This window comes from Electrophorus electricus, chromosome 3 (genome assembly GCF_013358815.1).
Source record: "Electrophorus electricus isolate fEleEle1 chromosome 3, fEleEle1.pri, whole genome shotgun sequence".
NCBI classification, from domain to species: domain Eukaryota; kingdom Metazoa; phylum Chordata; class Actinopteri; order Gymnotiformes; family Gymnotidae; genus Electrophorus; species Electrophorus electricus.
In genome coordinates this window covers 32338468-32410556 of record NC_049537.1, presented here as the reverse complement: position 1 = coordinate 32410556, position 72089 = coordinate 32338468, and the positions used below count along the sequence as shown (strand labels likewise).

The window sequence follows — 72089 nt, the reverse complement described above, 5'->3', positions numbered from 1 at the left end:
AGGTCTTAGTTGCAAGGTTTTTAAACAAGTACTAAACACAAGAATTCAACTAAAACCATCTCATGAAAAGAGGAGGGGGTCCTTAGACAAGAGGGTTTAGGATAGGGATAATCTAACCTTTACACAAGAGGGTTAGAACTAACCTGGGTTTGCCCTAGCTCTAACCCTAACCCTTAGACAAGAGATTAACTTTCTGACTTTCTAGAGGCCTACAGTATACAGTATACCTATTCCATCTAGCAGTTACGAAAGGGGGAGGATCATAGAATCAAAGGAGAGAGTAAGCAGCTAACAAACAATCACATGTGAGCAAATAACAAATATAAAGAGTAGCAGTTAGGCCACTGAGAGCCATGATACACAGAGAAATCTGACATTTATGCTGCTGAGGCTGATGTTGACCCTACTGCTGGGGTCAGTATTGGAGTGAGACGGATGAGCATGTTGTTTTGAGAAGGTGAAAATAAAGTACAGTGTTGCCGAGATACAAACCTGTAGCAACAACTGTCGGTTAATTCTTAAACACAAATTCACCTAAATGCTTTACAGAGTTGCTGTGAAGTGTGTGTGTGTGTGTGTGTGTGTGTGTGTGTGTGTGTGTATGTATATATATATATATATATATATATATATATATATATATATAAACAACCAAAACAAACAAACAAATAACAAAAGACATTTTATGGTTGTTTTGATGTTATATACTAATATATTTATATATATCGGCAAAGCTTTGACCATCGTCAAAAATAATAAATAAATAAATGCCGCCCGACAGCCAACAGACGCTTGGTCCACATATATTTAAGCAATATCGATATTCATTAGATGTGGGATTACAATACACATTTCGCTATATCCATTATACAATGAAATATTCTTAGAAACTTTGAAACACATAAAGTCGTTGGAATGGAGCATTTTATTGATAACATTAGATGGAACAACTTAAATAAATTAAGAAATTCATTAAGAAAACTTTCTGATAAAATAGTTGTAAAGAAGTTAATCAGGTGCTAGAAATGACCTTCTAACCTACACACACTCACGTACGCACAAAGTGTAAGATACATACGTTACTTCTCGGAGTTGTCATTACTCACCTAGTCCAGGAACAAAGGTGTTCAGAAATAAGCAAAGTACAGCTACAGGAAAAGGCATGTACGGTATAGCTGCGCGTAAACGTCCTTTCTTCTCTCTAACTTGGACAACAACTCCACTGGTAGATGAACAAACTCTTTTCTCGTTCATCTCCGTGTCCTTCTGGTCCATTTCTAATAAAAATAAAAGAGAACTTCCTAAAATCGTCGGTCTAATCTGATGTGTTATTAGTAACTATGGCACTCAGCTTGCCCCAAGTAAAATGCGGTTGCGATGTCACTACTGTACAGAAGACACTGTTCTCAAGACTACTACGCCTGTCTCATTTAACACATATTTGACACGCTAGCGGACTAGCGGGCAGGATTAGATTGCACGGCTTCGTTTAAAGTGACAGTCACGGTGCTCACGGAGATGGTAGAGCGTCTACATTTAACTGTAAAAATATCTAACTTATAAAGTTAGTGCATAATGCAAACACAACCCCATTGAACTATGTGGATTAAACATAGCTAGCATTTATTATACTGGGCTAATTACAACATTGTGGTTTGTGATATTTTGCATATAAGAAATATGTTGCAATTGTTAAATAATAACAAATGTAATAAAATATTTAAAAAATACTACTATAATAGTTGTTAAGCATGTATGAGTATGCGCGCGCGCGCACACACGCACGCACACCATTAAAAGGGATGTTGCCATAAATTAGCAGTGGGTGTGAGCAACCCGCCTTGCTTGTCAGTTGCTCTGAGTGATTTACAGTATATCAGTCACAGCAGGAATGCTTCCTATTACAAGAGCAATCCACGCACTGAGTACAAAATTCATTTTAGGGAGGCGCTCTTGTCTGTGCTACATTTGCTCAATTACCAATAGCATCCATCAGTGGCATTAGGACACGTTCATGTGGACCAGGAAGATGTCAGACATGCAGCAGTTTTGCGATGATATGTTCCGGCTCATGGTTAAATGTTAAATGTTCTACTAGGATTTTTTTTTTTTCTATTATCAAATAAAATCAAATGTTTGTCACTTACATAGTCCTACATGCTACAACTAGCATTGAAATGCTTTGACAACTGCCCACTCACAGGAAACACTAAGAGAATTTAAGGATAGAATATCTAAGGTATAAAAGGGTAGATAATATAACTGAACAGTGTAATGTAATTACAGTATATGCGCTAATTAAATATGAATTAGATGTATAGATTTACAGTGGTTTGCAGTGTAGGGATGAGCACAGTTGAGTGCAAAGTAGAGAGTATACAGTAGATATGTAATATACTGCTGTGCTGTTGAGCAAAGGAGAGCAGGATGATTAGTGTTCAGTGAATGAGTCATTTTCAAGATGTGTGTCTGTGAGGTAGTGCAAGAGTCCTCTCGGTGTGTGTGTGTGTGTGTGAGAGAGAGAAAGAGAGAGAGAGAGAGAGAGAGAGAGAGAGAGAGAGAGAGAGAGAGAGAGAGAGAGAGAGAGAGAGAGAGGGAGAGAGAGAGAGGTAGTGCAAGAGTCCTGTGTGTGTGTGAGAGACATAGTAGAAGAGGTAGTGGAATTATGGTGGTTGTGATAACATGTAGAAAGGTTGTATTACGGACAATTTAGAACAAACCTCAGCCTGTGCAGTAAACTGAAATGTATCAGGAGTAGTCACCATAAAATTCATGCAATGTCTAATATACAATGACTGACCAAAACATTACGCGTTTTAATAAAAGCTATTTGTATTTAGTATTGCAGATTAGTGATGTGATACTTGGTGGGATGTGTGTTCTGGTTCATAGGGGAAAGGCCTGTTCTATTTAAAAGCTTTAAAAATTTACTCCTGGTGTGGAATGCAATTGTCTATGCTCAGTAAATATTCAGAAACCTGACCCCCTCCCAAAGATGGAGCCAGCCTTTATCACTACCAGGTCGCCTAGCAACTGAGAGTATTCTTGGTGGATGCGGTCAATGTGAAACATTTAATTTATAGAATCAGATACAGAACAAAGAGTAGGCAAATTTTATGAGTCATTAGGGTTTACAATATCTGGCTGAACTGTTAATACTACAAAAAATTGCAATTAAAATTATTAAAATGCTACTTACATAAAATAAAATGCATGAAAAAAATGTGCACAGCAGTGTCCCTGCATGCTTATTGAGGAGACGTGTTAAGATGATGTAATGCAGCGAGGCAAATAGGATGTGGGGAAGAGGCACGATCAAACAGACATTTATTATTTACACACCAGCAATACGTTTAACACAACACACCCGATATATACATTTCAAACACCAACAATCCGTACTACAACACAGGAGACATATACACACAAAACAGTTACACATAATTCAGAACAGGTGGATGACACGAGAGGGTGTGGCAACACAGAGGAGCACACACATGAAGACGTTTCAGGAGGGGGCGGGGCCATAACGTGACAGGTGAGCACGTAACTCAACAAATGGAGAAGAGTTCAAGTTCAAGTTTGGTTTATTTGTCACATACATAGTCATACACAGTATAACTCGCAGTGAAATGGTTTGAGAGTGCTCTGTCCAAACTGAGGAGAAAAAACAGGGGTGTATAGGGAAATATATATCTATATATATACAAAATATATTAACAATATATGTATAGTATGTTTATATACACAATGTGTAGAAGAGATGTGAGGAATCACGTATACATTGTGTTCCCTTCTGAGTCCCCATAATTATTTTATATAGTCTCTCTTGTCATGCTGCCCTTAGAACTGAGCAGGAGGGACATGCCCACTCACATACACACAAGCCACACCCACCTGTTCCCAAGCTTCCACTTATTTATTATCACTGACACTTTTTCATTTACTCTATTTTCTTCTCGTCACTATTTACAGCCTACAGGTACTTGCCGTTGGTATTGTGCACTGCCGGTCATCCTGTGCTTCAAGCTACTGCCTGTGCTTTAAATGCCTTTTGAAATTTACTGCTGCTTTATCAACTTCATTCTTTTGAGCTCGCTCATGTCAAGCTTGTTATGGAGAATAAAGACTTTCCTAACTTTTACTAGCCTCTAACTCCCTCCTTGCTGCTAACGTCACAGAATGTGCAGCTGCCAGGGAGTGAGATGAGCAGCCTGGACTAGGCTGACCTGCTGGTTGTCCAGACAGTGGCTCACAGAGATGAGAAGCAGATCAATAAGCTTTGTTCCATGGTGGAAAGCCTCGCTCGCTGTGAGCAGAGCCTATATGTGGGTCTGGACTCGAGGTATAGTGGACCTGCAACCCCTCTAGCATCAGAGGGGGTGTACTGCCATACTGCTACCCTGGAGGGCTACAGCGGAGACCCTGATGACTGTGAGGGATTATTTGTTCAGTGAGGGATTCTTTGTATTTTACCTGACAATACCAAGGTCGCTTTCATCATCTACTGGCTCACAGGGAGGGTTTGTGCCTGGGGGGACTGGGTTGGTTGCCTGCTCTTCTCTGCTGCTGTCCAACTAACCTGAGTTCATTAATGAACTCAAGACCATCCTTGCCACAAAAATCTGAAGTACCTTCAGAGGTCTAAACGGCTGAAATCTGGCTTGGTGGACTGTCTTCTTCTCCTTTTTGTGTTCCAGGTTACCTATAGGACAGGGGAGAAGAATATCAGTGTAACAGTACACTCCCCCCTCCAACAAATCATGTAGTACAGCCTGCCACATGCTGTGGGAACCATGTCTGTTGGCTGTTTTGACTGTGACTGCCCCCTTGTTATTGTTCACCTTCACATTGTTACATTCATCATTTTTGTATGTATATATACCCCTTTTTGCAGAGTAGGTTGTCGATCATTGTTGGTGTTAGTGCTAGCATTTATGTTCACGGTTTCTGTGTAAGTCATTCAATGCTACATGCTCGTGTTTATGTCCTTGCAGTTGTTCATCGTTTATTTCATGTTGCACTAGTTTGTCATGTGTTATTTATTGTTTGTGTTTCATGTTAATAAACTGTTTGTCTGCATTGAGAGACATTTGTGCATCCTGCTCTTTGCACTGCGGTATGTAGGCTATCACAACCACACATTAAGTACAATAGTTTCAGTTACTCAACATAGATTCAGGATCAATGGTCATTTAGTCCTGTGACATGGAGCCTCCTGTGCAGAGTGCGCTCGCAGTAAAACACTGCAATCTGCCAGCTGGTAAGCTGCTCCCCTTGCCTACACCACATTGCCCTGGGTCTCTTTAATTGTTGAAGAAGATGTGTTTGGGCAACCTTTGAGGTGCATTAAGTAATTAGAGAGTGAGGTCCTTAGTTGTCTATGGGCCTAATAAAAGCACTTCTGTTTTGTCAGGAAGTGAGAGAAAGCTTCTCCGGTGTCTAGTGTCATTTATGCACTCCTCAATAATACTAAGCTGATATATGTCCTCTGGCTTTGCTGAGACGTGTAGCTGAGTATCACCAGCCTAGCAGTAGAAACTAGCACAGTGTTTACATATATCATCACCTAGAGGTAGCATATATAAAGAAAAATGCAGAGGCCCTAGAACAGATCCTTGTGGGACAACATAGCTAACCTTGTTGTATGTTGACAAACTGATAACGATTCACTAGATAAGATTTAAACTAGGAAAGGGCTGTTCCCCTAATCCCAACAACATTTTCGAGAGTATCTAGTCAAATGTTGTGATCTATGCTGTCAAATGCCACACTCACATCATGCAATATAAGCAAAGAGACATAGCCCTGGTCAGAAGTCAAGAACAAGTCATTAACCACTTTAATCAGAGCTGTACTATGATGAGGCCTAAACCCTGCCTGAAAGATTTCATGTATTTGGTTCTGATTCAGCTATGAGCTTAGCTGCTGAGCTTTTTCTAGGATCTTGGAAATAAATGGAAGGTTTGAGATCAGCCTGGAGTTTCACAGCTGACATGGGTCAAGATTTTGTGATAAGTGGTCTGATTACTGGTAATTTTAATTATTTAGGTACAGTGGTGTGAAAAAGTGTTTTCCCCTTTCCTGATATCTTTTTTTTTCCGCATGTTTGTCACACTTGTTTCAGATCAAACAAATTTAAAAATATTAGACAAAGATAACACAAGTAAACACAAAATGCAGTTTTTAAATGAAGTTTTTATTATTAAAAGGGGAAAAAAATCCAAACCTACATGGCCTTGTATGAAAAAGTGATTGCCCCCTAAACCTAAGAACTGGATGGACCACCCTTATCAGCAACAACTGCAATCAAGCATTTGCATTAACTGGCAATGAGTCTTTTACAGTGCTGTGGAAGAATTTTGACCCACTCCTGTTTGAAGAATTGTAATTCGGCCACATTGGAAGGTTTTCAAGCATGAACCGCCTTTTTAAGGTCATGCCACAGCATCTCAATTGGATTCAGCTCAGGACTTTGACTAGGCCACTCCAAAGTCTTCATTTTGTTTTTATTAAGCCATTCAGAAGTGGAGTTGCTGGTGGGTTTTGGATCAGTGTCCTGCTGCAGAACTCAAGTGCGCTTCAGCTTGAGGTCACGAACAGATGGCCGGACATTCTCCTTTTTGGTAGGATTTTTTGGTAGACAAGTTTTCCAGGTTCTGAAGCAGCAAAACAGCCCGAGACCATTACAATACCATCACCATATTTTACTGTTGGTATGATGTTCCTTTTCTGAAGTGCTGTGTTACTGTTATGCCAGATGTAAAGGGACATACACCTTCCAAAAAGTTCAACTTTTGTCTCATCAGTCCACAGAGTATTTTCCCAAAAGTCTTGGGGCTCATCCAGATGTTTTCTGGCAAAACTGAGACAAGCCTTTGCTTAGCAGTGGTTTTCGTCTTGGAACTCTGCCATACAGGCCATTTTTGCCCAGTCTTTTTCTTATGGTGGAGTCATGAACACTGACCTTAACTGAGGCAAGTGAGGCCTGCAGTTGTTTGGATGTTGTTGTGGGGTCTTTTGTGACCTGTGACCTCTTGGATGAGTCATCGCTGCGCTCTTGGGATAATTTTGGTCGGCCACAAACTCCAGGGAAGGTTTACCACTGTTCCATGTTTTCACCATTTGTGGATAATGGCTTTCACTGTGCTTCGCTGGAGTCCCAAAGTTTTAGAAATGGCTTAATAACCTTTTTCAGACTGATAGATCTCATTTGTTCCTGAATTTCTTTGGATCACAGCATGCCATCTATCTTTTGAGGATCTTTTGTTCTACTTCACTTTGTCAGGCAGGTCCTATTTAAGTGATTTCTTGATTGAGAACAGGTGTGGCATTAATTAGGCCTGGGGGGGGGAGGGGGCAATCACTTTTTCACACAGGGACATGTAGGTTTGGATTTTTTTTCCCTCTTAATAATAAAAACCTTCATTTAAAAACTGCATTTTGTCTGCTTGTGTTATTTTTGTCTAATATTTAAATTCGTTTCATGATCTGAAACATTTAACTGACAAACATGCAAAAAAATAAGATATCGGGAAGGGGGCAAACACTTTTTCACACCACCTTATGTTGTTTACTTTGGAGTTTATTAAATTTAGTAAATGTTCAATTACTTCAGATAGAATTTCCTTAAGAAAGAATGTGGGCAGCGAATCTAGAAAGAAAGTGGAATAGTTTGAGCATGATATCAGAGATATATGTTCATTCTCTTGGATAAGAGTAAAATATTCTAGAGTCTTTTTGGCTTGATTGTTCTGGTCTCTAAGTAGCTGCCAAATGTCACATTAATACTTTGAATGTTATCTCTAATGTGCTTAGTTTTCTCATTGAAAAAATTAATGAACGTATTACTATTACATGAAGTTGCAATCTGAGCATTGTTGTCTGTTTTATTCCTAGTTAGATGTGCAATTGTACTAAATAAAAATCTGGGATTATTTTTATTTTCTGTTAAACTCGTGAGATAAATTGTTTGAGTGGTAATAAGTGCTTTTCTATACTTGAGAAGGCTCTTCTGCCATGCAAGCTGGAAGACTACAAGCTTAGTGTGGTGTCATTTATGTTCTATCTTTCGGGTGTTCTGTTTTAAATTGCAAATTTGAACATTATACCAGCATGCAAATTTTTTATCCTTATTTTTTATTCTGAAGTGGAGCAACATCACTGAGTGTACAGCAGAATACTGATTCCAAGTGTTCAGTCATTTGATCAAGTTCCGTGGGATTTGAGGGTGTCCCAGTCACAAATGATAAGTCTGGAAGATTTGCAATAAATCTACTGGCTGATGTGATCATATGTCTGTTGTGAAAGCGAGGTGAAGTTGCTGTATTGTGGCTCATATGTAGTGTCACGGTAGGCCAGCCATCCAGCAGGAGGGACACACCCACTCCTTCACATATCACAGCACCTTCCCCGGTCCGAATCACCAACCTATTAATGCTACTCACCTGTTCCTTATTTTCCCTGTCCTTATTTACGCCCACAGCTTTCTTATGTTGGTGCTGCACATTGTCAGACAACTGAGCTATCTGCTGATCTTCCTCACAGTGCAAGCCTGCATCCTAAACCCTTTCTGTTTTCTTTTTGCTGCTGCATTGTAACCTGTTATTTTGTATTGCTTGTATAATGGAGAATAAATACTCCTTTACTTTACCCTCACCTCTCACTCTGCCAGCATCTCAGAATGTGCAGCCTACTGGGAGTGAAGTGAGCAGCCCAGAATGGGCAAACCTGTTAGCTGTTCAAATGGCAGCGTTTGAACAACAGAGGCAGGAACCTGGCAAACTCCATTCCATGGTGCAAGACATCGGCCAGTACATGCAAAGCCTCTTGATGATTTCCAAGAATAGAGAGGCCGCATGTGCTTGATGGAGGACCTGTGGGCTCATATTTTCTCACCCATGTCACTACTTGTGTCCACGTTGAAGTAGATGGAGGGCACATTGAGCGCACATCCTATTATTTGCTTTCTTCTCTCTGTCAGCCCATCACATGAAGTCTCCCCTGGTTATGTGCACACAACCCTCACATATCCTGGAGGCGCCCTCCTGCAAAAAACATGCTTCCCTGACCGGGCTGTGCCTCTCCAGTCTACATCCGTGGAGAGTCCGGAAGCCAACAACAACTTCCCTATCCCTGTGAGTACCAAGACTTGGCTGAGGTATTCAGGCTCATCAAAGCAGGTTATGGAGCAATACATCAGAGAGGCTTTGGCCCATTGTTACATCCTCCCCTCCACCTCACCAGCTTCAGCTAGTGTCTTCTTTGTAAAGAAGAAAGACGCAGCTGAGGCCACATGTAGATTATAGGAGTCTTAATGAGTTACTGGTTAAATACACATACCTGCTCCTATTGTTTCCAGCCGCCCTTGAGCATCTTAGCGGAGGCTGGTACCTCTAAATGTACTGTTTCATCACTTTGTTCTCCTCCAGTGATGGAGGATAAATCTTGCAGAGAGGAGGGCAGGTGTTGTTCAGTAGTTGAATGAAACAGTCTGTCCCACAGTGAGGAAGAAGTTGAGTGGCTTTCTCTGAGCTAAACACTTCCACGAGGTCCTGATATGGAGCTGGGATGGTCATCTCACACCTGGCCTTGGGGCTCCTGTTTGAGGTGGCCCAGAAGGGCAGGGCCACTGTAGTAAGGCAGTGAATGAGACAATGGGGAGACTATTTGAGTATCTCATTGTTTTACCAGAAAATAACAGGGTAGAGGATCTAGAGAAGATCATAAAGGAAGCAGGTCTAGTTCAAGCTCCTTAGCCAGTGTGTGGTCTATGAGTTTCCCTGCAACTCCAGAGTCCACTAGTGCTAAAACACAGAGTGTGACCCATGTGTGACACACTGATGGGTAAAAGAAAAGGGGGAGAGTATATAGGTTTTGTCCTACAGCACACAACTATGGCATTCAACCCTTTCTCAGATCTGTCCACAAACAACCTAATAAAGAATAAAAGTTGTTCCTGCAGATTTTTTCAATGAGATGATATGTACCACACATAGGAAAAGGAGGAAGTGCCAGGATAGCAGAGCAAATAATGTTTTCGATAAAGACATTTGAGTCTATTTTTGTTTATGTATTTTAGTTTCTGCATTCTGTAGGTCAACTCAGTCACCCATTTTAAACTGATCTTCTGTATCTCCTTTTATATGTATATAATGTCAATGTTTTCAAGATACATAAACACCATGGAAATTGTCTTAATGAGAAAAAATTAATACATGTCAGATATGTACAGTATATATAGCTCTCTATAAACTGCAGTGTGTAAGTTTGGGGAATTGGTGACCTCTATGGGAAAAGTGTAATTGCATGAAAAATATATATTTTTTAACATGGGCTGTGCTGTATTCCATTTCCCTGAGCAAATGTTTTGCTTTGACCTACAGTGAAGCCACAGAAGACAACTGGATTTGGATTTGTTCTGACATCTCCATATAAAGGTATAACTGTACAGATCAGCACTGTGAGCCATTCCCCAACTAATGTTACTCAGGTACCTAGCCCATTATGCTGCATCTTCCTTTTGGTTCTGTGCATGTGATATTAATACATAAAAATGTCTGTGGTTTGAAAAAAGTCCATCGAATCTGACAGCTCTGACTTTGAATATTTCATGCTTTACAGGATGTCTCAAAGCAGCAGAAGGATACTATATTTTAGATATTTTTTCATTTTTATTCAGTACTGCGTCTTTCAATTTTGCATAGCACAACTTTAACAAACTAATCTTTCATGTTGCAGGCTTAAGAGGTCCTAGGTATTATGACGCTTGTTGCCTTGATGTTAATTAATAAATGATGACTCTCTGCCTCCACCTGGTGGTAGAAATGGATCTTGCAGCATGCCTGACTGGAGGCTTTCTTATTGTTAGTTCCCTGTCGCCCCCGTGTGGTGGTCCCCCGTGAGGCTGACCAGCTGATTCTTTACAGTCTAAAATAGGTGGGATGCAGCAGGAAATTAACACAAAAATAAAAAACAAAAACTAAAGCTAAATGAAATAAAGCTGAGGGATAATACAATGTAGATGTAGAAAGGTGTATTGCATAGATGAAGAAATTAATAGAAAAGAGCAAAAAGAATAAAAAGCAACCAATGTCAGACAGTGATAGCATGATGGGAGTAATGGAAATTTTGAAAGAGAACAGTTTTCAGGATGAATAGAAAGATAAAAAGTGAATTAGGAAAAACAAAGGAAAAGCAAAAGAGGAGAAGATCAGAGACAGTTGACCCATGGAATGTGCAGAGCAGGGAAAATATAAGTATAATACATAGAATGAAAAATAGAAAGTGGGCTGTCAAAGGCTAAGATTATATAAAACCCCAAAAAAGACAATAAATTTAAAGAGCAAAAGCAGTAGCATTGCCACTGCAGTCACTGTAGGGAATGACGACTATGCTGAAAGCCCCATTAAACTCAACCAAACTGTGTCGTGTTTGCAGTTATACCTGTATTACCAGTTAAGCTAAGCAATTCAAACAACACTGTCCAGACTTACTTATTTCTTGATCCATGGAGAAAGTATGTAAGTTTTTATTTATTCAGTGCATTTTTTTTCTATGTAGCCTTTTACCATTCTGCTGTGTGGATGTGGACCCCAGTGAATTGATTGACAGCCTCAGTGTCAAACGTAACCTCCCAGTTAGTCAGTACAGTGCAGGCTAGAAATCAGACAGTATTATCAGCTGAAATCATCTGAAGAGGTAAAAGACTGTTAGGGGTTTTAGTTAACAGCAGACTCAATGCCGGGTTTCCTTAGTGCACCTCCAGTTTTAAGCTCATTTTTGATTGATTTGTACGTTTTCACTTTAACACTAGTTATCTGAAATTGTACACATAGCACATTGACCATTCAGGATTCAAAATGAAGTATGTCTTGTCAAATAAAGTGAACAATTTTGAGCATATACATGAAATTACTCAGGAGCTACACAATATTTTCCATTAGGTGTGCTAGATATTTCCAAAGTGCCCCAAAACCTCTCCAAATGTACATAGTCATTAGTCATTATAGCAGAGAATCAGAGACGGTTGGAATACCTGAAGTCATGTATGAAGATATGACAGTTTTAATGATATCTCCTGAGACATCTCAGAATTGCATTTGTTGCAGTACATTATCTTACATTTACATTTACATTTATGGCATTTAGCAGACGCTCTTATCCAGAGCGACTTACAAAAGTGCTTTGTCATTTACTCATAGAATATATCCAAGTACAGTACAGTAGGTTAGAATCAAACATACCAATGAACTAGAATACTGTAGAATACAGGGATGCATGCTTATACCTAGAAGTGCAAATACATAATGTCTATCTTAAACAATAATAAATGCTATAAACAATAAGTGCTAGTTTGTTAAAAAGCATAAATAATGCCCTACAATAAGTACTAAATTAATCAGTCAATAAGGGAGCAGTGTCAATTGTCCTTTAAATATTCTGCAAATAGATGGGTCTTCAGTCTACGTTTGAAGACTGCAAGGGACTCTGCTGTCCGGACAGCAAGCGGGAGTTCATTCCACCATATTGGAGCCAGGACAGAAAATTGTCTCGATGCTTGTTGTCCATGAGACCTGAAGCAATGTATTTCAAGATGAGCCGTACTTGAGGTTCGAAGTACACGAGGTACAGATCGGGCTTTGACCATTGACCTCATGTATGAAGGGGCTGGTCCATTTTTGGATTTGTAGGCAAGCATCAAGGTTTGAAATCTGATGCGTGCAGCTACAGGGAGCCAATGAAGGGAGCGCAGCAGTGGAGTAACATGTGAACTTCGGAAGATTGAAGACCAGCCATGCTGCTGCATTCTGGACAGGTTATAGAGGTTTGATGGCTCTTAAAGGAAGACCAGCAAGTAGCGAGTTGCAATAGTCTAGCTTTGAGATCACAAGAGACTACACAAGCACCTAGGTAGCTTCCTGTGAAAGAAAGGGTCGAATCCTTCGTATGTTACAAAGGAGGAATCTGCAAAACCGGGTTAGATTAGAAACATGAGTTGAGAATGACAACTGGCTGTCAATAATAGCTAGTTGTCAATAACCTATTTCAATAACTGAAGGTGTTAGCATGGTTATGCAGTTCAGATTTTGTTTCCATAAGAACAACTTGTCTAAGGGACATAAGGTACAAGAGTATGGCCTAGGGTTAACCCTAACCCTATATTTCCACAGGCTTTCCACAGACATCGAAAACAAAAGTTGCATTAACATTTTGTTTTTCTATCATGGCCACTTCCGTTCTCCTACAGTGTGCTGAGTGCAACATGTTTATTCATTCTTTGCCTGTCGTTAGTGATAGTTTTATCTCTGAGAAGTGTATATTAATTACTAGTCTGATGGAGAAAATGATAGTGCTAGAATTGTGCATCCAGATCTTAGAAAGTGTTAGACCTATCAAGGAACTAGAAGTACAAGCTTTAGTTGCCTTAGGGAAAGTTAGAAAGCCCCCAACTCTGGCTCTACAGCCCTTGCAGCTGGGCAAATGGGTGATGTTATGGTGAAAAAGCCGAGCTTCAGCTCATTCACAGGAGCAAAACACATCCCCAATTTGCGTGTCCAGCAGGTTTGCCCCACTCAGGGAGGCACCTGTTGTGAAGCCTGTTGAAAGAGCTCTGGTTATAGGGGACTCTATTTTGTGACACATCAAAGTAGTTAGGCCTTTAGGGACACCAGCAACAGTAGTTAGCTGTATACCAGGGACTAGTGCGCTGGACATTGCAGGTAATCTTAAGGTCTTAGGCAAGCATAAGTTCTATAAGATAGTTATTCATATAGGAGCTAACGATATATGCCTTCGTCAGTCAGAGATTACTAAAAATAATACTGAAGATGTATGTCGGTTAGTGAAGGCAATGTCCCATGCTATAGTTGCTCTGGTCCCATCCCAATGCGATGTAATAATATAACATACAGCCGGTTATCTTTGTTGAATTGCTGAATGTCCAAGTTGTGCTCATAACACAATGTGGGGTTCATAGATAATTGGAACACATCCAAGGGCAAGCCTGGTACCCATTCTACCAGGGTTGGCGCTACTCTCATGACAGACCTAGTTAATCTATGAAAATCCAGACCGGAGGCCAGGCAGCAGGCAAAGAGGCTAAACCAACTGAGGTTCATCATAAAAACACTGTGTCTGTTCCCTGAGCTAAGCAGAAATACAGAAAACAAAAAAACATGCCTTAATAACATAATTAATATTAAAGTAACTGATTCACAGAACATTGCCTGCACCTTTTATCTAAAGTGCTCATGATAAATGAAATCCTAACAGATCATAGATTTAATGTACTTTGCCTAAAAGAAACCTGGATCAAGCCAAATGAGTACATAATTTTAAATGAAGTGTATCCTTCTGGCTACAGCTATGTACACTGCCCTCATCTAACTGGCCATGGAGGTGGCATTGCAGTTATTTATACTGACACATTAGGCATAAACCAGAAAGTTATGATTTTGAGTCCTTTTAAATTATTTTTACTAGCATAAATGATGTAGCCAACGAAATACGCCCACCCAGCCTCTTCCACTAATTGGCATCTACAGGCCACCAAGACCCTAATTTGCAGATTTTCTTTCTAATCTAGCCACTCTAGTAGAAAGAACCATTATTGTTGGGGATTTCAATATTCACTTTGATAGTGCCAAAGACCCTCTAAGATCGGCCTTTATTTCACCCTGTATAAGAGAACCCACACACTCTGGTAGACATACACTTAACTTAGTACTGATATATGGTGTAGACATAGAGAACATTACCCATTGTCTAGTAGATAACCATACCCTGTCCCCTGACAGGAATGATGGGGCTGTTACCCTCCTGTGATCTGCATGGCAGTGAGAACATTTTATCTGCTCTTCCAATCTGTTGATATGCGTTCTCACAGAAATGTTCACTTCTTTTTATCCAATTGTCCATGGCAGGTGACGCAGAAGGTTCCGGGTCCGATGGCACAAATGAAGGCTGATACCCTAAGATGCACTAAAAAGAGGTTAGTCCCCTTTCAGAGTGAACGATAGAGCTATATGCCATATCTGCCCATATAAGGTATCTGGACCACTCACTTTGCTGATCCCTAAAGTACAATCTTAGGAATTTTCCTAGATCCTGATCAACTCTTTCAACTTGGCCGTTACTCTGTGGGTAGTAAATGGAGGTTAGGCTGAAATTGATTTCTAACTTCTCCATAAAAGCTTTCCATCCCTATGAAGTCAGACAAAAATATCAGACAAAATATCCTCCAAGAATTCCATAATTCTTGAATACATGTTGAAAAGAGTTCTGCAATATCGAGTGCTGATGGAAGAGAAGGTATATGCAAGAATTTTACAGCTTTGGAAAAGTGATCTACAGTGGTAAATATTGTATTGTTACCCTCTGATCTTGGCAGGTCCGTGACAAAGTTTAGTGGCATAATCTTACCAGCAGATAGTGAACGTGGGGTCTTGAATTGGGCACAGTCTTAACATGAAGATATGAAGTGGTCTATGTCTTGGACTCCCACCAGTACCTGCAAGTAATCAGTTGCTGGGTTTTAACCTCATGTGGATGACCAGAGGTAAGGGAAGAGTGTAGTTGATCTCTAAACTCTGGTAGTACATATAGTTTGTCCTCTGGGCAGGAGGATGGAACAGAGGAGTTACACAGATAGGTCTAACACTTTCTAAGGTCTGGATGTGCACTTCTAGCACTAGAATATTCTCCGTCAGACTAGTAATTTATCTACACTTCTCACAAATAAAACCATCGCTAACGACAGAGGAAGAATTATTAAATATATTGCACTCTGTGCACTGAAGGAGAATGGAAGCCATGATGGAAAAGCTAAATGTTAACGTTACATTTTTGGTAGTTCCGTGGATGTAGTTTGTGATGATAAAGTAGTTTTTGATAACTGATGGAAGCCTGATGTTTATTGTATATGTGCATTATAAACATGGTACCAGACGGTTTGCTTGCAATTACAAGGTTGGCCTTCCTTTGGTTTTGATATATAAAGTATATGGAATATATGGAGAATTTATAAAAAGCATTCAGTTCCCAGTGAACCAGCACACAATAGGATCCACTTAGCCTACTTATTAGAATACTCATTTGAAAGAGTTAGCTTTAGCTTTAGTCTGTCACTTTTAGGGAGACAATTGTCAACTACTTTCCTCAGTAGTTTAATTTAATTCTTGCTTGTGTGTATGTCATGGAATAACATGTTTGTGGATGTTCTAGAGGGTAATTGTATTATATTTGTGTGCTTTTTTGTTCTTATCTGATTTATTTGGTAATTGAATCTGTTGCTGTGTTGTGTTTATTCATTTACTTATCACACTGTGTGGGGTGATGACTAAATATACTAAATATTGCAGTCTAATAAGTATTAGGACAAAATACAAACTAAAAATGTAATAAATAAATGTAATTAAAGACTTCACCAAAGTAATTTATAATATTTTAAATCCAATAAGTTTAGAATAATCAAAATGTGAATTACATTTTTAGTTAAGATGGCAATGAGGAGGCAGCTTAAAAGAAAGGGTGGAATAGCTTATATGGTTTTCATCTCAGATTCAGGGAGCTTAAGGTGTAATGTCTCCAGAAGAAGCAGTAGTTACAGGAACACTCTGCATGCGAGTCTTTATGACGTTCATTAGCTTCTGAACCCACAGCTGAGTGGGGTTTGCACAGATCTCCAGCTTCTTGTTTGTGTGCAATCTGTAGGGAAAAATAACATGAATTAAATACATCTAAACTACATTTTAAAAATGTTTTGAAGCCTCCACAGATGATCTGACAAATACTTACATGACACCTGGGATCTTGCATGTAGAGATGGTCAACTCAAAGTTCTTAACTACACGTTCAGGGATTCTTGATTTGAAATAGCTGAAGCAGCACTTATTTGGTTCATGACTGGCTAAAATGTAAAATAATGAACTTACTTATGCAATACAAACACCACAATATGTGTTCTCATTAATCGACAAACAAAACTGAAGGTGTTCAAAAGGTAGTTACTGTTGTGAGTGTTGCGGTGCATTGTCTATGATAGATGCTTAAATGAAAGTCTACAAACTTACTTTCAGTGAGTGTCTGAGAGCAGAAGGCGAAGAGGAGAAGAGCGATGACCACAGTGCAGTAGGTCTTCATGTCTGATTCTTCAGTCAGGCCAGTGATCAGAGTTGTGGATGTCCGGCTTCTTGTGCAAGCTGTGATCAGCTTATGGCTGCAGGTGATCTCTTCTCTGTTTTATAATGGACGAGATCATGGTGGGACGCCACCCTTTCCAGTACACACACCGCTAAACTTTGTCCACCGAGGAACAAGTGACATCACACATGGGGGAAATAACCGTAATGTGGCCGGTAGTCGTAAAACTTCCTGCCTAACCCCTCCCCAAGTGCCTTATGGAAATCACCTTCAATTTACTGTGACTACACATCACACATGAAACATCACACATGGTAGTCTTTTTAAAAAATATTTTTTACATTAAAGCAAAATATGTTATTTGAACATTTTAATTAACATTAACATAACATTGACATAAATTTGATGAATTTCAAGTATATGTTTTGCACTGTATTTCTTATTTAAATATGACTTTCAAAATCTTTTTGTACTTTTAAAACAAAATACAGATGTTATTATTATTAGTAGTATTATTAGTTACACATATATCACCTTTCTCAGTACTCAATTGCTGATTTTATCCAAAGGATGTATGACAAACCATCGAATTTGAATTTGTCCCATTTGCTAATTTCTGTTTTTGTTTATTTCTGCATGTCATTTCTGCCAGCTGTAGTACTAATATGAGAAGATGCATTAACTCCAGACATTTTTTTGCAACTTTGCAAAAACATCACATTGTATAATGTGGGTTTGTAGGTTTGAAAGAGTCTGGGGGACTTAGGCAGGAAATAAGTGAGTGTGGGAGCTGTAACTGTGGGTGCATTTCGAGGGGGAGGGGTGAAACTGTGGTGAACACATGTGCACACAGTGTGATCTGACCTAAATTTAAGTGCAGGGGACCATAAATCCTATGAACAGATCATTATTACATATTTTTCATCTTACGTTATCTCAGCAAAAGTGGATATAAAATAGTTTTGTATGTAAATACACCTTATTGACATGTAATGCACCTTATGCGAATTACATACTATGATATTTATGCATGGATCTCAATGCCACTATACAGTAAACATGAAAATATAATAAGAATAAAAACAACCTTCACAATACAGAGACATTAAGCAGCTTATAATAGGCATACACACAAAATTTAGTCTTAAATGTACACATTTCCTTCATTTTAATAATCAGTTTTCAGGGATTAATAGATTATTGTGTTCTTTTTATTTAAAGAAAGCATAAAGGGAATCATTTCTCAATACTTTAACACATAGTCATAACTCAACAATGAGACTAGGCAGAGTATTCTACTGTGTTATACTCACAGCACTAACTAGGGTACACCAGAGTATTCTACTGTATTATACTCACTGCACTAATTAGGGTACACCAGAGTATTTTACTGTGTTATACTTACAGCACTAACTAGGGTACACCAGAGTATTCTACTGTGTTATACTCACAGCACTAAATAGGGTACACCAGAGTATTCTGCTATGTTATACTCACTGCACTTGCCAGGGTACACCAGATGCCACTACAGTTAATCACTAGCTCAAATGTAAATATTTACTCTGGTATCATTTTAATTTTTCTTATCTAAGTTACCAAATTGAAAACATCTGTGTTTTGTATAAGCCATTGTAAGTTAATCCATAAAATTCATACATATAATGGGAAAATAGATAGAATTAGATCTAATTCATAGATATAATAGGAAAACAGTCTCCCCAAGCCCATTTGCCCTCCATATAAGTTCATCAGGCATGGACTTAATAAGTTGTTGATGCTCCTCAGCCATGCGAGCTCATTCAGATTTCATTTCTTCTCACAGATGTGTTGAACATGTTTGCTCTGTTCTGCTCTCTTAAAACACTTTCTTTTTATCATGTAGTCATTACAGTTCCGTTACTTTCTGGTCTATGAGAGAAAAATACCACAATGAGTGCATTTGTGTGTGTTTTTTTTTTTTTGCATTGTATTTCAGTAACAGTTAGAGAACAGATTAACTGGATACTTTTAGATGGCAGGCAACTCTGAACTCAGCAGTGACAGTAAAAACATAAAAATTCAGCCACACTTCTACCTGTGTGCTGCTCTATCATGCTATGTACCGCCTAATTAATGTCTGCCCACAGAAAACCTTACTTAAAAAAACAATAATTAGATACTATATTAACATGCTATGATTGTGTGATATCAACCACAATAACATGTAAGAGCTTCATTGTCATTGTTCAGTGGATCGGTTTTATGACAGAAAAATGAATCCATTAAGGACATTAACATGTAATGTTGACAACCATATCTTACTGGCCAACGAAATTGTTAAGGGGGTTTTCTAGTGCATCAAAATGAATGTTTCTAAATGTGGTGTACACTGTACATATGAAGTAGGTTTAGTAGATTTCTGATGATAAGCTGTAAGATGTGGTTTCTCTGTAGATGTGGTTTTCTTCAGAAGTTGAAGGTGAGAACACATTTGGCTGAATAAAACCAGAGAGAGAAAACAGCATGCTCATCTTTAGCCATGTTTAACTGCATGTTCAGTTAGCCAGTTCTATAGCAAGACACAATCTGTGAAATGTGAAAGATATGAATCTGAATTTAAATAGAAAAAAAGTTTGGCAAAAACATCAAACCACATTTATTTTCAATTTAAAGGAAATAGTTTAATACAAAATTGTCACTGCTATTTGTATTCACCTTAAATATTTCAGCAGGTCATTGATCTAGGGTTAGGGTTAGAATTACAGTTAAGGTCATTGTATGCCTAGCTCAAAGCCTTGAACCACATTGTTGCTGCCACAATAGGTCTCTTCTGAAAATGACTATACACTGTTCAAAACTAGGGATACAACTGCAGTCTTTAGTCTAAATGTATAATAAGCAATGATTTATTTTCCAATGTTCTAATTCATTCAGTAAAAACAACTTTATTAATCTCTGAATTTGAGTATCAGTTGTACATAACTATTTTGTTTTTATGAAAAGTGCGTTTCAGTATATATTAACTTTTCCTAAACATTTTCAGGATTTTTAGTTTACAGATTGATATAGAGTTTTTTTGTATTCTATTGCAAAAATAAAACTATTTTTCTTGTTTCTGTGTTCACTGCATTATATGAATTTTATTACATAAATGTTATACTTTACAATAAGGCTCCTCTTGTCAGTTTTAAGTGTTAGTAAGTCAATTACAAATGATTACAGCCCAACTGAGATGTCATGAAACACTAAACCAAACAAGACAGCCACTTATCCTTAAGGACCACAACAGGACCACAACCTTCATGTCAGTTTTAGTCTCAGGTATATTAGCACACAGTACATTAGGTCCTGGTAGCAATATATCAATACCTGTGACCACCATGAGGAAAATGTCAGATGGCATGCTGAAATGTCAAGGTAAAGAGTATTGCTAAGAATAGAATATGAATTTAGTCACTTCATATGTTAGGGTACACCACATTATCATTAATGTCTAAATAGACATTCTGTTGGTGGTTAGATGATATTAACAATTATGTTATGAAGCTGACAGGCATAATGCTAAATTGCGATTTTGATTTCCATTCAATGTTTCTGTACATTTTTATCCAGTTTCTTTTTGTCTTTCAGAATGTAGTTTGTATTTTAGGACCTCTGTATTTTTCCTTTCATTTTGTTTGCAAATTTTCTTTTGTGTAATAATTTGATCTTTAATCCACCATATATAATGATTGAGGGAAATACTGGCACCAAGAACACTGACTTTTTAAAAATAATAAAATATTTCAATTGCAGGGATAATGAGCCTAAAAACTGACAGAAAGAAAGAAAGAAATTGGCCATTCTCATCATGGAAATGTAGATAATACAGTTAACACAGTATCACACAGTTAGAGAGATTATGATAGAGGTGAAGATAAAAATGTTTTTATTATTCTTTCACAATTCATTTAAACCATGAATTTATTTCTTTACAAAACAACAACCAAACATCATCAAGTTAATTGCTTTAAAAACTTATCTTAGAGAATCCGAAGTGGGGAGTAAGCACTTAATGGGTGACAACATCTTCAGAAACAATCAGAAATGTACTGTCCTTCCTGCGATTCTGCACAATTCTCATCAGCCTTCGAACCCACTTCTCATCTGGATTAGCACATATTTCCTTCTGCTGGGTTGTGTACAATCTGGGTATCAAAGTGGACATGGTAAGTTTGACTAACTTTGACATAACTAACTCATTGACATGAACTTATTACAATAAAATTACATATGTTATATAACCACCACAACTGGTCTGCAAAATACTTACATGACACCGGGATTATTGCATTCAGGGCTGGTTTCCTCAAAGCGCTTAACAAAAGCCTCAGGAATTCTTGACTCAATATGCTTGAAGCAGCACTTGTCTGGTTTGTGGCTTTCTAAAATATAAAATAAACATAAGGGACTTTTATACAAAACATACAAACCATTACACTGGATGAGCCTTTCATAATTTAACAATAAAAAAGAAATAAATTTTAGTTTTCTTAGCAATCAGTGTTGAGATGTTTTAAAAGTGATATCTTACAGCTGACAATTGTTACGTTGTCTATGATAGATGCTTAAAGGAAAGGCTACAAACTTACGTTGAGTAAGTGTCTGAGAGCAGAAGGCAAAGAGAAGAAGTGTGATGACAGCAGTGCAGTAGGTCTTCATGGCTGATTCTTCAGTCAGACCAGTGAGCAGGGCATACGGCTTCTTGTGCAAGCTATGATCACCTTATGGCTGCAGGTGATCTCTTCTCTGTTTTATAATGGCCGAGATCACGGCGGGACGCCACCCTTTCAAGTCCACACACCGCTAAACTTTGTCTACCAGGGAACAAATTACTTTACACTTTTGGCAGGAAACAACCGTGCAGTTTGTAAAGGTAAACTTCCTGTCTTTGCCCTGAGTACTGAGTAACAAACCTCATTTAACCCCTTACACCCCAAAAACCATTAGGTGGCCCTGACTCTTATTTTCATTCTTGTAACTAAAGACATTTCATATTAGTTAAGTATAGTTACTAAAAAATAAATACAAGTTATTATATGATAGACCATAAAATCTAAATAAAAACCCTGATGTTTAAAGAGGCTCACTTGATTATGTCAAGACAGACGTGTTCTTTCATACTGCAGTCCACGTTCAATAAATTCTTATTCATAAATATCTGGTAGTGAAACATGTTTGCATACATTTTTAGAAAGCATTATTAATTTATTTTGGGGGGGCCAAACAAAATGTTTCTTCATTAAGGCTGCCCTTACTTCATGTACTTGTGTATCTTTACTCATTAGCAGCTATAGAACTCAGTATCAATTTCTTCCAACCTTTTGCAGTTTACAAAATATTATAAAATAAGATGAAGACTATTAGCCGTATCTCTCAATAAGTTTGGAACAGTCATTTCAAGGAAATTTAAGAATATTATTGGAAAGCTTTTTAGTTGCCTTGTATTTTATGTAACCTAACCTGTATGTGTCAGTCCAGCAGTGGAAAGTACAACCTTTTCACCTACTATAGGTACCTTAGCCATTTACCTACTTATTTGGTCCTATAGAAATTTTATTATATTATTATTATATCATTATGATATAATGATAATGGTATTAGCTTTTACTTTTGGCTTTTAAGGCATTTTCATAGAAGAGCTTTTTTTCTGAACCTGAAACCACTTGTTCTGTAAGCTCAGCTTGGTGATATTTAACTAAGTCAAGTGGTTAAGGTATCAGAAGGTTACTGGTTCAAACCCCACCACTGCCAAGTTGTTACTGTTGGGCCCCTGAATAAGGCCCTCAATTGCTCAGGTTTTACACAATCATAATTGTAGGTCACTTTGGCTAAAAGCATCACCTAAATGCCATAAATGTAAAGTCTGAAAGCTGTTTTGGAGCTTGAGAGCAGTCCAGAGAATCTCTGTTCCTTCTGAAATCTATGTTCTGGAGTTTGCTTCTAGGAAATTCTGGTGTGAGTTGCAATGAATGTGGAAGCTATCTGCTCCTCAGGCAATGTCTGGGGTTGCACAATTGGTTCATTTTGTAATGTTACTGCTTTAACTTATAATGTCACTTCGCTTTTCAAGATTTTTGATGCCAGTGAAAGGATTGCAGCGTATATCGTGTTACCTTGCCATATGATAGTCTGATGTTATCACTAACTGCTATCACTAGCTTTATCACAAACTGCCTAAGAACATACAAGGAAACCCTTAATTCTGCTGCATCTGACTCCTTTGTTATTAGAGGTAGTTGTAATACACCCAGAACATTATTTAGGACCAATGACAAACCTGTCAAACTGTGTTGCTATACATTCCCAGTAATACAAGGTCAAGTTTTCTTACAGTTATACAATGATAAAGTGAGTAAGATCTATCACCATTTTTCCTTTGCTCCTCAACCATTATTCTCTTTTGAATCCTGTCCTGTAATCCCTCACATTAACTGCATGAGTTTCACCAGAAAAGGTCATACGTCTGTCTCTGAACTTATTACCAAGTCTAGCTCTTCATCATGACAGTCAGACCCTGTCCCTACCTCTTCTCAAGGCTTGTGTACACACTATCTCTGCTCAGTCTGTTTGCTGAATTTGTTCCTTCTGCATTCAAGGTTGCAGCTGTTAAATCTATTATGTAGAAACCCAAACCTTTTCATAGTTAAAGTTATGAAAAAATTGGTGGCAATCCAATTTAGTAATTTCCCCACTGAAAATAGCATCAATAAGCCCTTTAAGAATGGATTTTGCACTCATCAAAGTATAGAAACTGCTGTCCTGAAAGTTGTAATGCTGCTGCTGAATACCTAAATGTTCTCCTACTAGATGAAAATGTGGCTTTCGATACTGTTAATCACAATGTACTGCTTTTCCATCTATCTTCAGTTGGTATTACATAGGTTGACTTATATTGTGTGAGATCATATTTTTCAGACAGAAAACTGTTTGTTTCCTTACAAAAACAAAAGTCTTTCACTGCCCCCATCACTCAAGGTGTGCCCAAGGAGCGTTACTTGGTCCTGCAGATGAATGAATGAACGAACAAAATTAAAGTTATATGGCATTTTTCTCAGTACAATCAACACACAGCTTTTACATCCAGTCAACACACTTGTGAGAAGCAGAAGACAATTGCACATTGCGTACTTGTAGCTGGAAACCACATCCCCCAGGGGGACTGCATCAGGCACAGCAAGGGAAAAAAGGGCAACACCCAGGACTGAGCGCCATGCTCCACTGGACACACACACTCACACCAGAACAGAGTACCACCCATCACTGGGCATGCAAGTCCTTCACATTGGCAGCTTTGGTTCAATTAAAACAAGCCCTAGTGTGATTGATTGTTAGAACAAGTGAGAATGTTGCCTTTTCAACTCCAGTACTCACTGACTAAGCAGACCGAGAGCTTTCAAGCAGCTTGGCCTCTGCTTCCAAACAATTTCTAGTGCAGTTTTTCATAATATGAACACAGTATGGACCAAAGGCTCCAAACAGACCAAACACAGAATGTGATGTTACAAGATGTGACCCTAAACACTGTTTGAGTGAACAAAGTGGTGGTAGCAAAAATGAGCAGAGGGGCAGACATGGAGCACTGAGGAGGTAAAACGTCGCAGTGACATTTGTTCAACAAGTGTATCTGTAGTCTACAGGAGAAAAAAAACACAAAACCTACCCACATGTTCAAAATACACTTCCTGCAGTGAAGGAATTCCTTGCACTGTTTTGCCATCTCTTCCTTAGTTTTTAACCTGTTAAAAATACTACACCATATACACAAACTCTACAAGCACATTTAGTCCAGCATATTGTTCTAGTTCGGCTGATGTTATTAGTTATTGTTTCAAAATATACGCCATAAAAGCTGTTCAATCAGGAAGTAATATATCCATATGAGTTTGGCTTTTATATTTTGGTTTGATGGTAAATTTGTCCATGGGAACACTAAGCAAACCCAGACTAAAAAAAAAAAATGTATAATTTTCTACAATTTCAACTAACACTGATAAAAGCACTGTTGTAATTTTTTTTACACACACATCATGATATAGTACTTATACAGAAATTATACTAACAACCACAATAGAGTGCTATATTTAGAGAGAGAGAGAGAGAGAGAGAGAGAGAGAGAGATATTGTGAGGTATTGTGACTACAGCATATATACTGTCTCTGCCAGGTAATATAAGGTTTGCTTTCCAAATGCACGGTAGAGCTGCAGTCTCGATGCTTCTCACACATTTCCATAACACTCTCTAATGGTCCACTGATGGTAGGCAAAAAGTAAGGGTGATGTCCTCAGGATCAAGAAATCTCAGTCATGCTACTGTTAATTGTTTATTTATTTTAGAGCATCTATTTATCTCTCATGTCATTCCATAATAATAACTGTTCTGTTTTAAATTAAAATGTAAATAATTAGTCTAAGTGTAAATGTATTCCTATAAAATGTATATATATATATATATATATATATATATATATATATATATATATATATATATATATATAGGCAGTACTTTAGGTCTCTACCCAGAATACCAGCCTTGTCTTTCACCAGAACACTGAATAAAGACTGCACACAGACATGAGGACAGGTGTGGATAATTGTCCATGATTATGTTAGTGCTGACCTGCACCTCCCTCTGGTGGGAGAAAGCAGTCTAGCAGAGAGGAAAAAGTATATAATGTATATACAGAGAGATCTTGCCATCTTGCCAGACGCAAAGTTTTTGGCTAGTGAAATATATATATGTGTGTGTATATTTTATATATAGACACACACACACACACACTGGTTGACTGACATACACATATATGTATGTATGTATATACACACACACACACACACATACATATATATATATATATATATATATATATATATACATACACACACACACACACACACACACGTATATATATATATATATATATATATATATATATATGTGGGTGTATGTGTATATATATATATATATATATATATATATATATATATATATATATATATATATATATATATATATATATATATATATACACACACACACACACATACATAATCAATCAATCAATATCAGTCACAGTCAACAAGTGATGGGCCGTGCCATGTGATGTGTGGGCTAGGGGAGTGTAGCATTACAGTAACACCCCCCCCCCCCCACTGGAGTCTGTGCCAATCCCAGGGCAGTCCGGTAACGCTCTGTGGGGGACCAGAAGGACCAAAAATGCAGCGACGATCATCTTCAGCAGTCACCTCGATGAGGCTGGAAGCACTGTGGCGATCAGTGACGGCAAGGACCTGGACAGGACCCAACCGAAACACACAACATGGTGCAGCCACATAGACAGTGACACACACAGACAGATGTGGCAGGCACAATAGGCGTCCAGACAAAAGGGCCTGCTGGGAGCACAGGCACTGGAGGCGTTTCCCCGGCCCTGTAGGACATGCCAAGACACACCTCCAGCCTGGGTCCTTGGAGAACCCATCATGGAGGCAAAGCCCTTGAGGCTTGTCCTCCTCCTCTTCTGGTGTTGCTGTGAGCTTTGGCCGAGGCTCTCTCCCCAACATGCAGGGATCCGTGCAGCAGCTGGGGGCATCAGGAGCAGGGAGCCCTCCAGACCAGTCGTGGCTAGGGGCACATCCTCTAGCATTTGGCTCAACCAGGAGTGCACCTCCATGTACAGTCCTTGTGTCCAGAGCGCCAACATCCTGTGGTGGTTGGTTATTCTGTGGTGGTCGGCCATTGTGTTATGGCCCAAGTGCTGCAGGGCAAGGCACAGGATGCACAAAAATCTATCAACACAGACAAACATTTATTTACAAAGGGTAAAGAAGGGTAAATTATATGGCACTTACACATAATCAGTGCAGCATGAGTGCAATGAATGAGAAATAAGCAAGCACACACACACACATGAATTTATACACATACATACATGATGTAAACAATAAGGTGCAGGTATGAGATAACAAGGAAGGGGCACGGTCACAGATAAGGAGGCAGTCACAGTCACCTGGCGGGCTGTACCATGTGGGATAGGGGACCATTACAGAAACATTCTGTTTCTCTGGATACCTTGTGTACTTCACTAAAATTGCCAATATCTCTACATCTCTAAATAAATTTACATTTAAACGTAGGTTTAAATGTAAAACATTTAAATGTTGACAACTTTATACATACTGTAAGTACTATGTAGAATTCTAACAACTGTATTTTTATGATAATTTAAATGTCTTGCCACTAGGTGGAACCATCGCATGCAAAACATTATTTTCCAGACCCTCTTGTGCTGGGGGTAATTCTGTTATTATCTGAGTCCATTTCATTATTGTGGTTTACTCAGACTTGCATTTTTTATTCACATCATGTTCATTGTTAACAGACCAGTCAATGTGCTGTTAATGCCAAATGATCCTCTTACTAAATTTGCCAACTATCCTGTGACCTCAACAAGCTATTACCCAGCTGGTATTAACAACTGCACCAAAGTTCAACAAATATAATAAATGACTTAATTTGCAATCTTCAGGTGCAGCAACCCCAGAAATACACCCACATCCTGTCATGGTCTTCCTGGGACATTTGTATCTCTCAGACAGGATACAAGAAGCTGATATGAGCACCGGTGAATCAGGGCTGATGCATTTTTGAGGCTACTTCACATTTTCTTGCCATCCCCAAGGACCTTCTGTGAGCTATTTACAGTCTCTTCGTGCCAGTACAACTGTCAGCAGTTTGTCCTGGAAATTTGATACATGGATATCATTTGTCAGTTTTATCAGTTCATGTCCAGATATGTAGAAATATTTAGAATGCCTAAAAAGGTCACACAGTGTTACATAAGCAAGCCAGTAGGGTAATACAGGTGGATCTCAGCAAATGCTAGACTGGAAATGTGAGATGGAAAATTCTTTTCCCTTTATGTTCAAATGCATCAGGCAAACTAAAGATTAGCTTCCATGAATAATTGCTCTCCAAAACATGCAATACTGAAAAATGTGTAACATTGTGTAACAATGTGTAACATTGCAATTTAATAATCGTAGACATGTATTACTACAACAATAGAATGGAAATTTTGAAAACATACCTGACAGTTTGTATTGGCATCACCTTTACAGGTTACTACAAGCTGATATGAGATTTTTGTATGTTGTAAAAAGACTTTATTGTAGTAAATATCAAATGAAAAAAAAAAGTGGTTTTGTTATTTTAGTTTAGTAAGCTGACAACACCCTCACCCCAAAATTTCCACAATGCTGTTTGATCAGATCTTTTAATGCATTATTTTACTCTTAACACATTTAACCTAAAAATAGGTTCTGTGGTAAATCATAACACAAATAACTGAACATTAAACTGAAAGTTGTAGTAATTTTTTGATGCATATGAGCATTTGGAGACAGGGAACAATTCTCTAACAGCTGGAATACCTCTTTGACAGGGAATCATCTATGTTCTTGTTTATCTTGGATTTACAATTAACTATCAGAGGGCCCTTTTGTAACTAGTAAAAGTGATATGATATGCTCTTCTGATTCTTCTCTTTTATTATAAACCCCCCAAAATCTCCAACATACAGCCAGGCATTATGCCTTGAGCCCTAGATCCTTAGAACCTACTGCCCCTCATACTATCACTCACAGTCTCAGCACTAACCTTACTGTCCCAGGCAATAACCAGATATTAAGCCCTACAACCCCTGGTACCAAGCCATACTGCCTTAGCACATGGCTTTTGCTTATGTTTGATCCTGTGTTGCATGTGTCCTTTCTTATTGTGTCATTATTTTCTTCCTTATTTAAGCCTTTTGTGTTTGACTGTTATTGGTCACTACAGTTATGCTGGCTTTCTTTAGTTGTTGTTAGTGCACTTTTGTTTTCAGTTTCATTTCATTACTTTCATTAAAACCTTCAGTTAGAAACCTTCCTGCACATTGTATGCTTGTGATTATATTGTAATATAATTAAAAATGTTAACTATAATACTACATAATTATCTGACATTCAAATGTTTAGTCTACAATTTTATTTGAATAAATGTTTGTTAAACAACATTTTCTACAATAATTAATTTAATGAGGAAAAAAAAGGCCAATTACTGAAGATCAGCGTTTGTTTACATTACTTATAAATTTGTGGTTAAGATATCCATACAGTATAGCTATTTTATTTTTAGCATGCCATGACTGCAAAACTGCAATAAATGTGAGTATATATATTTTATGTAAAATGTAAATTTATATAAACGGCTGCAATGACGTTAAGGTTTTTTATCCTATTATTAATTCTGTTATCATTCTGTTATTCTCAAGACTTAAGTGTTTATCTTTCCAGAAATATTCCACATTATTTAGGTGTTTTCTGGATGTTATCAACATTCCGTTGGTATCTTCTAGCAAATTTAGCTATAAATCTGCAAAGCCAAACATTTAAATTCGCCCCAACCAGAGAGTTGAGCCTTGTGTAATCATACCCCTCTGTTTACAGGCTCTTAACTCCAAGGTGAAAGGAAAGCATGTTAATCCTCCTTCCTTAATGTAACTATACCTTTAAACAAGTCTAACTGTAAAGTGATATTTCACACCCTAGGGGGAATTCTTCAGTGACCTTTTAACATGGTGCTGTAACAGAATTTTGGATTGATAAGAGAAGTAGCAAAACTCTAGTTCCTACAAAAAGGGTACATGCAGTCTTAAATATGGGGGCTTATGTCAAAATGTCATGTGTTGGTACAATGAGAGGCTCCTTTTCATATTATGTTAAAAATTTACATAAAGGATGTCAGACATGTTTGTCTTGAATATGTGAGGAATAGAATAATAAGGATAAAATAGGAAAATGAGTCAGATACACTACACTCTACACTACATTCAATGTGTTACACTGCCTTCCATATGGATACAGATTCCTACTATTGTGCACTTTTCTTACTTATTGTACTCTGAAATTTTAGGTTCTGGTAAATTCTAAAAATGTTACATTGCAGTAACTTTGCATGTTAGACTCCATGTTTGTTTAGAAACACTGTTGCACATAATGAAAAACACATATTCCCAAATATTCTAGATTATTCTCTAAGCATAGTGTATAATTCTGAAGGAAGGAGGAGAAAAGTGTCCCCAAAGCTTTCACCATCTTCCTAATGACAGTCAGGCCCAATCAGCAGTAAGGAATGTGCCTCCCTCCCTGCTCCTGTTGTGTAACGTAAGGGTACTGAAAGACATGAATGGAAGTATTGTGGTCAGGGACCAGGAAATGAGAGTCCCTGGTGAACACTAGCTGGAGACTGTCCTTCAGTGCCCCTCAGTGGTGCTGAGAGGAAGAGTTTAGAACAAGGCCACTGGGGGTGAAAGTTTATTCACATCTTCTACAGGACCATTCGCTTCCTGTTTTTGCCTCTTTGCACTGGTCATGGATAGAGGATGAGACCAGAAAACGCAGGCTGTTGTTATGGGTTGTGTCAGTGTTCTCAGATACAGAACGTTATGGGTTTTGTCAGTGTTTTCACAAATAAATGTTGATAAGGTTTCTGATCATCACTGCTAGCTTCCTAGAAGTTATGGGATATTGCATGAAGGGTGGTAATAAATGAGTCATCATCTCAATCAGAATACACTTTTCTTTTACATTTGTCTTTTTTACTGTAAATAAATGTGACATATTGATGTGATACTTAAAGTGTTAGCGACATTAATCAATGAAAGTTAGGGAAGTGTGCATCTTACCCGTTTCTCTAAATTATTACCAGATGCTCCATGTCAAGGTGCATCCAGATCTGACTGCTGTTTTTAGAGTAGGTCAAATTCTTGTCACAACATATGTCAACAAATGACTGACAAAATCTTATCGAAGAGCTGTACGTGTCATTTTATACCCTGTTTAAGTTACTGCATTTATGCATGTTATTTTTAATTGTATGTGCACTATTCTGTGTCAGACTTAAGGGGGAGACAAAACACTGAGGCCTCTACCTTCAACCCTGCCCTCTTAACTAGACTACTATAACTAACATCTAAAGAACGTACTCAATAAAAAATCACTGCTAATTCATTGTAAACATTTGTGAACTTAATGATGGTTATGCCAGTAGAATGTGCTATTTAAGATACATTTTAATTCGGGATTGATCAAAAGCTAAAGCTTTTGTGGCTAAATGTAGAGTTAAATTAAGCAAATTCATGATGAGAAAGAACATAGCAGGACAATGACAGAAAAGTTAGTGGGATACACATCCTGTATCACATTATGTACATGATGTCATGGACTACTCCCAGTCCCACTGGTCCAGTGGTACGGCCCGCCGCGTGATGTGGGAGTTTGTCTGCTTGTTTGTGACCATACCCATGTTCGCACACCTGCACTGGCTACTGTATTTAATGTCTCATGTATTTAAACTGGTGCAGGAGAGTACAGGGTTATCGTTATTTGTTCATGTTCAGCTTCATGTTCGACTGCGTGTTCATGTTTATGGTAGTATCACGTGTTATGTTTGTAACCTGTTGTCCATGTTCACCTACCTGGTGTTTTCTATGAGTGCCGATATGTTCGTCCTTCGTGTGTGTATGAGTCAATGGAGTTAGTTTCTGAAGGCTAACAAGACCATCTGTAACTGGACATTAATAGCAACCACCTAGCATGATCTAATTTTCATAATGTTAGTTGCATATTTTGTAATTGTGCTTTTGCACAGTGATAGTTGGCGGCATTTAACATTTCTGACTTTTAAGTTTCCACAAGCAAGAGTGTGTCACAAATGATTAAATGTGTCAGTGGACTCAGCTGCACTTACAGACCTTGTCTTAATGTTTTATTTACAGGTGTTTCTGGAATTCCTCATGTCTGCTATAACATTATGATGCCGGTTGGCTCATGAGGCCTCGTGCCATAGGGATGTCAGAACCTCAGTGGTCTTCTAATGAGCAGTGTGAGTTTAGCCTCAGGCCTGCACATGGACACTGCTTTAGCAATTAGGGCATGCTTGTGATCTTTCATATGAGTCCAAAAACCCCACCTTGACACTCTTGGCACATTCTCTCACTGGGCTGCAGTATCCCTTAGCATAACATTGGAGCAGAGAACACCCCTGAACACCACTCTAGCTCTCCGACACTCCACATCACTGGAGTGTAGGATACGCCCACATCACTGGGCTACTAATGCCACATGCCACTGGTGTGGCTTCTTCTCTGCTCTTATCAGCTCTGTTTAAGTGCAAATAGAAAAGACATGTGTCGTACATGTTTTCATGGGTAAACAATTAATTGATTGAAATGACTGCAGAAATTCATAAGACAGGCAATCAGTGATGACACGTGAATATTGTTGAAAATGTAACTAAGAAATGTTACAAAAAAATAACTTGCTGAGATTGGGTCTGTATTTTCTTGAGTGTGTTTCCAAGACTGGAGGGTATTAATAGTGTAAGGAACAGTATAATGGATGGCGTCATGTATAGTGTTATGTATACAGTAATGTATGGTGGAACGTATAATTCAATGTACAGTGTAATGTATGGAGATCATTTAGGATAATTGAATGAGTAGTAGAGAATAGTAATAAAATGGCACACACACAATATAAAAGTATATAGGAGGAATAGGCACATAGTGCTCAGTGGTTTGAATAAAAGGTTTGATAGGTGTAGGTAACTTTGCAGCATTTGTTTCAGAAAGGTGTTCTTTTGAGATGATGTTTGGTCACCTTTTTGGCATGATAATTGAAATAATTGCAAATGATCAGAATTCAGCAATGTGTTCAGTTTATCATTCTAAAATTTGGGTTGAATTTGAAGGCTGAGAATAAAATCTCTGAACTTGACACTAACAGCTTTCATGATGAAGAGAATCACATGAGCTGACATTTGTCTACCACGTGGAATATTGTATGCACAGCTATCTATCCACTCATTGTATTGCGAAGGACACTTAATGATGTGAATTTAAACATTAAAATAGTCTCTGTATTAATTACAATAGCTAAGTATGTTCTTAGTGTTTTTCCTACCCACTATATATTTTTAAAAATATTTTGGCCTATGAATATTAACTAGGCCAGCAGATGCACACAATTAAGTTGCAAACAATTAAGTTGATTCTGGTTTGGCTGATTCATACAAATGAAAACCTGCAGCCAGACTGGCCTGAGAAGACTGACTGACATTACAAGAAGGCAATCCAAGACTGGTCAAAATGTTCACAAGAAACTGCTCACCTGCTTAAATATTTAATTTGTAGATGGGAGAGGACTTTTAAATAACATTATGAACTACAGGTAGGTTTGCTATCAGATTCATTTGTGCTGGCTTGTTTTGCTGTAATTATGCTAGTCTCTGCCATGTTTGTCTTTAGACTAGGGCATTCTGTATTTATGCTGATTTATATAGTGTATTCATGCTGATTTGTATAATGTAATATAGTACAATTCATCTTACATTTGTGCTTTCTTTGTTTTGCAAAATGATTATTTAGGCTGGTTAGAAGTTTTATAGTGTTATATTTCAATAAATGTCTATTGTCACAAATGACATAACATACATTAAACCCCATTCTGTAATGCTACAGCCTGGAACCAGATGATCCCATATAAGAGCAGGCAAATATGATTTATTTAGTAAGAGATAATCCAGAGTTGTAGTCAGGGAACACACACACATTAATATCCAAACAAAACATACAAGGAAGGCACAGGAATAACTCAGAGAACAGTCCAATGACCAGAGAGCAGTACAAGACAGCAAACACAACCAAGAGGGATGAGGCAGAGATGATAACCAGGAAAAAAAAGAGAGCCATAACCAGAGAGGCAAAAACAGGTAATGTTCAGTACACATGGGAAAGACAATACTTTTCAGTGAATGAGTGGAAACAAACAGGTTAAACCAACAGACTTAATGAGAGACAGCTGATATCATTCAGTAATCTGGAGATGTATGAGATGAGAGTGTTGTGATTGGTGGAACTGGGAGGCGTGACAGATGGGCTGCTGGCAGGTGTCTGCTGGGAAGTGTAGGCAGGAACAGTGATCTTGACATATTCAACCCAAAAGCAAGCCAAAAAAATAACGTAATTCATTTTTCAGTGTTTGTGCTGATTTGTGTCATGCTGTACAAAATAGTTTTAAAATTTTTATTTTATGTTTGACTGAGACATCACTCCCAGCCATATACAGTTGTAATATCTCACAATACTAGCACAAACACATCACAGAAAAAACTATTAAAAAAATAATCCCAATGGTTATTTAATTTCTTTATAGATGGGGACTCAGTTTCACAGATTTTAGGTGGCTACACTAATGTAATAAATAGATTAGATTAATAAAAAATAAATTATAATGAACTGTTTTAATGCAGTTTATGCTATTATATAACACTTCCCTGTCAAACATGCCCTTAATAGTCATAAAGGCAAACTTCATCTCCATTACATCCACAGACTTTATCAAAACCAGGAGAACACCAGCAAAAAGTGGATGGAATGTTTCCCATAAGATCTTCAGTGATGGCGGTAGAGGCCCCGGGGAAGCTAAAGGGCTGAACCACAACTGACATAATCCAAGTTTATGAGCCAACAGGTCTGCAGACCTGCCCAGAAGCATGATGACCCAGCTGCTAGCAGCTGGCTACTATATTCACTAGCAGTAGGCCAGTAGCAAACCCACCGAATTAAGCATCAGAGCAAGATCTAATCCTTCAGTCACCAATCATAAGCAATGTAAAAAGAGTGCAATATGAAAGAATCAAACAAATTCAGACTAAATTAGAACTGTTTGTAAACAATGAAGTAAACAAAGAATAATGCACTCCTACCAAAGGTTTATGTCTGCCACACAGCTGTGATGGAAGCCCATACTTCCTAAAGGATGTGTGTGGGCTGGCGGACGTTTTGGACCAGTGATACTGATCATCCCCTTCCGCTGGTGACCTGGTGATGAGGAGGTCAGGAACAAGGGGCTGCCCTCTGACCCTGAAAGAGCCCTGATGCTTTTACCACTATCTAGTGCCCTCTTCCACCTTACGATTCAACAAATTTTTCCACAGCTGTTGTTAAAAACTATTGTTAAAAGACAATAGATATGTTACATATGTAATAAATTTCAATTACATGAAATGTTCAAAAATGGCATTTGGGCGGTTGTGATTACTGAAATAATGGTATCTTGTATTATTCCACTATCCTCGTGAGTCACTATATTCTCAAACAAGGACATTTTGTAATTTGGTTTTGCTGTGTTCTGCATTTCATGAGGAGAAGGAACAGTCATTCTATTATTTAGACATTCTCTCATGATTCAGAATGATGCTATTGAGCCTAATTTTAACATTTTCATAGCAATACGCTTAAGACATATGAAATTTGTATTCAGCCAGACAATACAGCTTAAGGCTCTAAACATTTATCATTAAAACATTCACAAAACAACAACAACAAAAAACAACAGAGCTAAATTTTGAAGAGGACACTGATCCACATAAATAGTCCATGATTGTATTTGGTCTGTCCCTGTTCTGTCAGAACCCTTGGGGGGGACCACATTTACTCAGGGTACAGGGAACTCACTAGCTCTTGAGATGAAATTATTATTATTATTATTATTATTATAAGGGACTAATAAAGTATAATCATAATTGTCACGGTACGCCCCCCCACAAACGCCTCAGTTTATGTGTGTGTTTGTGTGTGTGTTTGTCTATATTACCACGCCCTCTCGTGTCATTCACCTGATCCTTGTTGTGTGTAATTGTCATATATGTATATAAATCTCATGTCTTATCTTTGAGGTTGCTTGTGTTTGAAACAATAGCCTGCGTGCTATGTCTTATTGTGAACTACGTATTACATCTTGCTTAAACCCTCTGAACGTCACAGAAACACAGACCGACGAAGGATGCCTGGGAAAGGCAAAAAGAAGAAGGGAAAGAAGGGAAGTAAACACCCTCCTACAGCCCTTGAAGGGAAGCCCCCAGTGTTCTTTGGCACACTCCTGACTCCCAGAATAGGGGAGAGTGGTCCTATTGCAGAAGCAGGGGAGTCGTGCGGAACCACATCTGGAGACTGGGACTGGTATAACGATTTCCAGTCCTCGGAGTTGGACTCCTACTATCCTGCGGAGAGACCTTCCCTCATCCTGGCCTCGCTCCATGGATCCACAAAGAGGGAAGAACCCGCTGGACGGTTTTGGGGGGGCCCTGTGTATGGTCTGGGGTCCAGCTGGTCTATGAGAACTGGCACTTGGAGGTGAAGTCTGCTGGGTCCTACGACCCCTACCTGGATGATTATTGGGGCTACGCTGATTATGGAGAGAAAGGGGAGTATAGCGGTGTCAGTCTGCGGTCAGACATGGGGTCCGATCGTGAATAGGACACTCCTATGGAGGTGGAAGAGGACCCTGAAAAGGATCTTCCCTCCCACAGCGACGCTAAAGGCTCTGAGAACAATGAGCCCCCAGCACCCAAGGCTCTGCCTAAGGCTCCGCCTAGGGCACGCCGCCCCGGAGCAAGCAAGCTGCCCCGGGTGGCTAGCAGGGAGGTATCGTCGCCAGTGGAGGACACTCCTCTGCCTAAGGCGAAGGGCCCCAGAGCGCATGTGCCTATGCCTAAGCCTCATGGAGGCAAAAAGGCAGCAGCACTAGTGCTTGCACCAGAACCATGCAACACAGCTGGTGCGCTTCCCAACACGCATGCACCAAAACCAGGACAGCCGCCACTACCCAAGCCGGTGAAGGACAATCCCCCCCAAGCTGGTCAGTCTCTGACCCAGCCGATGACTGGGGGACTGGCTGGGGTTCCTTCTCCCTTCTCCGAACTGTTTAATATGTGTGGTGTTTCAAAGTTCAAAGTTAAAAGTTTATTTATCACATACACAGTCATACACAATATAACTGGCAGTGAAATGCCTTTGGTGACTGATCTGCCTATAACTTGTAGCCGAGGAGAGATACATAAAATATGCAGATCAGGGAAGAGGATGCGCGTTAATTAATAATTATTGTCCAGATAGACAATGAATGGAAAGGGAGTGTAAGGATATGCAAATATACAATTAAAATACAATTTACAGTTTTTACAATTTTACAATTTTTTATGATGTTATTGAGAGTCCCCACAGTTCATCGGTTGCCCTGATTCAGGGCTGGAATGGCCTGCGGAAAGAAGCTCCTCTTCAGTCTCTCTGTGTTGGTCTTCAGGGAGCGAAAGCACTTCCCTAACCTCAACAGAGACAAGAGCCTATTGTTGGGATGGGTGGGGTCCTTCACAATCCTCCTGGCCTTGGTATGGCACCGCTTGTAGTAGATGGTCTGCAGGTCAGGAAGTTCCGTATGAATGATGCACTCTGCTGAACACACCACCCTCTGGAGTGCTTGTCTGTCCTGTTTGGTGCTGTTCCCAAACCAGGCTGTGATGTTCCCCATGAGGATGCTCTCAATAGTGCAGGTGTAGATGTTCCGCAGCACCTTGGAGGGCAGACTGAAGTCTCTTAGGCGTCTGAGGTGGTAAAGACGCTGACGAGCCTTCTTTGCCAGGGAGTTGGAGTGACATGACCAGGACAGGTCCTGTGAAATGTGAACTCCAAGGTACCTGAAACTGTCTACTCTCTCCACCGTGGTTCTGTTGATCCTCATGGGTTGGTAGTGCCACTCCTGCTTCTTGCTGCAGTCCACAATCAGCTCTTTTGTCTTGCTGACGTTCAAAAGGAGATTATTTTCCTGGCACCAGTTCTCCAGGTGTTTAATCTCCTCCAGGTAGGCCCGCTTGTTGTTGCCCAAGATCAGGCCCATGACGACGGTATCGTCAGCGAACTTGATGATGGTGGTAGAGCTGGAAGTGGCCACGCAGTCGTAGGTGTACAGTGAGGAGAGCAGGGGGCTTAGGACACAACCCTGGGGAGCTCCAGTGCTGAGGGTGAGGGTGGATGAGACACAGTTGCCCACCCATACTGATTGTGCTCTGTTAGGAAGTTGGAGATCCAGTCACCCAGGGATGGATGCAGTCCTAGATTCTCCAACTTAGTAGTGAGTCTGGAGGGGATGATGGTGTTAAATGCTGAACTGTAGTCAACAAACAGCATTTTAACATAATTACCCCTCTCTTTGTCCAGGTGGGTCAGTGTGGTGTGAAGCAGATGTGCAATTGCATCATCAGTGAAGCCGTTGTGGCAGTATGCAAACTGCAGTGGGTCCAAGGAGGCTGGCAGTGAAGCAGTGATGCAGTCTCTGACTAGCTTTTCAAAGCACTTCATCATGAATGATGTGAGGGCAACAGAGCAGTAGTCATTGAGGCTGGAAGACTGCAGTTTCTTTGGGACAGGGACGATGGTGGATTCCTTGAAGCAGGATGGGACAATACCGAGCATCAGGGAGAGGTTGAGGATGTCAATGAATACCAGGGCTAGCTGGTCTGTGCAGGCTTTGAGGACTCTACTGCAGATGCCGTCTGATCCCACCACCTTCCTGGTATTCACACTTTTGAACACTCTCCTCACGTCAGTCTGCGTGACGATGAGAGGGTGCTAGCCTATGGTGGGCTCTGTGCATGCGCTGTTGGCTGCGCCAATAGCACCATTAGCGTTGTTAGCACTAGCACTGTTAGCATTAGCGCTGCTAGATGTAGCCTTGAAGCGAGCGAAGAATGTGTTTAACTCATTCGCCAGAGACTCATCCGCACTCATCAGTCCGGAGGGCGGGCTCCTGTAGTCTGTGATCATCCGTAGTCCCTGCTACAGGGATCTAGAGCCACTCTGCTGAAACTGTGACTCCAGTTTCCTCCTGTAGTGCTGCTTTTCCTCTCTCACTGCCCTGCGCACACCGTATGCCGCAGACTTGCACTCATCCTTGTTCTCAATGATGATCCCTGCGTTGTAGGCAGCAGTGCGAGAGTTCAGAGCCTCATGGATGGTTTTGTCCACCCAGGGCTTCTGGTTAGGAAATGTCTTGACGGTGGCTCTTGGAATCATGTCGTCCACCAGTTTCCCAATAAACCTTACTACTGCCTCCATAAACTCGCTGACATCATCAGTGCTGCACCGAAACATGTCCCAGTCTGCGTCATCCAGAGCGTCCTGCAGAGCAGCCACTTATTGGTCCAGCGCGCAACCTCCCTCTGAACTGGAGCTTCCCGTTTCAGCCTTTGTTTATATTTTGGTAGGAGGAAGATGGCAGCATGGTCTGACTTACCAAACAGTGGATGAGCTAGTGCCTTTTAGCTGTCCTTGTATGGGGTGTAGCAGTGGTCTAGTGTCCTCTTTCCCATGGTGGGGAAGGTTGTGTTCTGGTAAAGGTTGGGCACTGCACGCTTGAGGTTAGCGCTGTTAAAATCCCCAACCATGATAAGTGCAGCGTCCCGGTGTTGTGCCTGAAACTGTGTGAGAGCCTTATGAAGTTCCCAGAGTGCAGTGTCCATGTTGGCCTGGGGTGGGATGTACATGGTGTTGACGATGACCAAAGTGAACCGAAGTAAAGGTAGAAGGGACGAACCTTGAGGGCGAGCAGCTCCAGGTTGGGTGAGCAGGAGTGGGCGAGAGTAACAACATTGGCATCGTTGCACCAGCTGTTGTTTACCATCACACACACTCCACTGCCTCTCGACTTCCCTGAATCTGCCATCCTGTCCATGCGGTGAACCCAGAAGAACTCGACCGGCTAGATGGCGTGGTTCGGTACCGCTGGGTTCAGCTATGTCTCAGTGAAGCAGAGGAGGTTGCAGTCCCGAATGGTCCTCTGGAACTTTATCCTGGCCCAGAGGTCATCGAGCTTGTTGTCCAGAGACTGGACATTGGCTAGCAGGATGCTAGGTAAGGGAGCTCAGTGTGCCCGAGCCCTCAGCCTGTTCCTGACGCCAGCTCGCTTCTCTCAAGGTCTTTTCCTCGCGTCGCATCCTTTGTTCTCCCTCAGGATTTCCGTCGGCCATCTTGGGTCTGGAGTTATAGACGGCTTGAGGTAAGTGTTATGTATGCCAAGATTAATAAGAACATCTCTGCTGTATGAGATGCGTGTCGTAGTGCAGAGAGAAGGGCTTTGGAGATATCAGGGATGAAAAGAGCTAAAAGAGCGAAAAAGATGGCGAAAAGAGCTAAAAAAGTGGCAGGTGTGGACGGAGCAGTCGCGACGGCAGCTGACCTCACCCGTGCCATCTTACTACTACTGGTGTTGTTCATGTGCCTGTTCCTGTCACCGTGCCTATCCCTGTTACATTGAATGTACCAGTCACTTTGTTCCCCTTTGTGTCTGTGTGCATCCCCGTTAGTGTGTGCCACAGTCTGTCACGTTACGGCCCCTCCCCTCCCCCAAATGTATGTATGTGTGCGTGTTTGTGTTTGTCTGTATTGCCACGCCCCTTCGTGTCATTCACCTCATCCTTGTGTGTAATGGTCATGCGTGTATATAAGTAGTCTCGTGTCTTATCATTGAGGTTGTCGGTGTTTGAAACAATATCCTGCGTGCTACGTATTATTGTGAAGTGTTGTAATAAATGCTGTGTCAACGTGCCTCATCCCCACATCCTGTTTAAACCCTCCAAATGTCACAATAATCATATAAATAAAAATCTATGCATTGTTATATGAAGATAAGGTTGTGACCAAGGTTTATGAACCTGATGTTTTTATTTTCTTACAAGTACACTTGGGAGGGCTCTCTCCTCCTCCCCTTTGGTCCTATATTGTATCCTCCTTTCCAGTCATATCTTTTCCTCTCCCCTGCTCTCCAGTCATCTCTCCTCTCCTCTCCTCACCTCTCCTCTCCAGGTCTCTTGTCTTCTCTGTTCTCGGTCATCACTTTGTTTTCCATGTCTTTCTTCCTCTCCTGTCCTCCTATCTTCTCTTCTTCTCTCCAGTCATCTATTCTCCTCTCATTTCTTTTTAGCTGTGTATTTGTTTGTTTGTTTTTTAAAATTTATTTTAAAAAAATTTATTACCACACCCCACACCGAGGGACTACTTTTGTTGTCTTAAAGGTTTTATATATTTCAAATTATGGCTTTCCTTGATTATTCATATTTCATTGTCAGCTATTTATTATTATTATTATTATTATTATTATTATTATTATTATTATTATTAACAACAACAACAACACTAATATTATTATTACCTTCTCTTTACTGTCATTACTTGGTCTTAACCATGAATATTTGCTCCTTTTCTCATTCACCTCCATATCACCTACTCTTTCTGTCCTGTCAGTATACTCACACTCTAGCTCGCTCTCTCTCTCTCTCTCTCTCTCTCTCTCTGAAAAGTGAAGTGAATATGAAAGAAATATTATCAGCAAACAATTGATATTTCTTGCCATGATATTCAGGAATGTATTATTGACTATTTCTTACTGTTAACACATTATTTAATATGTTATGACTGGTAATTATGTCAGAAAATACTGGCTCAATTCTTGTACAACCCTCATCTATACTCATATCTCACTAGTACTCATTTGCAATACAGTAAAACTGCTACGGCCTAAATGTTTGCATGCATTACTACAATGATTGACACTTTACTAAGACTTCACTTGGGATTTCTAACAAATATTATCAAATATAAAAACTTTACTGTTTGTTGAATATGCTTGGGACCACTGTTGAATGTGTGGCTACTTAACTTTCCAGGTAACTTAGCTATGATAGCTAACGTCAGTAGTTATAGTTGAATGATTAGGAATCTGCAAACTAGCCAATTTTCACCAAAAATGTTTAAATAAAATATGAATTATTTCTACAACTACAGTTTCAGCACAAAATGATGAATGTTACCTGTTACCTGTTCCCGAGGGACAGAGGTGTTAGTCAGCAATTGAGTTGCAGTAAGTGTCTCATCAACAACAGATGGGAACACTGACACATCCTAACATTGCGCAGTGGAATAGTTTTTTATAAAACCTTGGAATATGCAGGGGGGGGGGGGGGGGGGCATTTTGAGCATATCTGAATATTGGGTGGGATGTGTCACTCCCAGTATGTATTGTGACTATGGCCTTGGCTGGAAGGGTGGACCAGAGTTCACTTATCACATCCCCGTGTCCAGGGCATGTGACAGGTGGGGGTCCACCCTCAGCTAGCATGAGGAAAGGGACATATGTCACAAACAGGAAGCTGTCTCTCATTATCTGAACTAAGACCAGCTAATGCGAAATGAGAACAAAAAAGGAATGTCACGTGTTATACTCTTATTGCAGTTTACATATTAACTACAACTATTACATATTAACTGTATTATAGTTTTGCGGGCATACTTGTAACTCAATTCAGACACGAAGTTATTTTCCTGATGGATAACGCACCATGTTTGGCCCACAGAATCTCCATCAGCCAAAACTACATACTGTAGAAACATCTGCTCAGCTCCCTTTACAATGGAATGAAACACAGAGATACATGCAGGAGAGCAAAGCAAGGCTGGATCTAGAATGAATCAAGTTTTATTGTAGTTGTTTAAGGTTCCCCAACCTCCCCATGAAAGTACAATGTTTCATCACTTTTTCAACACTGGCACAACACAAAAGCAACATTTGTCTGTAGACCATGTCTTAAAGTACTAACCTTACAACTATAGCTCATCACAAACATATATAATATACCCTCACAGGCATGCCTGGACACATTCTGAACATGAACAGTGTGAGCACAAACTCTCTCTCTCTCACACACACACACTAAGAAAACAATACAGACCAGGTGAAGTGACATTTTTCCCCTTTTTTGCCTCATGTTATTAGCTTTCTGAATAATAACTTCAGAAAATACCAGAACACAACATTTCTGCATGGAGGCATGTGTTTATTAATGCAAATGGTTGTAAACCACACCCAAATAACATTGTCAGTGGTATTATTCTCACCCTTATGACTTTCATTTCAAAAGACATTCACTTTTGACCTTACTGTCAAAAAAAAAAAAAAAAAAAAAAAATCTGACCCATTTGAATAAATTTGGTTTAGTGGATTAGAAGTGTTCCATTAATTCCAATATTTTTGTCAGTTGGTTCCAGTGGCCAAAATCTAAAACCTGCACATTATTATGGAATAGCACAGGTCGCAAAATAACAGGCTAAAACAGTTAATAAAAACAACAAAAACCTGACACTGTGTGTGCATCTGAGAGCAGAAACTAGTTTAATACTATGTAGGTGTGAGCTTAACAACTGTATTAATGATTTGCAGTTAAATGGCTAAATGCAATTTGTGACATTCTGAGTTTCTATAACTATGCAAAAAATGAACATGGGCAAAACCAGGTCAGTTCCCCAATAAAAATAACAATAATAACAACACAACTGAAATATTGATGTCAGTGCTTTGAAAATTAATCTGGAATTGATTATTTATTCTAAACGCTCAAAAGTTTACATCAGAATTAGCATGTACAATAGATTACTCAAATGGTACTGTGTCTATAGGACCATCTACACATTAAACACAGAGAAGTCCAGCAGCTCCCAGACATGATAGCTGTACAGCATTAACAGTCTCTTGGTCGGGCTAGAAAGGCCTTGCATTTATTATGATGCTGCCTTCACAAGAATAATTCTACACCTACTTATAAAAGAGTTCTCATCATTTTCTCATCATTTTAAGTATATAACTGTATTTAGGATAACTACTGATATGAGAATAATTAAGACTGAGATCGACTTTGTTCAATTTTCTTAAATATGTCAAGTTTTCTGAGACAGATTGTATTGAACTAAATGGCTTAAGGTGTAATAATAAGGTATAATGGTTACGCTTGTTTTATTGTTAGCTGTGGTTGTTCAACAGAAAAGCAATATATGTGACATCATGGATTTTTTAAGTATTCATAAACTGGAATCATTAAACAAACCCTGCACAAGTATGATTTTGTTTAAAAAATCCCCAAACATTAACAACATCAAAACAAAAAAAACCCTCAAACATACATAGGTCAAAGAGCTAGTGACATATTTCAATCCAATCCAAGACATAACTAATTTTAGAGCAGTCACCCTATCTTATTGACGTAATTTTGTCCATCTTTATTCTCCATGCAATTTTTAAAGTGTGAATTCCTAAACTCTCATTTTCCCTGCACCCACACACTCCAATGCTGCTCTGCTCTACTCTGGTAATTTTCTCTTGGAAGGTGGCACCAGATGACCTGGGAGCTCACTGGGTAGCTCGTGTCCTTCCAATTTCACCTTAATGAGGTGGTTGGCCAGAGCAAACTCCTCATCGTCCAGCATGCCGTCCTTGTCAATGTCAGCCAGCTTCCAAATTTTGCCCAAAACTGTGTTGGGCAGCTTGGACTTCACCATCTCTTTCTTGGCATTGGCACCGGTCACCTTGCCGTTGACAGGAGAGAGGGTGTAGAAGATCTCATCGTACATAGGCTTGTCACGGGCCACCACCCACTCTACCTCATCGATGCCTTCACCAGCACCTTCACCGTAGCCATGGCCAAAGGGGCCATTCATGGTGCCCTCGAAAGCACCACCTTTTACAACCTGGTTGGGCCGCTGTGTTTCCTCCTGCCGTACCAAGATCATGAGCTGGGCGATGTCATGGGCCAGCATGTCATCCACAGCATCCAGCAACTTTATCTTCAGCGGCTGAAACTTGTTCAGGTCGTGCGCCTGCAACTGCTCCTGCAGGATAAGGTAAAGGTCAGACAAACAATACTGGAAACAACAAGGCATAATTAACTAAGAATACTGGTAACAACAAGGCAAAATTAACTAAGAGAGGTGCATAGGACAGGACAGCTTTGGCAGACGTGTTTAAAATTCACTCCTTGTTCCTTTTTTCAGATAAATATCATACAACAATGCTGCACCAAAGGAGTTTTACAATAAAGAAAGATGACTAACTAGCTCGATCAGTGCAAGAACCTGGAAAATAGGTTGATTTCTACTGTACAGAATATCCAGGTTTTTAAAGCAAGCTTTGTAAAATATCACATAGCCAAGATAACTCATTAAAATGGTAGATCTCAACCTTTTTTTGTTTTAGGATATATAGGGTCTGAAAGACAGTATGTGGACTTTTACCAATAGGACAGAACAACAAATGCCCTTAAATTCAATATATATAAATTCAATGACACATGCTTGTGTCATTTGTGGAGTCTAGAGAGAGAGGCGGGGAAAACATGAATAGTTCCCAGGGTCCCGCACGCCTCCTCACAGCTATAATTAACTTAATGTTTAATGATGTTTTATTATTTTATTTATCCTTGTCTAGCATGCCTTTCTGTTTTAGTCTATTAGATTTCAGAAGAGGTGGTTACCGTCTTTGGCACGGTCTCCCTGGCAACCCTGTCTTCGGTCTTTGTTTTTCTTTACTACCTGGTTTTCGTTTCCATGTGCTTTGGTTTGGTTTTTCTGACATGCCCCTTCATTTGGTTATCTCCATTAATTCATTTCAGCTGTTCCTTGTTTCTTGCTTGTTAGCTTGTGTATTTAAAACCTCGTGTGCGTTCAATCTCGTCGCTAGTCGTTTGTCCTAGCCTGTGTCTTATTTACTCAGTCTGCTTCCTGGCCTTGTCACAGGCTCTGTTGGTGTAGCCTGTGGTCCATCTTCTATGTTGGTGTCTGTTTCTATTTAGCCTGTTCATGTTTTTCCTCTCAGTTTCCCTGTTTTAGTTTCCCTGTTTTCATGTTTTTCCTTCTGTTTGTTTTGTCATGTATTCTGGATCTGTGCGTGCTGGTATATGACTCTGGAATATTCTACTAACCCTGATTCTGGATTTGCCCCTAATAAATCTCGCATGTGTCTGCCTCATATTTGCTCAACGTTACCCTCTTCTGTTTTAATCGAGTTTAGAAGAGGTCTTCTCCATTTATCTATCTTCCTGTTATCTTTTGTTGGTATTAAACACTTTTTGAGAATTTGACAAGTATAAATACTTTTTTTTTTTTTTGCTGACACCATAATATATATGTCTCACATATTACACATGGCTGTCATTTACTGTACAATTTGTTGAGGAAAAACCTGTATTTACCTGCATTTTTTTGAGGTTTGGGAAGTCACCAGGAGAAATCTGATGCTCCCGCTCAATGCGGCTGTAGATCTCTCCTAGACTATTGATCAGTTCTTTCTTTTTGTTCTCTTTCCCAAAGACTGAGGGCATCTCTTTCTTCAAAGAGCTGATGATGTAGGCATGGACCTATGGTGGATTGGAAATCTCAGTGTGAATCTGGAGTTCAATTAAATGTCTCCAGCAAGTTTCTTTTCAAAATGTGATTAGTAACATTGTCAAAGTAAAATTTATTTATATAGCACTTTTTACAAATGTCCAAGTCTAAGCCCCCAGTGAGCAAGCCAAGGGCAACAGTGGTGAGGAAAAACTTCCTAGAGCATGAGGAAGAAACCTTGAGAGGAACCAAGACTCAAAGGGGGGGCCAGCCTCCTCTGGCTATTGGAAGTCATAGCCATGGGTCAAGACTTTAACCAGGACCAGTGGTATCTCAGTGGTTAAGGTACTCAACTATAAATCAGAAGATTGCTATTTCAACTGCACCACTGCTGCACCCTGAACAAGGCCCTTAACCCTCAAGTTGTGTTCAGTCAGAATTGTAAGTTTCTTTGGATAAGTCAGCCAAATGCTGTAAATATGAAATGGAAGGACCATGTTGCAACACAATAATGCAATTAAACGATGTGTATTATTTGCTTTATGTATGGATGACCAATAAGTGATATTTTTTCATCAAAAACAAGACATGCATGTTTTACATGCAAGACAAATAGCAATAATTCAGAATGAATCATTATGTAAATGGGAAAAAAGTGGCTCACACTCTGTATAGTAGTCAAATGAAGGATGACACTGTACCCAACTGGGAGGTCTGGTCACAGAAAGTCACAGGTTAACTTATTCTCTTTTAAGTGAACCAGCTGTCTGTTGCTTTCAGTCAAACAGGTGAACAGGCCCAGGGGATGTCCAGAACAGTTTAATCGGAAAACAGATGTTTTCAAGCATAAAGGAAGTGACATATGTGTAGTGACATATTTCCTTTTCAAATGAAAACTTCATTTCTGACTTCCTAATCTGTTCTGTTATCTGTTCTGTTCATATCCTGTGGATGTGGGCTGCTGTTTGAAATTCAAAATAATAATAATAAGTTGTGGAAAGGATGTGGTATTCCCTCTTCCACACTAACACACTCAATTCACATTCTTATACAGCCAACACTCAGGGAACTACATCCTCTGGCTGCCAATCTACAGCAACAGTCCAGCTCCTTGCACTGAGTAGTGTCAGCTAAATGGCAGAGTGTTAACCAGAATTGTGTTTTAGTCTAAATTGAACTTGTAATTAAAGCAGGACAGGCAGTGTTAGGACCAGTTCCTAATCTTGGATAGTGTAAGACTGTGGACACACCCTTGTGGACACACCCTGGTGTGCTATATCACCTTATTTCCTTGCTAAGCAGCAGACAATACATTTAGCATTCTAATCAGATAGTGAAAATCAAGACGCTCCTTCAGACAAGCTAAACCATCAGTGCATGTTTTTGGCTACACTTTCATTTGTTTTGAAAGACTGTGTTGCAAAAGCATTCAGATTTATCACAATGTCATGCTGCACCAAAGATGCAGTCAGATTCCTTCTAGGGTATAAAGGACAAATCAAAGGTTCTCCATTCAGTGTTGGAGAAATCAATATTATGGGAGGAGCTACCAGCAGGCTTATAATAGACTGAAGGATATCAGTCCTGCACAAGAGCTAGAACCTTAGCGTTACTAAAAAAAAACCACGTGAAATTCATAGTTTCACGTGTGAAGTGTGCAAACACTATGTCTTGTCACATTTTTTGTAAGGGCAACAACTTTCTGCTATAGACAACCATTTTATAAACATATAAATGCAGACATATGCAAACACACTCATGGACTACATCCAGTGACAGATACATACAAATTTAAAGAGAATACAAATTCTCTTTAAAATATTAAGTTTTACAATCAGTACTATTGCACCTGTATTGTAACTTAATAACCCAGTGTATATTCCATAAACATTTGGTATGTACCATAAGTTGGACCATATGTATAAAAATTAACTTTGGTTAGCACAAAGTCTCTATGATAACTGGACCCTAAATTTTTCACACATTCTGGTGTAGCAGGAAAAGGAACTGGGCATTCTAGAGCCAATATAATGTTGCTTGCACAGTAAAAGGAAAATAAACATCCTTGTCTAAGCCTTAAAAGAGAGCAGTGACCTATGTCTAGACTAAAGTCTAGGTTTTTGTTAAACTTTCAGCTCAGGCAAGAATGTTTTGTGCTCTTATTAGCCATCTTAAGCGTGAAGGCAAACGATAAACCTGAAACAGTCACAAAAACGAAAGCCGACACAAGCCACTAATAGAGAATTCACTGCACAACTGGGGGAAGAGATATCACCGTACAACCAGAGGTGGGGACATCACAGTACAACCAGGGGTAGTAACAAACAAAGAGTGTCTGATCACGGCTATTATTCTGGTATACATAGATGAGCTACTATACTGTTCATCCAATCAGGCACTGAATTATAGAGTCTACATGGTCCTTTCAGAGGCTTTTCTTTCACACTGAATGAACTCAACTCTTTATGGTCTGAATTCAGGAAATGTATCACATAACACTTCAGTTTGCTCTCCATTAGTGCTGAACTCAAGAGTTTCCCCACTGTGGAGCCACTGAACACTGCAAGACAATGTCAAGTAGTTAAAGACAACTTCTATTATTCCAACTATTCAAAAATAGAAGATTCAAATATGCAAATGTGTCCAGGTTATTTTCAAAATTCAAGTTTTTCAGGCTACACATATTCACCATCTCATTGTATAGACCTACAGGTTGGCTACATTAATACTGGCTACATTAGCTGCTTTATAATTTCTGAATTATCTCTCATCAGAGTTGTGTGTAATCTCTGGCTTGTCCCTCTGCAGGGTCGTGGGTAATGTCTGGATTATCCCTCTGCAGGGTCGTGTGTAATCTCTGGATTATCCCTCTGCAGGGTCGTGTATAGCCTCTGGATTATCCCTCTGCAGAGTTGTGTGTAATCTCTAGATTATCCGTCTGCAGAGTCGTGTGCTGCTGGCACCTCCCGCTTCAGTTAGTTTAGTGTGCAACAGCCCTTTAACTTTATTTATTTTTGCACTGGCTGCTGATTAGGTCCTGCTAAAATATGTGGTCACTCAGTGGTTAAGGTACTTGATTTATAATTGTAAGGTTGCTGGTTCAAGCCCCACCACTGCCATGGTGCCACTGTCAGGCCTGTGAGCAAGATCCTTAACCCTTAATCACTCAAGTTATTCTCAGCCATAATTGTAAGTTGCTTTGGATAGAAGTGTCAGCTACATGCTGTAAAGGCACAGAACCCACATATCTGCCTGGTCTTCTGAAGCAGAGGTAGAGGATATTGCTTTTATATGTTTTTGTCATTATAAGAATATTAGGAATACAAACTATATCATATTCTAAATTTCTGTTTTTTTTAATGCAATGTGACCATTTAAACTTTGTTTAATCCTACCTATGCACTATTAGAAGTAACTTACCCTCTTGTGATAAAACTGTGAGCCTGCCTAGGCAATTCAGGGTTAGGGTTATCTCTATAAGGTTATCATGGGACTAAGGTTATCTATATAGCATTCTCGCTTGCCTAAGTCTAAGTCTTCTCACTGTGGCTTGGTGGTTAACATGTCTGCCTCTCAGCACTAGAGCCTTGGGTGGAGTTTCCATGTTCTCTGTGTCAGCATGGGTTTCCTCCAGTGTCCCTTGTTTCCTCCCATAGTCCAAAAAACATGAAGGTTAGGCAAAAATTGACTACTGTTAAAATGGTCCTAGTATGATTGTGTGTGTGAATGACTGAATGTACAATGATAGATTGTGTGTGTGTCAGGGGGACTTTGGTTTCTGATTGAGAGTACACTGTGTGCAATTTGGTGTTGCTTCTCACAGGGGTGCAAAAGCATTTTGTAGTGTGTTGACTGACATTGAGTGCTGACAAAGTCACTATATAAGAGTTACTTCATTCATTAATTCACAAGCCTAATCTCAGAACCACCTAAGCAATACATGATGAAGGTCTGTGGTTGTTACCTTGGCAAGCCTGGCCCTCTTGATGAGGTCATTGAGTTTACGGAGGGCAGCATTGCGAGGCAGTGACTGGATGTCCTTGAATAGGTCCTGCTCCTCAGCCTCGAACAGCCTGCGGTTGTCGGGGATGAGCAGGGGGTGAGACCAGAAGGATCCAATGTAGACACGGACCACCTCGGGTGTGTTCACGATCTTGCCCAATGACCACATGAGGGCGCCATACACACGCATCAGCTGCTGGGTTTCAATCTGGTCAGCTTTGTTGAGCACCACCCGAATCTTGTCCTCATGGTTCTTCAGGGCACGGATCACCTCAGAGAACTCATCTGAAATGTCCAGCTTGTGGGCATCGAAGAGCAGGATGATGCGGTCGACACGCTCAGCGAACCACTCCAGCACAGCAGCAAAGTCATAGCCTGCAGGACAAGTAGAAAAGGATTGGAACATTGGTGGCCAGTACAGTATTTATAACCAAGGAACAGTGGACAGCTTCACGAGGTCCTGATAGGGGACTGAGTGTTTGCTGCGTTAGGATTGGGTTACGGTTAACCCTAACTGACTGCTTAGTTAGGGTTGGGTTACGGTTAACCCTAACTGAGTGTTTGCTGAGTTAAGGTTGGATTACGGTTAACCCTAACTGAGTATTTGTTGAGATAGAGTTGGGTTACAGTTAACCCTAACTGAGTGTTTGCTGAGATAGAGTTGAGTTACAGTTAACCCTACCCCATTCATACTGCTGAAGCATGCTGTAAGTCTTAAAAATGGGATTAAAGGCACTGTGGCTCTGTCACCCACTCAAGAAACCATACCATCTTTACATTTTTACCTCAACTAAACCACCTAGTTTACATAATGGCATACAATAACAAATTGAGCCTGATAGCTCCAACTCCTTACTGACCATCTGCCTGTATTGACCATTGATATCTGAAAATATTTTGAGTGCATCAAACACAAAAGATATTTGTCTGAAGGTTTAGTTCAATCACCCAACATCAGCGAGAGTTTCTTTTGAAATTTAATTTGACAAAGACTCTCCCCCTCCACACACACACACACACACACACACACACACACACACACACACACACACACACAGAGTGAATAATGGCTTCCACATTAAATGGATGACTGCTCTTTTAACTATTTTCTTTTGCAAATAATGTAAGAGGGAAAGACTTTGGAAAGAAAACAGCCTAGGGAAAGATACAAAACCTGGGGAAAATACAGACCAGATCAGATCCAGTGTAGCAAATATATCTCCATGAAGGATCATTAAAGAATGTCAGAATGAGGTCACAAAATCTCCTAAAACATCATAAACTATGCAGCATTGATAATAATAAAGAATATTATTATTCCATGTTGATATAATAACTATCCATAAACAATGCCTCCATTTCAGTTCATTTTTCGTTGCTAATGCGACATACCAAAAGTGCTCTGCATCTCAGAATAAACTGGAAATATTCTTGTATATCTGTGCCTGTTTTTCTTTTTACTCATTACTCAACATGCTTTGTATCTGTGGAATTGTACGACAAACCTGTGGTATTTATCCTTATATGTGCAACCTTCATATAGTCCCCTCAAAAAATACACTTAGTCAAACAGTACTGGCTTCTAATAAATCTAATTTCTCTCTCTCAGCAGGAGAGAAAAAGAGAAGCATTTAAGTACAAAAATCCAGTTTAAACAATATGATTCAAAAGGATAAAACGTGTGTCATGACTTAAGCACAGACTCAGATCAGACAATCTGAATAAGACTTGCAGTCAGTACTTTATACTGCCTTTGTGCTAAACAATGCTTTCAGTGTAAGAACTTCCAGGTTCATAATAGTCATAATGCTCCCTCCATGACAAAGAGGCCTGGCCTTCTCCTGACCCTGGGTCAGTATACTTGGTCATCTCCTGACCCTGGGTCACTTTACTTGGTCGTCTCCTGACCCTGGGTCAGTATGCTGGATGGTATACCTACAGTTATAAGGCTGATCTAAAAGCTACATGGGGATTAGTGTGTTAATACATGGCATGGAAGTAGACACTACCGTGGGTATTTCCACAGGGTTATTCCATGCCTGCAGGATGGTGAGACCAACCCTTCATTAGACAGTTTCACAAGGAGAGAGCTTCTTTATTGTCTGCAAGACTATAGTCTGTGTCCCTGCACTCATGATCATATGGAGATTTTATCCTTTATTTCACCCAGCGGTTCATAAGAAAATCTCCACATTTAGTGTAGAACTACAATACCTGTTGGAAAAAAGGTTTCTTTCTATTGCTGCCCTCAGCCTAGTAGAGCGAGGGATGGCACAGGTTCCCTGCACCTCATATTGGATGTAACTCTGCAGACATATGACTAAAACTGAACAGATCACATGACAGAGCAGGACAATAAGAGCAGTGAAACTGGGGAAGGTGCTTTTACAAAAGCATTAGAGCAGTGATTATAGGGGTGGGCGGTGATTACAGGGGTGGGCATGTAGTGAGCGGTGACTACACGGGTGGGCGTGGGGTGGGTGGTGATTATGGGAAGGGTGTAGGATGGGCAGTGATCACGGGGGTGGGCGTGGGGTGAGTGGTGATTACGGGGGTGGGCGTCAGGTGGGCGGTGTTTACAGGGGTGGGCGTAGGGTGGGTGGTGTTTATGGGGGTTGGTGTCAGGGGGGTGGTGTTAATGGGGGTGGACGTGGGGTGGGTGGTGATTACGGGGGTGGGTGTCAGGTGGGCGTGGTAAAGGTTAAGATCAAGCTGGGTAAGGCTCCTGGCCATTAGCAAAGTGGGGGGCGACAGTACTTCCATCTCGGTGGGGGACCACATTGTAGATGTTAACACTGCACTGGTTCACAGGACCTTCCCACCATGTACAATACCTCCATATGGACATTTACGCTGGCAGCTATAACCACACACATCTTCCGTAGCCTCTGTTGACAGGGGAGAGAGACACAAGCAGATGATAAAAAAATCTAGACATTTAGCAAAAGAAAGAAAGGAACAGAGTGATGCTGTCAAAGACTCATGAACAGATCCATAAACAATTAAGTATGATATGAAAAGAAGTATAAAGAAATATAGAGTGGAAGAGGGAGAGAAAAGGAGAGATGGGCAGAAAGAAAGAAAATGGAGAGAGAACTGAAAGACAGAGAGAGAGAGAGACAGAGAGAGATAGAGAGAGAGAGCGAATCTGGCATATGCTTGGTTCATCTTTTTGATGTTTCTTTCTTTCAAATGAACAGCCTGCATTTAAAGGTTTAAAACGCGCGCTGTGTTCCGAACCTTTTTAACTTAATTCCTTTGCAGTGTGTGCTGGGATGTGCATTTGTCAGATGTTTCTGGTGCGATTCATGCCTTTATTTACTTTCACAGATGCACACAACTCAATTAGAGTGCTAACAGCTTTGCTGATTGTAAATGGATTTTTTCAATGTTAGCATGAGATTTGTTTTTTGTGGATATAGAACTTGTTTTATATGACATACATATTAGAATATCTGTAAAAGAGATTGTGTGTTTAGGTGACGATAAATCGCAGATTAACCTACTGGAGTTTAAATACTCACTGACTCCAATTTTTTTTCACATTATGTCATGTAATTGCCATCACATGATAAACTCCATTTACACTCTAGTTATGATGGATGGGAATGAAGAACCTGGAATATGATCCACTGTTCAAGATGCACCTCTTCTCAACAGATGTCTAATGAAGTGCTGTCTTTGGCAAACTGTTAATGATGCATGGTGCGTGATCCACTATTACGGAAGTGAATCTGCATATTCCAACAAGATCCATCCATCCACAGGTTCAGTATAAGGAACTTTGTTCTCACTGATGCAAAAACATTCAAAAACTATCTGGGATGTTTACATTAGCAAAAATGCCTGGAGGCAGGTCTATAGCAACCTGGCCCTTTGCAGTTCTGAAGAAAGGACTACGACATTACAGGTAAAAAGGCAGTCTGTGCTACCTTACGCAACAAACCACAAATGGCGACAAGTGACACACACTTTGTAGCATAATTATAAGTCTTTTTCAAGAGTACCATTCAGTAACACACACATTTTGGCGTAACTAAAACCCTTTCTCAACACTACCCTTCAGTGAAAATTTAGCAATAATTTAGTAAGGTTGGCCTGCAGGTCACTGGGTTACAAATACATTTTAATAGATAGTCAGTAATCTGTAACAGAATATTTTTAAAGTAACTCTCGCAACCCTGACCTCTAAATACTTTATTATTGTGTCTTTTATTATATAAATATTTATATTGTATTGTTGTCTTGTATAAGAGGGTAGTAAACATGAATTCCATCATATGGAAATAAACTAAATAGGAAAACAAAGTCTAATGTTTTCAAAATAAGGAACATCCAGAAGCATCACATACATCTTGATATGTGTACAAAGTAGCTAATTATATACAAATTATTTTAAACATTATATAAGGGGCTAAACCAACTCTAACACCCTTTGGATTCCACATTTAAAGTCATATCAGTACCACCAGGTACCAGTATAAGCTGAATGCTAATCTTTACATGTCTTGTATCTAAAGTGGTTATTCTGTGAGGATGTGAGGAAGCTTGGTGGATCATAAGGAACAGAAATGGCTTTAAAATAATTACATTTCACTTTCAGTCTGGCAGCCACCACAGTGCAGAGGACATCCACACACCTACAGAAGTCTGAAATGTTTCCCTGTGAAATAAAGCCCCCTGATTTAATGCACTTCTTCTGGGTAAATGTGCCTGAGACAGCATGCACAATGTCCCTCATTCTGGTAAAAACACACAGCTGAATCTTAACTGAATTAAGTACTATGTGTAGTTCTCATCTTAATAACTGGACTAAAATAAATGATTGAGAGAAATTAAAAGAATACAATTTGCTGAATGAGAGAGAGTAAAAGAATATGGTTTGATGAATGTTCTCAATTTTCCCTGCAACCTTTTTTGTCATAGCAAACAGGCTGCAGCATGTTACATTCTCCTTCACTGAATACAAGTGCCTTCCTGAAGGCTTTGGAAACTTTGAGGAAGCCACAAAGAAGTGCGTCTTGCTTTAACTGCACTTGCTTGTCCCCCAGAGCCAAGGTTACACAACCAGAATACAAAAGCCTGAAATATGAGCGGTCACATGCTCACATTTGGCTGGTATTTTCTAAACAGATATTTAAAAGAAAACACTTTTTTTTCACTGCAGTAGTTACAGAGAAAATATCCCAGTTAAATCCTACATTGCCTACATTGTCAATTTGTTTAAACAGTGTAAAGGACTAAGGGTTGGCTGGAAGGGTTGGCTGGAAAGGGTTAACTCTACACGAGAACTGAACAGATCTGGATCAAATTCATGCGGTTATCTGATGATGTGGAGAAGGTAGGTTAGCCAAAGCAGCCTGATGTGTAATAGGGAACGTTAGCCAAATCTGCTTGGCAGTGCAGAGCAATCAGAGCAATGTAAAGTTGGGAATTGGGCCCAATGGCACACAGAGCAGAGACATGGACAGACAAATACACAGACTAGAGATCAGAAAGCCTTAAAAAATTCAGAATTCAGTTTTCTTTTTGCTCAGAACTAGTATTTTTTATGTGCCTCTATATATCTGTACAAATGTATGTTTGATATACAAAATCAATATTATATATATATATATATATATATATATATATATATATATATATATATATACACACATATATACAGACACATACACAAAATCTCCCCTTCTAATTTAATCTAATCTTCTGCATGCAAAATTATTGCATAAGCGTGTTGCCATAATATCCCAGTTGTGCTGCCTGACATCTGTGGGGCCCCTCATAAGCACACCCACTATATCAGGACTTGTTCCCGTTGCAACGGACCAATCACAAGGTCACAAGGAAACTGAGGAGGAAAACAACAAAGAACATCAAAAGCAACAGTCACAACAGCAACAACAACTGGGAAGGGCAAGGGTTAGGGTTAATGGGTAAGGGGGATCCTGCATTAGTATCAGTGCAGTGGTTTCACAAACACAAACATAGAACAGCAAACACAAACAGCTCACATACACTCACTTATACACACACCATTCTGGCTGTAGAGCAGTTTACTCCTATGCTTGAGCTATGCCAACCCCCCCATTATTTCTTAGAGTTTATGGCTCCCAAGGCAAAATGTCACACATTTACAATCTCAACCAAACTGCAAATTTAATCCAGAGCAGCCGTCCATGTTACTAACCAAAGAAAACAGCAGAATTTTCACAGTGCTTCTCATGTGACCAGTAAAAACATCACAGCACTTAGTGACATAAGTTATCTTCACCATGTGAAGAGAGGTGTCTCATTATGCCCTCTCACACTACACTGTCAGAGTGCATATAAGCTCAAGAAAAGGAAAACTGGGGAGTGGCTTACTGTGTACTGGGAATGGCTTACCTGCTTTACTGCATATGACTTACATGGCTAACAGCAAACAAAAGCTCAAAGCCACTAGTTTGCATTACTGCACTGCTGCATTACTGCATTTCTGAATTACATCATGCTGCATTACATGCATTACTGCATGACATCATTACTGTATGACATCATTACTGCATTGCTGCATTACTTAATTATTGCATTACTGCATGACATCATTACTGCATTACTTCATTTGCTGAACACTAAACAGGTCCTTACTTGCTTTTATTTACCAACTTGTTTCACTGCACGTTTCACTTACCAACATTAATGACAAGTTACAACATTCATAAGTTCTAAGTGAATGACTGTATATGTTAATGTAAGTGAATGACTGTGTATGTTAATTATATGTTAATGAATGTATATGTTAAAGTAAGTGACTGACTTTATGTTAATGTAAATTAATAACTGTGAATGGGGCAGTGGTAGCTAAGGTAGCTTGTAATTGGAAAGTTGCCAGTTCAAGGCCTACTACTGTTGGGCCTCTGAGCCCCTTAACCCTCAGTTGCTCAAGTTGTCTTCAGTCAGAATTGTAAGTCACTTTAGATAAAAGCCTCAGATAAATGTAAGTGAATGAGTCTGTATTTTAATGTGATTGTGTAAGTTAATGACTGTTTACGTTATTATAAGTGTCATTACTCCTTTGGCATTCTTCAGTAAATAGTGGGTAAGTAATAGAACATGACTGTAGTTGTAGGGGCTTGGCTAAGAAGGGGCGTGGCTAGGCATCGTCCACAGAAGCAACTCAGGTGAACGATCAGGTAGTTAAAATTAAGTGCATCAGCGTCTTGTTGCTGGTCATTTATTTATACTCCGCTTTCGCTTCTAACACGAGAGAGACAAACTGACACAGATCTCCTGAGTAATGATACACTGGAAAATGCAACCTTAAGAAGGTGAAAGTAAAAAAAAAAAAACATTCCTGTGACTGACTCTGGGTTTTTTTAATTTGTATTTTGTTGATTAATAAATTGGAGCTAGTGTAATCTGCATCTTCTGTCAACTTCTTTCCTACCTAACATCACAGTGACCCTTACAAGCCACATGGAAAACTCCATGATCAGAAGAACCTCCAAAAAAAGGCCTATATGCTACATCATTCAATTGCTCAGACATCCCATCAGTGGTGTGGATATATAACTAAAACCCTCTTACACTCAGACACAAAAGGGCCAAAGTAACGTATAAACAGCACATAAGTTGATTACCTCTTCTGCTGTTGGCAATATAAAATGTTGTTCAAAGCCTGATTTCTGCAACTCTGAAATGTAAAGGAATCTAATACCTGGCTTGCCTTGGTTCAGGATGTGTCAGAAGGAAAGTGCTGACACCAGAGTTACTGCCTCGATATCTTTGCTGAATGAGGGGAAAAGCCATGCAATAAACAAACACCCCAGCGTTTTGGGCAGGGAGCGTGTGGCCAAGTTTCAGTACAGATGTGGAGGGAGCGTGTGGCCGAGTTTCAGTACACATGTGCAGGGAGCGTGTGGCCAAGTTTCAGTACACATGTGCAGGGAAGGTGTGGCCATGTTTCAGTACACATGTGGAAGGAGCATTAGCAACTTTCAATACAACATGGTTCAAAACAGTATAAATAGGTACACACAGTACAACAGCACAGGATCAAGTCAAACCTGAAAAGTCCCATTTTCATGATGCCAGTGTCTCCTGCTTGTACCATTAGAGAGTCAGCTGCTACTCAATTAGGAATCAATATTTGTGAAAACTTTGTGAATATTTGTATATTCATATTGTTTACTACAAAGATCTGTCACAGAGTAAAGCTAATAAAACATCACAATCTCAAGATCTTTTTGCCCATTACTGTAGATATCCTCCTTTCTTGAATTTTCTTGAAAAATTTTTTTTCTCAGGTTAGCAAGCCATTGAGCCTAGTTATAAATTTCACACAAGCAGCACAGCACGAACACCTAAGACAAATTAAACCTTAACTCCTCTTTAAAGACGTAGGTTAATGTCTACTACATTACACTATACAAAGCTAAATGTTAGTCTACTAGCAGAAGGTAGCAGAAAAGTCTCTCTCTCTCTCTCTCTCTCCATCTTTGTCTGTGGGTATGTGTGTGGTATTGAGACAAGTGTGAAAACAACTGTACAAATCTAAAAGGACATCAAAGGTTTCAATAAAATCACATGTATAGTCATGTCCAGAGAGCTGTATTTCATAAATATCCTCTTGCCAGTGAGATATCAGGTCTTAAACTGTTCCCTGAACTTTGAGTTAGCATTTCAACATAACAGTTGTGGAACTGATGAGGTGATTGTTTAACAGAAGCTAATGTTTAGGAGACAAATAGTGCGGTAAGTCTAAAACAAATGGCATTAAAACAAATGTACTAAGGCCTTTGAATTCTGCTGCCATGGGAGTTAATAAAAGTGTTCTAACAGTGATGAAAAGGTCTATTTTACTGAGTCTTATGCTGAGTCTGACCCTGAAGCAGCCAGCATGTGTAGTAATTGAGGTTTTCTGCTCAATTCTGTTGATAAGAGGAGGATTCTATAGCACGGCATCAGTGCTGGCTCCCACCGGCAGTCTCAGGAGGAGATGATCTGATAGTGTGTGAGTATATAAAAGTGTGTGTGTATATATATATGTGTGTGTGTGTGTGTGTGTGTGTGTGTGTGTGTGTGTGTGTGTGTGTGTGTGTGTGTGTGTGTGTGTGTGTGTGTGTGATACCTCTGCTGATTCTCTGCTTCTCTCCAGACAGGATCCCTGGAGTATCAATCACACTTATGCTCTCCAGAACAGGGTTGGGCAGCTGGGCACACACAAATCTACAGAACACACACACACACACACACACACACACACACACACACACACACACACACACACACACACACACACAGAGTGTAATGATGTAAACCATATTTTATTTTTTATTCAACTTTTTTTTTTTGGCATGTTGGACTGAAAGAGTAGCTTTAAATCCTTATGGTCTAGGTCAGGGTTAGAAATGGTAGAAATGGTCTGCCTGAACCTTTCATGGCCATCGTAGGAGAAGTGAAGTGAGGATTATCTCAGATGTGTTTGTGTAATAGGAAATATTGGCTGGACAATCATGATTCCAAATGCTATATACAAAACAACTTATCAACTTTATATGTACAGAACTAATGCTTTACAGCCATACAATGATATCACACAAACAGTCACATTGTTATAAACACAGGCAGTGACAGACAGTACACAAGCAGTGAGACAGGGGCTTCCTCCTGTGTGCATACCTCATTCAACTTCCATTTTCACTTAATATGATTAATCATCTAATGTAGAAAATTTGCATTCTGATTCAAAATCTACTTAGGTTGGCAGTGAACATTCAGTAAGCCCAGTTTAATTAAAAATTCTAAAAATATTACTATAATTGTTTGTCTTTGACCAAAAAGCAATGAGAAAACATTTAAATAAACTGTCAGTAATTGCACAGTATGCATAAATGTATATTCATTGTATCAACAAATTCACATCATAGCCTTCAGATTCATAACCATAGGGTTTTGTGTCTACTATTGTGTGGGGCAGTAACTTGAGTCAGTTACATCAGAAGTGCATGTCAGAGTATTTTAAAAGACTCCCAACTCCATTCAGACTTTGCTTAACTGACAGGTGACTTGACTCTTGACAATTAAGTGTCATAAAAAACCAAGAATCTAACTGATAAAAATGTTCCTTTCTATTTACTCTCAGTGCGAGTGTCTTGCCTATCAGTCCCAAGATGGCCATGTGCAGTGTTTTTTTTTTGTTTTTGTTTTTTGCAGCTCATGGACAAACACAACAAGCTTTAATCATCTTCAGGTACAAAATCTTTGAGTCAGATGGACACAGTCCAAGGGCTACATGCAGCATCAAAATAAAGGATATTGGTAACATCATCACATTTTATAAGACATCTTAAAACACCCAGAAGGTTGGTATGATCAGCAAGCATGCCGTATAGGTAGTCTGTACTGGGAATAAAAATTGTTCATGCCAGCTAGATCTAATAAATTTAATATGGAATAGGTAATAAATATAATAATGTAATTTCTAATAAGCTGCACATCATCATTTTAAGCAGCAATGAGTTTGTAACTTTTGTACATACCCCATTGTCCTACCACCATTAGCTCAGTAGTTAAGGTACTTGACTTGTAATTGGAAGGTTGCTGGTTCAAGTCTGACCACTACCACTGTTAGGCCCCTAAGCAATGCCCTTAACCTGCAATTGCTTAAGTTGTACTCAGTCATAATTGTAAGTTGCTTTGGACAAAACCATCAGCTAAATGTTCTATGTGATTGAGAGCTAGCAACCTCATATAATCAATGAGACTGGAAAAAAATATTTTCTAAGGGGGACTTATCCAGGGACATGAGATCTGACTCAAGTTGAGTAAAATGTATTTGTTATAAAATGAGTTAGATTTTCAAGGGGAACATGAGCTACATGGAAGAAATATGTTTAAAATATGTTTATCAAGTTTAACATACAACTTCACCCCAACAGGGCAAACCTGATCCCCCTCACTAAACACCACATGTACCCTGGTGAATAGCAAACACACGTTTCATGTTAATATATAAAAATTGTAATAAAGATCATTTGTTCATTTTCATAATGGGGGGTCTGTGACCTCAGACCTCACTGTTGAACCTTGTTGTTGTGGGCTTAATTCAGTGAAACATCAATAAAGGTGCCTACTTGATGACCCGTGAGAAGAGCTGGCGGTGTTGTGCTTTCTCGTATGAAGAGAGTGGGCGGGGCCCTATGTGAAACTCTAATGGATTGGCACAGGATATTTGACATCTTATCCTGTGTGTAATTAAAGTTGTAAATTTTAACTGTCTCTTTTCAATTGTCTCTTTTCTTCACCCAGAACCAGCTGCAAGATCCCAATCAGTCTGACTACAAACCGGCACATTCTACAGAAACGGCCCTCATAGCAGTGACGGAAAAACTTCATGCTGCTAAAGCTGCCAAACTGCTATCTGTTTTGATTCTTCTAGACCTTTCAGCAGCCTTTGACACAGTGAACCACAACATTCTTCTTTCTGTTCACTCCAGGTTTGGTATGACTGGCTCTGCTTGGAGATGGTTTCAGTCCTATCTGGAGGGACAGTCCTATCAGGTGACATGGAGAGGATCCTCATCCAAACCATGTAGACTCTCCACTGGTGTTTCACAATGTTTAGTATTAGGCCCCCTTTCTCTTCTCTTTGTATACTTGTTCTCTTGGTGATGTAATATCTATCTCTGATTTTTCCTACCACTGCTATACCGATGACACGCAGGTCTCGAGACAGATCTCAGCATGCTTGACTGACATCGCATCATGGATGACAGCCCACCACTTGAAGCTCAACCCCAGTAAAACAGACCTTCTGTTCATCCCAGGTATTCCCAACCCTTACCATGACCTCACAGTTTCCTTCGAGAACTCCCTGGTATCACCATCTGAAGCTGCCTGTAGCCTGGGCATAATTTAGGACAACCAGTTGTTGTTCTCAACTCATGTTTCTAATCTAACCCAGTCTTGCAGATTTCTCCTTTGTAACATACGAAGGATTTGGCCCTTTCTCTCACAGGAAGCTACCCAGGTGCTTGTGCAGTCTCTTGTGATCTCAAAGCTAGATTATTGCAACTCACTACTTGCTGGTCTTCCTCTAAGAGCCATCAAACCTCTACAACTTGTCCAGAATGCAGCAGCACGACTGGTCTTCAATCTTCCGAGGTTTACAGGTTACTCCACTGATGCACTCCCTTCATTGGCTCCCAGTAGCTGCACGCATCAGATTTAAAACCTTGACGCTTACCTACAAAGCCAAAAATGGACCAGCCCCTTCATACATGAGGTCAATGGTCAAAGCCCGAGCCATACCTCGAGTACTTCAAACCTCAAGTAAGGCTCGGCTTGAAATGCATTGCTTCAGGTCTCATGGATGACAAGCACCAAGACTATTTTCTGTCCTGGCTCCTAGATGGTGGAATGTACTTCCACTTGCTGTCTGGACAGCAGAATCCCTTGCAGTCTTCAAATGCAGACTGAAGTCCCATCTATTTGCAGAATATTTAAAAGGACAACTGACACTGCTCCCATATTGACTGACTAATTAGTACTTATTGTAGGGTATTGTTTATGTTCTTTAACAAAGACTAGCACTTATTGTTTATTGCACTTATCATTGTTTAAGATAGACCTTAGGTATTTTGTGCTTCTAGGTATCAGCATTGATCCCTGTATTCTACAGTATTCTAGTTCATTGGTATGTTGGACTCTAACCTACTGTACTATACTGGGATATTCTACACTGACTGGCCAAAAAAAAAGGTCACACACACTAATATTTCGTTGGACCGCCTTTAGCTTTGATTACGGCATGCATTCGCTGTGGCATTGTTTCCACAAGCTTCTGCAATGTCACAACATTTATTTCTGTCAAGAATTGTGTTAATTTTTCCCCCCCAAGATCTTGTATTGATAATGGGAAATTTGGTCCACTACGCAGTCTTCTCCAGCATATCCCAAAGATTCTCACTGGGGTTCAGGTCTGGACTATGTGGTGGCCAATCCGTGTGTGAAAATGTTGCTCTCTGAACCACAATTTGAGCCCGATGAATCCTGGCATAGTCATCTTGGCATTGTCATTTTGGAATATGCCCGTGCTATCAGGGAAGAAAAAAATCCATTGATGGAATAACCTGATCATTCAGTATATTTAAGTAGTCAGCTGACCTCATTCTTTGGGCACATAATGTTGCTGAACCTAGACCTGACCAACTGCAGCAACCCCAGATCATAGCACTGCCCCCACAGGCTTGTACGGTAGGCAATAGGCATAATGGGTGCACCACTTCAGCCACCTCTCTTCTTACCCTGATCTTCTTACCTATCACTCTGGAACCGGGTAAATCTGGACTCATCAGACCACATGACCTTCTTCCACTGCTCCAGAGTCCAATCTTTATGCTCCCTAGCAAACTAAATCCATTTTTGCTGGTTAGCTTTACTGACAAGTGGTTTTCTTAAGGCTACACAGCTGTTTAGTCCAAATCCCTAACAGCATTGTGCATGTGGAAATGCTCTTACTTTCACTATTAAATATCTCTGAGTTCTACTGTTGTTTTTCTATGATTTGATTTCACCACACGTTTAAGTGATCGCTGATCACAATCATTCAAGGTTTTTTCCGAGCACATTCCTTCCTCAAAGATGATGTTTCCCCACTGTCCTTCCGCTTTTTAATAATGCGTTGGACAGTTCTTAACCTTAATTTACTAAATTCAGCAAGCTCCTTAGATGTTTTCTCTGCTTGATGCATGCCAGTAATTTGACCCTTCTGAAACAGATTAACATATTTTCCATGACCACAGGATGTGTCTTTTGACATGATTGTTTAACAACTGAGAAGCTATTCACTGCATCAGTTAGGGTTAAATAACGTCTTGCCAACTGAAACAATCACCCATGCAGAAATTATCCAATGGGAGTCTCTTACCTATTTGCTTAGTTAAATCCAGGTGGTGACTTTTTTTTTTTTGACCAGGGAGTGTATGAGTAAATGACATAAAAGGTCATTATATATATATATATAATTATCTTATTTGAAACAATTCAATCAACATCCACAAATAAAGACTGACCAATAAACCAATAGGACTTTACTGTCTTCCCTCCAACAAATATCCCTGTTCACAATTCTGCATTTAATAGCATTGATGTGTCCAGTACTGAATGTCTTTCTGAGCCCAAGGGAGACGCCGTTGTTCCAGTGAAGCTCCATCCAGAGCTGCTGCTATTTGTAGAGTCATAAATGACATGTACATCTATAAATACATATGAAAACCAAGGCAGTCACCTGAAACACATACACAAATAAAACACAAACACCACCAAACACAAACACACTGCTATACACACTACCACCAAATACACCACCACACACAAATACACCGCTATAAAATCACGGCCAAAGGTTGGGACTAGCACAAATTTTGATTTTCACAAAGTTTGCTGCTCCAGTTTTTATGGTGGCAATTTGCATTAACTCTAGATTGTAAAGAGTAATCACAAAAATTACTGCATTCCAGCCACTACATTTCAGCCATGCCACAAAGTAACCTGCTAACAATTTCAGTGAGCTTCTCGTTGGCTCAGGAGAAAGTGTTAACAAGGACAAGGCAGCAGGTACCACTCTGTCATGCTGATTAGAAGAGCACACTGGCTGCTTTAAAAGGGTGGTGGTGTATGAAGTTATCCTCTGTTAACCATGATTACCTCCAAGGTAACACATGCATTCTTCATTGCATTGGATCAAAAGGGCTTCACAGGCAAGGATGCTGCTGCTTGTAAGATAGCACCTAAATCAACCATTTATCGAATCAAGAACTTCAAGGATAGAGGTTCAATTGTAGTTAAGAAGACTTCAGGGCACCCAAGAAAGTCAAGAAAGCGCCAGGACCATCTCCTAAAGAGGATGCAGCTACAGGATCGGGTCACCACCAGTGCAGAGCTTGTTCAGGAATGGAAGAAGGAAATGGAAGAATGAGTGCATCTGCATGCAGAGTGAGGCAAAGGCTTTTGGAGGATGGCTTGGTGTCAAGAAGGGCAGCAAAGCAGCCACTTCTCTCCAAGAAAAACATCAAGGGCAGACTGACATTCTCCAGGAAGTATAGGGATTGGACTGCAGAGGACTGGGGTAAAGTTATTTGCTCTGATGAAGCCGCCTTCAAGCTGTTTGGGACATCTGGACAAATGATTGGCCAGTAGAAGAACAGGTGAGCACTAGCATGAATCCTGTGTCATGCCAACATTGAGGCATCCTGAGACCATTTATGTGTGGGGTTGCTTCTCATCCAAGGGAGTAGGTTTGCTCAAACTTTTGTCCAAGAACACTGCCATGAATAAGGAATGTTATCAAAACATCCTCTAAGAGCATCCAGGAGCAATCTGGTGATGAACAATGCTTTTTTTCCGGCATGACAGTGCACCATGTCACAAGGCAAAAGTGATAACCAAGTGGCTCGGTGAACAAAACATTGACATTTTGGGTCCATGGCCAGGAAACTCCCCAGATCTCAATCCCATTGAGAACCTGTGGTCAATCCGCAAAAAGAAGGCAGACAGACAAAACACAGAAACTGTGATCAACTCCAAGCACTGATTAGGCAAGAATGGGTTGCCATCAGTCAAGATTTTGTCCAGAAGCTGATATCTAGCATGCCAAGGCGAACTGCATAAGTCTTAGAAAATGAAGGGTCAACATTAAATAGAAAGTCTTTGCTTAAACTGGATGTACTTGTCAATAAAAATTTAAACAACTTATGAAATTCTTATAATTGTACCTCAATTATTAGTTGCTCTTGGAGGATGTTTTGATACCATTCCTTATTCTTCATGGCAGCATTCTGAGGCAAAATTTTGAGCAAACCCATTCCTGTGGCAATGACTGTAGAATTATTTAAAGTATTTGTATTTATATGTTTTTAATAATAATAATAACAACAATCGTCATCATGAGATTAATGTGCTACATCACAATAGTCATTATGAGTAATGTGTCATCACACTCATCATCATGAGATTCTCAAATTTCTCCAATTTTAAATTAAATCTGAATGGTGTCTTGATCAATTCCTCATTCACGGTTAGGAACTTTCATGAGGTTTTTGACTCCATACTCTCATTTGAACCCCACGTCAAATCACTGGTAAAAAAGCCTTTTTTCCCCCGCTGTAATATCGCTAGGCTTAGGGCCATTCTCTACAAACAAGACACAGACCCTGGTTCACGCCTTCATCACCTCCCGTCTTGACTACTTTAACTCTCTCTTCATTGGCATCCCTAACAAAACCATCCACTCACTTCAATATGTCCAAAACTCAGCCGTGAGAATCCTCCTTCATATAAGGAAATCAGCCCACATCACCCTTAGTCTACATCAGTTAAACTGGCTCCTTGTCCCTGAACGCATTCAGTTTAAAACCCTCCTTACATTCAAAGCTCTGCACGGTCTTGTACCTCCCTACCTAGCTGAACTCCTACACTCATACTGCCCCACCTGTAGATTGTGGTCTTCTGAAGCATTGGAAAACACAGTAGGATATATCTTTTCAGTTCTATAATGTCGGAGGACACACTAGGTCCATCAGCCAGGTCTTTCAGATCAAGTTATTGCAAAATTCTGTACAGTACAAACATATATTAAATTGTGTAACATATCTTACTGTTTAAGAAGTATTAGATATTGCTTTGGTAATTGTACTTGCCTGTTGAGGAATGCATTGCCGAAAGCATTAAGTTTGCGAAAAGGCTTTTTAGGATCCACTACCAAAGCATTTCCTGGTATGAGCCCTTCAATGTCTCCATGCATTACAGCGATGAAGGAGTCTGTAGTGGGCTCTGGGCCTATTCGCATGCCTGGAAAGTCCTGCTCCAGGAGGTATCTGTGTAAAGACAACACGCGTCACTTCCAACCATCCATCCATCCATTTAATAAAGAGATGAGTTATAGATGAAGAGACATCAAATTACCTTACAGGGTCTGTCATTGGAATATATCACATACTGCACCATACAACTCAAGCAACACAATCTAAAAATATTTTGTATATTTTAATATGAGAGATATTAGAGTACTTCTTGTTCTTCTTTAAGCACTGTGCTCCCTTTAAAGGTACAGATTTATAAATACAGCATGGTTTAATATACTGGGTATATTATACTGGGTATACCACCCCTACAAGTCAGCTGCCACTAGACACATAAAGCCCATGCCTGACAAATATCAGATAAGCCACTTTCAAGATGAGGCTGTGGGCACAGCACAACATCATGCACACAGAGCAGCTCATTCCAGGACACTGGGGGATTATTCGTCACTGATCAGGCCCATCTGAGCAAGTATGTCAAAACTAGAAAAGAAATGTCTGAAGACTTGCCTTGGACATTTAATATACTACAGATATTTAAGACAGGCCGTAATTTCAATATTATATGATTGTAATGTACATAAATATTTTATGCAATAAATAAGACAGTGGCCACTGTGTCTTAACCATTGGAGTTCCAATGGTCGTTGATATTCTCACTAAAGTGCTAATGTGAGAATACAAACAGGAGAAGTGAGTTGCTTTTGAGTTCTGTGATTAGACAGCATGACTCAGGTTGTGGCCACAAAGATTCTTGTGTCCTCTATGAAGACACAGAAGAAAAAGTGCAAGGAAAACATGTTTGGGTGCACACATAGACACACACACACATGCAGATACATGCACACACACACACATGCACAGACACAGGAACAGGCTCAAGTACAGCTTGTTGCTCTGTATATTCTCACAGCAGGCATGCACTATTGATTCATGCACACTAAAATAACAAATCATGTTAATCAGTGTGTTTGCCACCTCAACAAATATCCCAAAACTCCAGCTGTTAAGGTACTGGGAGATCAAACTCAAATGATCTAAGGGGAAGAAGCCTCTAGAACATTTCTGTACTTAGACTTAATCTCAGTCTGTTCATGCTGTCCTGGAGTTGCTGCCTAAAGTTGCTCTTTTTCTCAGGCAAAAGACAACATTCAAACATAAAAGGTTATAAGTTTGATGTCTAATCAATAAAGAGACCGTTCAAAAATAAAACAATAGAATTAACCTGAAGACAGCAGAGCAAGCTTTGTTGGATGAGAAAGTGTGTTAAGGAAAGAACATGTTGGCTGGGTTTATCCCTAAGAAAGACTTCAGCTGAGAAGCTAGCGTGATATCACCATAGTCATGTCAGGGTCAGATGAAGAGGTAACACTTGTTTTTCCACCTTTTTGTCCAGGCCAGTGGTGACATGCACGATCTAAACCACTGTACGGACAACACAATGACGTGAGAGATACGACCCCTGTTAATCGTCCTTCTCTTCCACCAGGACTGAAATCAGACTTTAAACACTACTCTGATGATCATATCAAACTTACTATTGAGGGATAAATTATGCCAGTGTGCCAGTTAATTCATGAGAAAGAACAATCACAAAATTATATTAGTGTAAACAACAAATGGTCATACTATGTGTATTTTCATAACTCATAATCTGAATAATATCCTTTGTTCAGCATAAATAACAACACCGACCAGTGCACAGTAAACATAAAATTTGTCCCCTGTGACATGATGTCACATTATGTTATGTCCGTTACTGAAACCTGTCTCACTTTTATGAGTGGGCGTGGCAGCCTACGCTCGCAATTAATCGACTTTTATTGTGGGGTTTCCCTTAATTCACAGAAATCAAGACTAGACAACATACCGTATGAAGCTTGTTTTCCCCGTGGAATACTGTCCCACGAGGAGCACCATGGGCTTATTGTCAAAATCGGCATCTTCTAAAGCGGGCGAGTGAAACTCGTGGAATTTGTAGTGTTCTTCTAGGGGCAGTAGCTTGGTTTTGTAGAGCTTTCTGAGTCCATCACTGACGGTTTGAAAGACCTCAGGATCCCTTTTCCTCCTGTCATCCTTCCCAAGCCAGCTGAACATGATGCAGTTCGAAGTCCGACAACCTTACAGTCTCCTTTGACTTTACTGTCGCGCTTTCAAACAGACAGACAGGTGCAGATTCCGGGAAAGTGGTTTTGTCGATGGCGATATTGAACACTAACCTAGGCTACAGGCGCATTCTTCATCTATTGTAGGCCAGGCTCAAAACGAAATGCATTTAACTATTATTAAGTCAGCGACAAAACACAGTCCAGGCTAATACATAGTAAACATTTCAAATGCTATATATATGTAATATCAAAAAGCATGGCCAATTGTCGAACGTTGCGAAGGAATACAAAATTCATGCAACAAAGCTACCAGACGCTAAATTACCTTACATACGGGATGATGCCTATTTTTACAAAGCCTCGTGGCAAAAGAAAACACAGGCGTATAAACAACGGCGACGGAGAATCTCAGAAAAAGACAGAAACTGACAGACTTCCCGGCTGCCTGCTACAGCAGGTTTAAATGCCAGGGCTGTGGAGAAACCCGATACGGGAGGAAATGTCCAAAGACTGGTAAGCCCCACCCAGCACTTCAACGAATGAAGGAGGTGATGGCAGCGCCATTTTCACTGATGGGTCACTTGATCAACTACCCACAGACCATCACAAATAAAACACTGCATCGGCTGAGCCTCAGCCGGCTATTTTTACTCTTTAATTATTTACTCGCTCATTCATATACTTGTCAATGTAACCGTGTAAAAATCCAAACATATCTTACAACAAGACTTATAAATGAGCTAATGAATAAACATGCATGAATGACCATACCCTAAAAGAAGCACCGATCAGCTGATGATTAGTCACAACCATTTTTAATCTACATTTATTATTACATATACGGCCATTACATATAAGCGCATAGTTCCGTTGTTATGTGCACAGATGACATCTACTGGAAAGGAGCGGAAATCTAGACTTGCGCAGGCATTCTCAGAGAGGCCTGAATGAGGGCTTCCCTTAATAATATCAGTGTTTATATTAGTTTTTGTTAAAATTATTTTTTAGAATAGTTTAAATGAACATTTTAATACCAGGGAAAATACAAGTGGATTGCCTAAAAGCAAATTATTAAATAATCTTAAGGCTCTGAAGCTGGAATGCAGACCGAGGAAGCTGAATGCAATGTAGAGCTAAAACAACAACAACAACAACAACAACAACAACAAACTATAAAAACCTAAACTCAACTACATTCAAAAACAGCTCCAAACCAGTATTTAAGCAGTGGGGAGAAACCTGTAAGGTTGCTATTCCTTTTTCAGGTATCATCAGGAGCTTCAGGTGTGACAAGGGTATCTGACAAAGTATAGAGCTTGTTAAAATTAATCCTACAAAATTTCTCAAAATGTTTTTGAAATATGAAGCTTCCTGACTGTTTATCAGAACTCTATAAACACATAACGGACAGCTAACAGCCAAAAGCTGAACTGTGTCCCTTTTATCAGTTTTATTGCTAAAAATGTCCAGATAATTTCTTAATTCAGGTACCATATCAAATAAGAATCTAGTGCTTACTCAAGTGAATTGTAAGATACTCTGGCTATAACAAGGGCCTGATACCAGATAACAAAAGACTTTCTCTATTATTCAGAACATTTCCAATTTCAATTTTTCCATTATCTTTACTTACACTGAGAGATGTTTTGTAAATGCTCACTATGCCATTGGACATGCCTTGTTTTTCTCACACATGATGGCATTACATTGTGTATAGAAAAAAATATAAACAAGAAATGATGATGTATTCAACACATCAATCGGTTAATCAACTGAAGAGCTGCCATAAGACACACTGCAGAGTTTATTTAGGTATAGAGGGTTAGCTATATTAGTTCAATATAAAAGGTGTAAACATGCAATTCCTATGAAACCTAAAGGTCTAGTGTGGGATTAAAGTTGTGAACATTCTGAGTAAAACCAAAATGAAAACAAAAACCACCCTTAAAGGGTTGAATAAAAATGCATTAGATCATAGTTCTGAAAATTATTGTAGTATGTCTCATTTCAGGGTAACCCAAGAACAAATCATAATATATAAATGGAATCATGTACTTACAAATTATTTAAATGTTTTGCATAGTAAAATCACCAGTGTACAATTAACCCTTAAGAGGTCAAGTGAGTCAGACTGAAGTAATTAATTATGTTGGAGTAAAGTTTCAGCTTTATGGACTTTTTTGCATTTTTTACATAAACAGTAGTTTGGATAATACTGCGGACACCAGCAGATGGCGCAAAAAGACCAGACATAAATCAACGACATGAAGCCCTGTTTTAGATTAAAAAAAAATAAATCATATTATCACTATGTTAATCATATTATCATATATTAGATCCCCAGTTACGAATGACCGCAGCCTTCAGACAGATTTTCAGGAGCAAAAAAAGCAGAAATTTATTTTTTTTCATGTAGAGTCTCAGGGTTGAAGACACTCTGGTAAAACTCTGTAATATCTCAGAATAAACTCAAACAAGCTCTTTAACAGTTATTAAAGGACAAATTAGCTATTCCTCAACTTACTCAATTCCAACTAATGCAGAATTGCTTCACGTCTTGTATAATTGCGCATAGCACTGCCTTGCTGCTAGCTTTATGACAGCTTGCTGCTCCTCTGCAGTCAACAGTCAGCACAGATTTGCCGCATATTGAATTTGAATCCCCCTTCCACTCAGTAAAGTAAGTAATTTAATGTGCGTGGGCAGAGTTTTAGCAGTCGTCGTGTGGGTTATAGATGGCTGCAATCACACAAATGTCCTCTTTGAAAAACACCGTTATAAGAGGTGTGTGGCGCTGCTCCATATTTTTAGCTCTAAATATGTATAATATGTTCTCATTTTCGACATAAACCCAGTTCATTCAGTCACATAACCATTTTATAATGTACTGG

General features: G+C 39.6%; 4 protein-coding genes and 1 long non-coding RNA gene across 5 annotated transcripts in view; all 5 read right to left on the bottom strand.

The window, feature by feature from the left end:
- The window catches only part of stum (stum, mechanosensory transduction mediator homolog), a 21048-nt gene extending 19633 nt beyond the window's left edge, over positions 1–1415 (bottom strand). The window contains exon 1 of the mRNA XM_027022835.2: positions 1107–1415. Coding sequence (XP_026878636.1) covers positions 1107–1275 — 169 coding nt within the window. The 5' untranslated portion in view covers positions 1276–1415. The remainder of the gene's footprint in view (positions 1–1106) is intronic.
- Positions 1416–16432: 15017 nt separating this feature from the next.
- On the bottom strand, positions 16433–17183 carry LOC113585371 (C-C motif chemokine 4-like). The gene is made up of 3 exons (XM_027022820.2): positions 17073–17183; positions 16798–16909; positions 16433–16707 (listed from the first exon to the last, which is right to left on the bottom strand). The coding sequence occupies exons 1-3, from the start codon at positions 17140–17142 to the stop codon at positions 16572–16574; spliced, it is 318 nt and encodes a 105-aa protein (XP_026878621.2). The 5' UTR covers positions 17143–17183; the 3' UTR covers positions 16433–16571.
- A 3785-nt stretch (positions 17184–20968) lies between these two features.
- On the bottom strand, positions 20969–21972 carry LOC113585389 (C-C motif chemokine 18-like). The gene is made up of 3 exons (XM_027022842.2): positions 21753–21972; positions 21434–21545; positions 20969–21308 (listed from the first exon to the last, which is right to left on the bottom strand). Exons 1-3 carry the CDS (start codon positions 21820–21822, stop codon positions 21173–21175), a joined length of 318 nt encoding a protein of 105 aa, XP_026878643.2. The 5' UTR covers positions 21823–21972; the 3' UTR covers positions 20969–21172.
- Positions 21973–42548: 20576 nt separating this feature from the next.
- ehd3 (EH-domain containing 3) lies at positions 42549–69741 on the bottom strand. The gene is made up of 7 exons (XM_027022823.2): positions 69524–69741; positions 68961–69240; positions 66929–67105; positions 59359–59456; positions 50209–50621; positions 46112–46276; positions 42549–44753 (listed from the first exon to the last, which is right to left on the bottom strand). Exons 2-7 carry the CDS (start codon positions 69185–69187, stop codon positions 44226–44228), a joined length of 1608 nt encoding a protein of 535 aa, XP_026878624.1. The 5' UTR covers positions 69188–69240; positions 69524–69741; the 3' UTR covers positions 42549–44225.
- LOC113585374 lies at positions 64300–66044 on the bottom strand. The gene is made up of 2 exons (XR_003411500.1): positions 66005–66044; positions 64300–64486 (listed from the first exon to the last, which is right to left on the bottom strand). It is a non-coding gene; the product is annotated as an uncharacterized LOC113585374 (long non-coding RNA).
- Positions 69742–72089: the final 2348 nt, after the last annotated feature.

Coding starts and splice junctions, on each gene's coding strand:
- LOC113585371 (XM_027022820.2), bottom strand. CDS start 17,142: ATGAAGACCTACTGCACTGTGGTCATCGCTCTTCTCCTCTTCGCCTTC. Junction 16,910..17,072: donor CTCTCAGACACTCACTGAAA/GTAAGTTTGTAG, acceptor TTTACATTTTAG/CCAGTCATGAACCAAATAAG. Junction 16,708..16,797: donor TGCAAGATCCCAGGTGTCAT/GTAAGTATTTGT, acceptor TTTTCCCTACAG/ATTGCACACAAACAAGAAGC.
- LOC113585389 (XM_027022842.2), bottom strand. CDS start 21,822: ATGAAGACCTACTGCACTGCTGTCATCACACTTCTTCTCTTTGCCTTC. Junction 21,546..21,752: donor CTCTCAGACACTTACTCAAC/GTAAGTTTGTAG, acceptor TTTATATTTTAG/AAAGCCACAAACCAGACAAG. Junction 21,309..21,433: donor TGCAATAATCCCGGTGTCAT/GTAAGTATTTTG, acceptor TTTGATACCCAG/ATTGTACACAACCCAGCAGA.
- ehd3 (XM_027022823.2), bottom strand. CDS start 69,187: ATGTTCAGCTGGCTTGGGAAGGATGACAGGAGGAAAAGGGATCCTGAG. Junction 67,106..68,960: donor GGGAAAACAAGCTTCATACG/GTATGTTGTCTA, acceptor GTCTTTACACAG/ATACCTCCTGGAGCAGGACT. Junction 46,277..50,208: donor AGAGGGCCAGGCTTGCCAAG/GTAACAACCACA, acceptor AATCCACCATAG/GTCCATGCCTACATCATCAG.